Genomic DNA, 72089 nt, shown 5'->3' on the forward strand with positions numbered 1-72089 from the left:
TATGGGGGGGGGGAGAATAACATTTCCTTATTCACTTTCTCCACACCATTCATGATTTTATAGACTTCAATCATAACCTCCCTAGTCATCTCTTTTCCAAGATGAAAAGTCCCAGTCTTTTTCATCTCTCCTCATAGGGAAGATGTTCCATACCCCTAATCATCTTTGTTGCCCTTCTCTGTTCTGAGTTAGGAAAACATGAGAAGCTGGCAGATTTACAAATATCAAGAGCATCACTGGGAGGAACCAAACAGAGTAAAAAGAAAACTGACCCCAATCTTTGCTTCCCTTTCCCCTATTCCTCAATCTCTTTCCCTCTTCCTTCAGAATGAAATCTGACTCAGCTCTCAGTTCAGAGACATTCCTCTCCCCACTGTTCAAGAATGATCTCAATTATTGTCACCCCCCTCTGCATCTGGCACCAAGTGCCACAGAGAGGCCCAGCAGGAGGAGGATGAATACACTTTTCATGTCTATGGAAAAAAGGAGGTCATCCACTAGAGTAGAAAGGACTATCTCCGTACCATGCTGTGGCCTAAAACCTGACAGAGGGATCCAAGATGAGGACGGGTGACAGTGGAGGCTGTTTTCTCTAGTTAGTGTCTAACCTCCTGTTACTCAACAAGCTAACACCAAATTTAAAAAAAGACAAAGCAGTGAAAAGAGAAATTAAATGACAGCGGAAGGCAGCACTGGGGAAAGGAAGCAGTGAGTGGAAATCTGAAAGAAAAAAACGTTTAAGTTTGAATGATGTCTTTGATCCTGCAAGTCACTGTACAGCGAGCAGCACTGAGTACTAGACTCTTTCACTCCAACTCAGGTGTCAGCAAAGGTTATGACTGGACTCAAGTAAGATGTAGAATGGGCACGTCTGAGGAGACCCGAGTGTAACTATAATCATCAGGCTAATAAAGGACTTAACTCTGTGCCCTTCTTTGGACTCAAGCCTCCTGTGCAGCAAGAGTAACTTGGTGGTGTCTATGAATTCTTTAATGCAGGACTGGCGTTTTCTACCACGCTTCTCATTTTCTACCTTGCAGTTATACAGTTTACTCCTCTCTGCAGGCTTAAGCCTTGTGCAGAAGGGAGTCTTAAAGATTTATCTCCTTGATTTTGAATCATGTTTATGTTAGTAAAAAGAACAGGAGGATTTGTGGCACCTTAGAGACTAACCAATTTATTTGAGCATAAGCTTTTGTGAGCTACAGCTCACTTCATTGGATGCTTGTGATTTTTTTCCTTTTTCTGTTATATGAAACTATTCAGTTTAGGCAGATTCAGCCACCAAATAATATTTCACAAGAGTAATTGTGCAAAAGACTAACCGACTCCCTGCACTGACTAGCAACCCGCCTGGTTAAACAAGTTCAAATGAGTGGTGTTGTCACACTCAGATATGCCAGGGTTCTTCCAGTTTTTAAATCTCTTGATGTGCTGCAAGAAATCACAACAGCTACAGAGCTGTGCTTTGGCTGGGGCACAGAACAAATGCAGCTTGCTCTCATTCTCCCATTCCTGTTGCCCCCAGATGCGAACATTTTCAGAAGTGCCTCAGGGGCTTGGGATACTAAGTTCCATTTTCAGAGGTGAGTTAAGCAAGCAGGGACAACATTTTAGAAGTATTTAGGCACCTAGAGATGCAGATAGGCACTCTGGAAAGTCACACATCAGGCAGGTCTACACTTAAAATGCTGCAGCTGCACCACTGTAGCGCTTCAGTGAAGACAGGAGAGATTCTCCCGTTGGCATGGTTAATCCACCACCACGAGAGGCAGTAGCAGTGTTGACAGGAGAAGCCCTCCCATCAACATAGTGCTGTTGACACCAAGGGTTAGCTCAGGTTAACTGCATCGCTCAGAGGTGTAGATTTTTCACACTTCATATCCCTCCAGCTGACCGACTATTCACATCAAGAAGGCAGCTTGGGTCATGTGTCTAGATTGCCATCCTGCTTCACAGCACTGCCCAGATCTCTTCCTTTCCAGCTTGGCAACACCTACCAACATAAGAGGTGTAGATTTTTCACACTCCTGAACGACGTCATTTTACCAATGTAAATTTATAGTGTAGACCTGGCCTAAGTGCCTAAATCCCTTTGGGAGCTAGACACCCAGGCACTTTTGAAAATTCCACTGGACACCTAAATACCTTTCAAAATGTAGCCTTTAAGAGCCTATGGCCAGGTCTACATTACAGACCTATATCAGTATAAACTTTATCACTCTTCCATCGGCAGAGATACGTCTTCACTTAAGCACTACAGCGGCACATGTAGACAAGCCCGCAGTCCCACTGACTTTAGATTTAGGCTCCTAAGTCCAACTTTCAAATGTGTCTCAGGCACGTAGGCTTCTAGGTTACAGATGCATTTGAAAATTTTACCCTGAGTCTTTATCTTTTCCTTCATATCCCTCCAGCTGACCGACTATTCACATCAAGAAGGCAGCTTGGGTCATGTGTCTAGATTGCCATCCTGCTTCACAGCACTGCCCAGATCTCTTCCTTTCCAGCTTGGCAACACCTACCGACATAAGGTTTGGCAGCTGCTAATTCCTTAACTTAGTCCTAACCTCCTGACAGAGAGAGAATTTGTTTTCTCCCTCTTTAATTTATTTTGTGGGTGATGTTGTCTTATTACATATTATGAAGATAAATAATGTACACTAACTAAAGCACTTCTCACATTCAGAATTTAAATCACCTCATTACGTCACTGAATTACAACCTCCAAGATATCTTGCCATTTTAACAAACCCTTGCAAAGCACTGGTTAAGTACTACTTATTAGTATTCATTTATGCATTCTAAATCCTGAACTGATTATATCAGAATAGTTAACCTAAATGTTTCTAGAAGAGTCCTTTGATTACCAGTGTATTGATGGAATTTTAATCTCCAGTTGAAATAATTAATTTCTGGTCCACTATATACAAAACTGAATGGAGCCAGAAATTGGAAATACAGGGGAAAATATTTTGATTAAAATCTGAATATGCCTATTGACAGATGCTAATTACAGTGGCATCACTTGCCCTACTACTACTGAAAATCTATTAGCATTTCTCCTATAAACAGACTGCAGTTTATCATGGATTTATAAATTCTCAGTAACCATCTGCAGTGAATTAGAACTTGACATTTTGTCTTAGTCTGTTTTGTATATTTGACAGTAGAAAATTTTACATTGAACAAACAAATTCATCCCCATCTTTTTAAAAGGTGAAATGTTGTAGGTTGTACTGTAGGATCCTTTTGCATTAAAAACCTCTTTTGCATTAGCCATTTACCTTGTCATGGCTGTGCTCCAGTCTGTTTTATCTTGCGTGTGCATGTTTTTCTTGTATCTTTAGCCTGTTTATGTACTCTTCTTTGTGAAAAATAAAAACTGGGACTAAAAGAGCAGAGAGATGTCTCATGTAGCTGTCACCTCCTTGCCTTTGCACCCACACCCAAAATCTTGCCATTTGTTATGAATCTGTGGACTCTAACAGTAGAAAATACAACTGAAATTGGGGCCCTGTTATGCAAAGTACTGTAAGAAAGACAAGGTGAGAGTGTGGTAATATCTTTTATTGGACCAACTTCTGTTGGTAAGACAAGCTTTCAAATCTACACAGAGCTCTTCTTCAGCTCTGGGAAAGGTACTCAGTCACAGCTAAATACAAGGTAGAACAGGTTGCTTAGCATAAGTAGTTAACACATACGTTAAGGGGCCATTCAAGGTGAAGTTGCCTGTCAACAGCTGTCCAGTCATAGGAGGAAAAAAGCTAGGAGAGGTGGTTAGTAGATTACAGATTGTGGTAATAAGCCATAAATTCCAGGTCTCTATTCAGCAATGCTCCCTGGACATGTGTTAACTACTTAGCTCGTTGAGCTAGTCCCCTCTACAAACCCACATGGACCCAATGGGTATGTACTTGGGGTGGATAACCAGGGCCACTGCTCGCCCGTTTGCTACCATGGCTAAACTACTATGATGAGAGCTAGCATGCGTGTCAATACACCACCTGGGAGTCACACTCCGAGCGTAGATGTAGCCAAAGGGTACGCCCGCACAGCATTTGGAGCAAGCGGGAACAAGCCTCCCAGCCTGGGTCAACAGACTCAGGCTAGTGGGGCTGCACTAGTACTCTAAAAATAACTAGATAGACAGCACTTTGAAGTTGCACCTCAGTTGCCCACCTGCCAACTCCCCTCCCTTGGCTTCAGACCCTGTCAACCTCGGCTGGGCTGCTTGCTCCCACATGCTCCAAAATGCTGCGTAGAGCCTAAGATCAGTTGTAAATTTAGGGTATCTGCACAGAATCCAAAGGGCAAAGAAAATTTGAGTTCTCTCCTGCACCGTATGAGCACAGTGAATACAGCCAATGCCTGATTCTACATTTTATTACACCTTTGCCTACGGTAACAAACCAATTCAAATTATTTTCCATTACGAGCGTTTAGCACCACAGGTGCACAGATTAAATGCTGTCACAACAAAGGGGAAACCTGAAGAGGCACTTTACATTCTTTGAACAGGAGAAGATGGGTGATCATATAGCATAAAACCACTTGAGGCCATATCAGAAATGTAGATGCCAAACACCGGGAAAGAAATCTGAACTAATGTTTTGGGATTTTTTTTCCCTCCTCCTTTTTGACAGAAGTCTTGACATATTTCTCCCACTCAGCTAGACCCTCCTGATGCAGGCTGTCATTTTACTAGGAGAATAAAACCAAGCAGCACATTAATACTAATGAGGAGAGAGATGGCTGTTCTGCCTGTAACCATAGCTATTAAATGATCTGAGCACCTACCGCACTTTGGAGCCATCACATTAAGGTAGACATACAATTTCCCTCCTTCTCTGACAGGGCTCTTGCTGACAAGCACTGACTCAGTAAGGGAGCAGAGTAGAATAGTTTACATGATCTGATCATGACTGGTAAGTCAAAGAAACTTCTTTTACTTGATGGAAATATTGTTCAAACAGGGCAACTATGAGCACTAGGCTACAGATTCAGCAGAAAGCCTTTTAAAACTAAAAACAGGAGTAAAGGCTTTGCCTGGGGAGTGTTCTAAACAAACTCTGGATTTTTAAAAAATGCTAGGTATATATGTATTTTATTTTGTTTTACCTCTGGAAAGATAGTAAAAAAAATCTCAACTTGTTTCTCTACTAAGATATCTGCAAAATGTCCATAGCAGTGGTTTGCTTTATACACATTTTACACTCACAAATTGTAGATGCTATTGAGGTAGTTTAGACCTCTAATAACATACCTAATACATGCACACAATCAGACAGACACCTGACATTAACACATGTAATTATAAATAAATGTACCTGCAATTGTTTGTAAGCAGTTTTGGGAGTCCAGTTTTTTAAAAAACTGGCCCTGAGGGATACAAAAACAGGCTTTTAATTTTGCTCATCTAGCCATAAAATGTGCATGTACAAGTCCAAAACTTACACAAATATATTGAGAAGGTGGGCATCCCACTCCATGATTTGCCTATGGGTGCAGGGAAATGCAATTGCACACAAGTGGTTTAATTACCAAAGTTTGGGCATGTTTGAAATAAAAAAAAAAAAAATCTCTCTCAAGCACTGAAATTTTGCTAAGTCTTCAGAGTTCCACAGCTGGTTTTGCCCGATTAGCTTCCAAACTTGAAGCCACAAGAAATCAGGAAGGGCCCATCCTGCTAATGACAGGGTTACAGCACTAGGGTGATGTTTATTGGGTGTGCAATTCAGTGTGGGGTACAACCTACTGTGTGCTTTGGAGTATAAGCTCTGTAGAATCAATGGTTTGAGAAGGAAAGATTATCCCTGTTCCCCAGGGAGCTCATTGATCTCAGCCCTGGTTTCCTCCTCCTCTTGTTTAAAATGAAATCACTTTCCATTACTCCCCTAAACATGCACCACAGTTCAGGATACATTCCTTCTTCTCTCCACTTTTCCCCTTTGCAGTGCTGAACCCCAGTTCCCACAAATGGCACTGGAGGGGAAATATGGGGTGAGCACACACTGCTCCACCCTCTAATTCCCAACTGCAAGTCCCAAAACCAAGATCTGAACCAGCCTGCAATATTCAAACCAAGATATACACATGTGGCACACAAGACTGGAACCTGGTACTAGATCCTCACCCTCAGGGAGCAAGAGCTGAGACTCCAGCTAGCATGCTCAGACTCTGGGGAAGAGGAAACCCCTCACTTTGCTCACATAACCTTTTCATGCAACTCTCTAGCACACTGCCATGACACAGCCTAGCTGGAGGACAAGTCACTGCAGAATATATCCAAGTGGTGAGCAATTGTAACTGGGTTCACTCACCATTCTGGCACCTCCTTGTGGCTGATACAGGAATTAGTTCTGGTAGCTAGTGTGCCCTAGTCTTGTGGTCTACCAGTCACCTCTTCTGCTCCTGGAAGCATGTCCCTCCAAGGACTGCAGTGTCATCTTTAGTGACACCACCCTCCAGCCATGCCACACTCTGCACTTCCCCCCTTTCGGGGGGGGGGGGGGAGGGGGATCTCTTCATTCCCTGTCCAGCCACTTCAAACTGCAGTCTACTGTCTAGCCACTTGCCCAGTGGTGAGTGGGGGGGTGGGGAAACCCAGGCCCGCCAACTACTCTAGGTCCCAGCCCAGGGACATTGTAGAAAGCTGCAGCTTGCAGTGTCCCCTCCAACTCCTCAGTAGATATTCCTGGGCCACTTCCCCGCAGCCCCAGAACCCTCTTTGCTTTTGTCTCTGGGCGTCAGCCTAGAGATCCCCGTAGCCTGCCAAGAGCTGACTTTAACTCCCCAGGTCTCCGCCTGCAGCACTGCTCTGTCCAGGGTTCTGGCTGCTTTCAGCCTACATAACAGCCAGTCTTCCTCCCTCTTCAAGCTCCAGGGAGTGACTGAAGCATCTCTGCCCTGGAGCTCTTCTTATAGGAGCTTGCTGGGCACTGATTGGCTGCTACCCTCAGCCCTTCTCTGATTGGCTACTTCCTGCACAGCCTTCCTAGGGCTCTATTAACCCCTGAAAACCCAGTCCTGTTGGGTTCCGGGAAGTGGGCGGGCGTCTCATCACAGAAATAAAGGGAAGAAAGGGAGGTTCCTGAAGGTTCCATTTGTAGGTTATTTAAAAAAAGAATCTACCCTGTGTTAAACTATACAATTGCACCATTCCATAATTATTTATGGCCAATTTCTGAACTCAGTTACACCAGTTAAGTGTCCACTGATAATGGCCAGCAGAGGTACCCTCTATTCATTTATATCTGCATGTGTGTATACATTAACTGGCTCTAAACCATCCCGCCTTGTGCCTCGTTGGCCTATGTAAACATGTTCTTATTACTCGTACCACCCCCCTTCTCCCTCCTACAATTTCTGCCAGTTGTTTCCCACATCCAGTATGGAATGTTGTATGAAATAAGGCTGAAGGTTCTTCAGAAGAGAAACTGTTTTTTATGGTGTGCTTGCACAGTGCCTACAACAACAGGACCCCAATACCGTGACACTGCCATTATGACAGCAAAGGAACTCCTCTGGCTTTAGTCAAAGGTGCTATTGCCAAAACTTCGGTCCTAAGCTTCTGCACCTGTGAGCCCCTCTCTTAGCTGAATGTACTTTGAAAAATATATTAAAATAAATGGAAAGTCTGTAATAGAGACCATATGAAGCATTTCTTTGGCCCATAGGAATCAGATTGAAACGATTCATTAAAATAAAGTCTCCTTGCCTCCTCCACTGAGCACTCAGAGAAGTATCTAGAAGAGGCTTAATAAATTTCTGCAGTCTTCCTTTTATTCATGGAATCAAAGAAATGTATTGTAATAGATGGGGAAATAAAAGATGACAGCAGAGAAACACAAATTGATGCTTTCTCAAAGAGGTGAAAGGGACAGATACATCCTCCAGTACATTCCTGCCAATATAAGTTTTCTCCCTACGATATGTTCTTGTTTAGTTTGTTCAGTCTAAATTTAAATATTCAGAGCAAAGGAGCCACTTTGCAATGGGAGATGATTCAAGTCTAATGGATCTCATTGCAAGAAAACATTTCTGATTTCTAACCTAAATTTCCCTTTGCTCTCTCTCATCCATTACTTTTTGCTCACCTTAAAGAATTTTGCACTCTTTAGTGTATGAAACGGTTAGTACATCTCCTTTAGTCCTGATTTATCCTAGCAATAATACATCTTTAGTTCTTTCAATCTATCCTCAAATCAATTAATTCAGATCCTTAATTTTTATTGAGTTTTTTTTTCTGAACCCCTCCTATTTCTCTACATCTGTCTGGTAACGAGATGCACAGAACTGAATGCAGTATTTTAGGTGCCACCAGAATCATACAGAAAGGGGGCTAATTTAATCTTGGCTGGATTATACTCCTGTGTACCTGCAAAAGAAGCTTTATTAGCTGGGGCACTTACCACAAGGTGAGGGCAGATGGCAATACTGGTGTTCCATCCTCTCCCCAGAGAGGGCAGCTTTATTTTAGTCAAACCTGCATAGAAGGATGCTTCAGTCCTTGCCACATCTGACCTGGCCTGACCTTTCCCACGCTGGTACTTTCTACTTCCTGCACTGTGCCTCTAGCTGCCCTGGGTTGGTGTTCCCACGAGAACTCTTCCACTCGGTCCCCCAAGAACTGTTTGACTCCAGTCTCATCTCTAAGGTTCCTTTTATCTGGCAGACAGCAAAACTATACTTGTCGATCAGGCTCAAGCCCAGGGGGTAAGTATAGGACGTACCACAAATCCACAGTTACATAGCAAACCTCTTCCTTTATACACATTACATGGCATTTACTATAGACTGCATCCCACGTTTTGGGACTGGCTTGGTTACATTGTAGGAACCAATCCCTGTACAGCATGCTCAGTCCACGCACTGAGCATGTACGATTTACACTTTACCTCATCTTTACATTCCCAATTTACCTTATCCATTGTTATCTTGTCCACTGTAGAGGGTTCTCTGGGTGTTCCCCTTCTCTTAGCTAGTACAGACATTTTGGCCCCATCTACACTGGCAAGTTTCTGCACAGTAAAGCAGCTTTCTGCGCTGTAACTCCCGAGGTGTACACACTGCCAAGCCACTTAGTGCAGCAGAAACTGCACAGTTGTAGCGCTCTAAAAAAACCACCCCGACGAGAGGCATAGAGCTTCCTGTGCCATGGCTATGGACACCGTGGCGGTTACAGCGCTGTGATTCACCTCTGGGAGGTGTCCCACAATGCCTGTTCTCACCTCTCTGGTCATCGGTTTGAACTCTACTGCCCTGCCCTCAGGTGATCAACTGTCAGCCCCACCCCGTACATTCCTTTGCAAATTTGAAAGTCCCCTTCCTGTTTGCTCAGTGATGTGTGCAGTGGTCTCAGTGCATCTTTCCAGGTGGCCAGGCCTGCTCCACACACCAGGCGATCCCCCGCTTGGAGCAATGCCGAGCTGCTGGACCTCATCGGCATTTGGGGAGAGGAGGAAGTGCAGTCCCAGCTGCGCTCCAGCCGTAGGAATTATGATACCTAAGGACAGATTTCACAATGCAGGATAGAAAGGGGCCATGACCGGGACACACTGCAGTACAGGAAAGTGAAGGAGTGAAGGAACGCCTACCACAAGACATGGGAGGCAAATCGCTGCTCCAGTGCTGTGCCCACGAGCTGCCGGTTCTACAAAAAGCTGGACGCGATACTCAGTGGCGACCCCACCTCCACTGTGAAAGCCTCTGTGGATACTTCGTTGGCTCACATGCCAGTCAAGATTGGACCGAGCCAGAAGGAGGAAATTTTGGATGAAGATGGGGAGGGGGACCCAGAGGCAGAGGATGACTCGGAGGCCAGAGTTGCATGCAGTCAGGAGCTCTTTTCTACCCCGGAGGAGCCTAGCCAGTCACAGCAGTCGGAGCTTGGTGAAGCACAAACAGGAGAGGAGGCCATCTGCTAAGTGGATCTGATTTTGGGAATTGCTGAAGCGAGTTGTTGGGGGCAGGAGGGTTGCAGAAAGCAGGCTTGTCTCCCACCGCATGCCTAGTCTGAGCGACAGGACAGGCTGTTGATTGACTCCCTCACTTCACGGGAATCTCCCTTAGAGATCTCCAGGAAACTCTCATGAAGATACTGGGCAATCTGCTGAAGTACAGCACCCACTGCATCGTACTCCAAAGGAGAAGGTTGGGTATGCTCCCTGGACATACACAAGTCTGTAGCTGACCCGGGACCCCTCCTCCTCCTCTTCTTGAGACCTTCCATTCCCCCATTCCTTCCATTCTGCCATCCCCATCCCAGATGAATTTTTTTGTTTGACTCTCCTCTGGTTGTTGTCTTTCAATAAAAGAATTGTGTTTCTTTGAAAGCAATCTTTATTCTATTAAGTGAAAGCAAAAAGAGCATTGCAAAGCAACATACAATTATGTTAAGGCCCCTTCTTGCATCATGTGCACCAATCACCGCCTAGCATTACAAGCACTGCAATCCCAAGCATAGCAACAAATATTAGTGGCTTTCAGCTTCAAATTGCTGCCTCAAGGCACCCCTGATCCTTATGGCCCCGTGCTGTGCCCCTCTTCAAACTCAGCCTTCAGGCGCTGAGCCTCTGCGGTCCAGCCCTGAGTGAAGCTTTCACCCTTCCCTTCACAAATATTATGGAGCGTACAGCATGCGGCTATAAGCATAGGAATATTGCCATCGGCCATGTCCAGCTTCCCATACAGGCATCGCCAGTGGGCTTTTAAACGGCCAAAAGCACACTCCACAGTCATTCTGCACTTTCTCATCCTTTTGTTGAACCGCTCCTGGATGCTGTCAAGTTGCCCAGTGTATGGCTTCATCAGCCACGGCATTAAGGGGTAGGCAGGGTCTCCCAGGACAACAATGGGCATTTTGACTTCCCCTACAGTGATCTTCTGGACAGGGAAGAAAGTCACTGCTTGCAGCTTCTTGAACAGGGCAGTGTTCTGAAAGATGCGTGCATCATGCACCTTTCCAGACCAGCCTGCGTTAATGTCTGTGAAATGCCCACAGTGATCCACAAGCCACAAGCGCCTGGAGAACCACTGAGAAATACCCCTTGAGATTAATGTACTCGGTGGCTAGGTGGTCTGGTGCCAGAATTGGAATGTGCATACCATCTATCACCCCTCCGCAGTAAGAGAAGCCCATTTGTGCAAAGCCATCCACAATGTCATGCACATTGCTCAGAGTCATGGTCTTTTGGAGCAGGATGCGATTAATGGTTCTGCACACTTCCATCAATACAACTCCAAAGGTCGACGTTCCCACTCCGAACTGGTTAGAGACCCTTCGGGAGCAGTCTGGAGTAGCCCGCTTCCACAGTGCCATCGCCACGTGCATCTCCAGCGACAGGGCAGCTCTCATTCTCATGTCCTTGCGCCGCAGGGCTGGGGCGAGCTCATCACACAGTCCCACGAATGTGGCTTTTCTCATGCGAAAGTTCTGCAGCCGCTGCTCAGCATCCCAGACATGCATCACGATGTGATCCTACCACTCAGTGCTGGTTTCCCGAGCCCAAAAGCGGCGTTCCACTGTGGTCAGCACCTCCATGAATGCCACAAACAAGCTCGTGTCATAGCTACTATGCGTGACGAGATCAATGTCGCACTCCTCTTGCCTTCGTAGTTTAAGGAATAACTCCACGGCCACTCGTGACGTGTTGGTCAGAGCGAGCAGCAGACTGGTCAGCAGTTCAGGATCCATTCCTACTTCCCGAAAGAGGCAGGGCGCGCACTACACAAACCGTTGAAAGATGGCACCAAATGCGGACGGAGGCACAGGGATTGGTGGGCTGTGAAGCAATGCATCATGGGGCATTGGGACAGGACCCTGGATGCCCAGCGACCCCTCCCCCACACCTGCCTTCCCACAAGTCTTAGCGGCGAAAGAGAAAGAGGTGCTCTGGGGGCTAGCTGCCCAAAGTGCACTGCTTCGAATAGCGCTGAGAGTGCCGCAAGTGTGAACACGCTATTGCGCAGGCAGCTGCCAGTGTGAACACACAACAGCGGTTTTCCTTCTGCGCTCTCTGAGCGGCGCTGTAACTTTGCAAGTGCAGACGTGCCCTCTGTTTCCAGGCTGCTGATCCATTTGCCTCCCTAATCGTGTCTCCCCATAAATGAGGCCTCACCCATGTCAAGCCAGGGCTACCTCCAGGAGGACAGGGATTGCACCATTGTGCCCCTGCTCTTGACAGCATTACCACCAGTAGGACTGCCAATGATGCAATCCAGGGAGTGAACTGGGTCCAGAAACTATAGTCTCATAGCTCCAAGCATAGGCGCCAAGTCCGTGGGTGCTCCGGGGCTGGAGCACCCACGGGGAAAAATTGGTGGGTGCTCTGCACCCATTGGCAGCTCCCTGCCCCACCCCCCACCCCAGCTCACCTCCGTCTCTGCTCCGCCTCCATCTCCTTCCCTGAGCGCGCCACTGCATCCTGCTTCTCCCCCATCCCTCCCAGCGCTTGTGCCGCGAAACAGCTGTTTCGCATGCTGGGAGGGAGGGGGGGAGGAGGAGGAACGTGGTGTGCTCAGGGAAGAGGCAGGGCCGGGGCAGAGATTTGGGGAGGGGTCCAATAGGGACAGGGAGGGGGCGGAGTTGGGGCAAGGCTGGGGGGGCGAGCACCCACCGGCACCAAGGAAAGTTGGTGCCTGTGGCTCCATGGTGTGATGCCTCCATTGATGCAGCAAAAATTGCACTGCCTCCCAAGGGTGCCAATTCAGGAGGGTGGGGGGGTCTCCTCCCTCCCACCCTCCCCTGCCTGAGTTTCATACAGGACGGGTGCTTCCAAGTGGAGCTCTTAACTGCACAGAATTAGTGTGGAATGTGAGTTCTGTAGAGGAGAGGTGCTTCTCCCAGCTTGTGCCCCTGGGGCAAGGAGTCAGTGTTTTGTTTACAAACAGAGGCAGGGTGATTAAGATAAGAAAGGGAAATTAAATTAAGGATCTGGAAGTCCTTAGATGAACTTGTAAAACAGGAATCCCTCTGCAGGGGCAGGGGTGTTGAAGAGAGAATGCAGGGGACTCAGAAGAAATATAGCTAAGCTCTCTGAACCAAGTTTACATTCAGAAAAGAGGGAGCTGTGAGGGGGATAGGTGAAAAGAAGGGGCCAAAACCCAGGAAAGGGCTTACAGTGAAATAGAGAAGTTCCCACTCTACTTGTGGTACTTATGTGGCCCCATCACCATAGTATCTGAGCGCCTCACATCACAGCCCCTCGGTGAGGTAGAGCAGTGCTGTTATCCCCATTGTATAGATGGGGCAATGAGAGGGACACAGACTAAAGGCCAGATTTTCAAAGGTATTTAGGCATCTAATGGGATTTTCAAAAGAGCCTAGAAGATTAGGTGCTTTGTAAACCCCACGAGATTCCTAGGTGCATCTTTGGGTGTCTAAAAGCCTTTAAAACTCTGTCCCCAAGGCAGTGACCTGAGGTCACAAGGAAGTCCATGGAGGGGAGTAGAACCCAGGCCTCTAAGGGCTAACTCCCTATCCACTAGGCCAGCCTTTCTGTCTACTGCATGCAGCAAAAGAGGACTCAGATGGGAGCAAAGCCAAGACGGCCTGTTGTCTGAGACTCCAGCAATTGGTCCCAGGCGATTGAGAAGGATGTCATTGCTGACAGAATGAAAAGCAGCACAGAGGTCAGGAAGGATAAAGAAAGAAAGAGGAGAGGAGAGCACTTAACTACCGGTGGGTGGCAGGTTCTGCCCCAGGCTGAGGTTGCACAGCAATGCCTGCCGTGCAATTTTAGATTTTAACTGAAAACCATTTTGTGAGGGATGAGAAAGTGTTGTATGAGTATCAGATGTGATTATATCTCAAATTCTTAAGACTTCAGGTGTATTCAGGACAATTGCAGAACAAAGAACAGAAATTGCATCCACCGAGTCCATAAAGTCAACGATTATTGTCATGATTTGTATTATTCACTGGACACCATCTGTGTGCTCAGCACTGTTCAGAATATGCCAGAAAATGTAGTCCCTGAGCCAATGTGTATAAGATGTGTAACTCTGGATAAGGTGGCTCCGATATTTAAGTATGAAGTGTATGGTTATTGACCACAGGTTATCACATGTTCACTGTGATGTTTATATCTATGAGTGGAGGCCCTGATGGCAATGGAAGTTGTACTTGATTAAGGACTAGAAGATTTGACCCTCTAACTTTCTTTCAAGAGAACAGCTGCCCAGAGCTCCTGTGCCTGTTTATTTTCCTTTCCTGCCTGCAATGGCCCTGATATACCTCAGAAGTCTCAATTTTTTTCTCAACTTTAAAACGTGGAATTTTCTTGGTGTTTGATTTAAAACAGTCTCCTGTGAAAACTGCAACTCAGTCACTGCCGTGTTGTGTTTAACACCCTTCTGGAAAGTAACTAGCCTTTAAACAGAAGTGAAAGCAGTGTTGCCAACTTTCATGATTTTGTCATGAGTCTCATGATAGTTATTGTTTTCCTTAAAGCCCCAGCTCTTGGAATCAAGTGGATATGTGATGATTTCATTCTTGTCTCTTAAAGAAAAATGAAGTTTCTAGCCCTTGTGGTTGTGGAGAACGCTTCAAAATGTGACCCCAGTGTATCCTAAAGGCTCAAAAAGCAGAATGTAAATAAAAAGAATACCAAATCTATTATCTTACATAATCGCATGACTTTAAAGCAAATCTCATTATTTTTGGTGAGCCTGATTCATGCTTTTTGAATATTTTGGGTTGGCAATTCTATGAAATCGACTTGAAAGTGTCTTTGTGGTTTGCGGGTGATACTAAACTGGGAGGAGTGGTAGATACGCTGGAGGGCAGGGATAGGATACAGAGGGACCTAGACAAATTGGAGGATTGGGCCAAAAGAAATCTGATGAGGTTCAATAAGGATAAGTGCAGGGTCCTGCACTTAGGACGGAAGAACCCAATGCACCGCTACAGACTAGGGACCGAATGGCTAGGCAGCAGTTCTGCGGAAAAGGACCTAGGGGTGACAGTGGATGAGAAGCTGGATATGATTCAGCAGTGTGCCCTTGTTGCCAAGAAGGCCAATGGCATTTTGGGATGTATAAGTAGGGGCATGGCGAGCAGATCGAGGGACGTGATCGTCCCCCTCTATTCGACATTGGTGAGGCCTCATCTGGAGTACTGTGTCCAGTTTTGGGCCCCACACTACAAGAAGGATGTGGATAAATTGGAAAGAGTCCAGCGAAGGGCAACAAAAATTATTAGGGGTCTGGAACACATGACTTATGAGGAGAGGCTGAGGGAACTGGGGTTGTTTAGTCTGCAGAAGAGAAGAATTAAGGGGGATTTGATAGCTGCTTTCAACTACCTGAGAGGTGGTTCCAGAGAGGATGGTTCTAGACTATTCTCAGTGGTAGAAGAGGACAGGACAAGGAGTAATGGTCTCAAGTTGCAGTGGGGGAGGTTTAGGTTGGATATTAGGAAAAACTTTTTCACTAGGAGGGTGGTGAAACACTGGAATGCGTTACCTAGGGAGGTGGTACAATCTCCTTCCTTAGAAGTTTTTAAGGTCAGACTTGACAAAGCCCTGGCTGGGATGATTTAATTGGGGATTGGTCCTGCTTTGAGCAGGAGGTTGGACTAGATGACCTCCTGAGGTCCCTTCCAACCCTGATATTCTATGATTCTATGATTTTTCACTTCTGTTTAAAGTCAGTTTCTAGTCTAGTATTTGTAGTGGGTCCCGAGAGTCCCAAATAGGTGCAGTATAAACTCACAGGGTCTTGCCCTAGTAGGATCTTTCCAAAAGTTAAATGATCTATTCCAAACTCGATGAACTGCAAAAAAGTGATAGAAAGTAATGTAGATTTTTCTACAATGGTTTCAATTGTTATATTCAAGAGATAGTAACAAAGGAAGAATGTAGGTTTAAAATTTTAAACCTAACCAGTATCCCTTAAGTGAATTGACACAAGATGTCAGAACATGTTCGTATTGGAGCTGAGTGGGCCTAATATTTATTTTATTGTATTTCTTTATATAAGAATTAGAAATTATTATCTGACAGGAGCACTGTATCTAAGTTATCTTAAAAAAAAAAGTAGTTTTCAGGTGCCCACGTAGCCTCTGGAAGCACGGTTAAAGGTGCATCCCCATGCCCCACCAAAATCTGAAATGGTGCCCCTGTTGCCTCCTCCCATTTTAACCCCACTGCAAGCTGATGGTGCTATATAATTTGCTGTCCACTGTCAAATCTGTTTGGCATTACTGCTTTCTTAGCATTTCTCCAGAAATTACCTATTAATATTGTGAAGCACTTTTCCTGAGATACACTGGTAGAAGGGAGAGGAGAATTAGGCCTCTTGTTGCCAAGTTATAAAATCACCATTCCTCAACTAGTGTAAATTGGAGGATCTTCATTCATTTCAAGGGAGCTCCATCAGTTTACACTAGCTGAGGATTGCAGCCATACTTTGGTCATCATGACCAACGGTCGGACTTCACATTTGTACCTACACCTCACTGGCTCACTAGCCGCCAAGAAATGCCGGACCTAGGGCTCTCTTTATTGCAATTATAAACTGTGAAAATAGAAGCATATAAAAAAACCTCTCATGTTGCCATGGATTTAGTATCCTGTTTAGAGTATCAGTCTATTACTTACAGGAAGATCACTATAGTAACAACTGAGTTTATAATATATTAAATGTCATTTTTAAATAAACTACAGTGCTCTGCCTTTATTTTGTGAATAAGTACCACCCTTCATACAGTATTTTCATTCCATTAATTTGCAGCTAACATTTTTAGTAAAAAACTTTTGCTAAAATTCTAACATCAGTATAGATGTGATGAAAATAATTAATTGTAACCACCTTTAAGTACATTGCTACATCCTAGCCTGAGAGATTCAGGACTAAATTGGTGATCCTCTTAATCCGATCGAGAGGAAGAAGCAGTTACTCACCTTTTCATAACTGTTGTTCTTCGAGATGCGTTGCTCATGTCCATTCCATTCTAGGTGTGCGCGCGCCCACGTGTGCAGTCAGAGATTTTTGCCATAGCGGTATTCCTAGGGCTGGCCGTGGTGCCCCCTTGAGTGCCGCGCCCATGCACTGCTATGTCAGGCACCGCCGGCCCTATATCCGCTCGGTTCCTTCTTGCCGACAGACAGAGGGGCAGGAGGGCAGGTAATGGAATGGATATGAGCAACATAGCTCAAAGAACAACAGTTACGAAATGCTGGGTAACCGCTTTTTCTTCTTCAAGTGCTTGCTCATGTCAATTCCATTCTAGGTCACTCACAAGCAGTATCAAGGGAGGTGGGCTCGGAGTTCACAGTCTTGCAGTTTGCAGCACTGCTCTGCCAAAGCCAGTGTTGTCTCGAGCTTGCTGGGTCAGCGCATAATGTGACTCGAATGTGTGCACGGATGACCAGGTAGCAGACTGACAGATTTCTTGGATTGGCACCTCTGCCAGGAAGGCTGCTGATGATGACCTAGTCGAATGTGCCGTCGTGATCACCAGCAGAGGCACATTTGGCAGCTCATAACAGTAGCGGATACAGGTCATGATTCAGGACGAAATCCTCTGAACAGACACTGGGCAACCTTTCACCCTGTCTGCCACCGCAATGAACAACTGCATTGACTTACAGAATGGCTTCATCGTATCTAAGTAGAATGCCAGCACCCTCTTGATGTCCAGGGTGTGAAGTGTGCATTCCTTGTCCGACGCATGGGGCTTTGGACAGAAGACTGGTAAATATAGGTCCTGGCCAGTAGGAAACTGAGAAATGACCTTGGGCAGATATGCCGGATGTGGGCGTAGCTGGACCTTGTCCTTGTAGAAGACGATATAGGGTGGCTCGGAGGTGAATGCCTTAATCTCAGACACCCTGCAGGCTGACATTATGGTGACCGGGAACAAAACCATCCAGGAGAGAAGCAGAAGGGAGCAGGAAGTCTAGATGATCATAATGGTCCCTTCTGACCTAAATATCTATGAATCTATGAATCTAAGTCAGAGGCTCAAAGGGAGGCCCCATGAGCCTTGACAGCACAAGATTCAGGTCCCAGGGTGGGACCGGTTCCCAGACATGTGGATAGAGGTGCTCCAGAGCCTTCAAAAAACGTGCCGTCATAGGATGGGTGAAGAGAGACCTGCCTTGAAACAGAGGATGCAATACCGAAATGGCATCCAGGTGGACCTTGATAGAAGAAAGGGACAACCCTTGGAGTTTGAGGTGCAGCAGATAGTCTAATATGTCCTGCAGCAAGGCCTGCTTGGCCCAGAAACACTGCTCCAAGGCCCAGCAAGCAAACCTCTTCCATTTAGCCAGGTAAGTTGCCCTGGTGGAGGGTTTCCTGCTACCCAGCAAGACCTGTTGAACATGGTTCAAGCATGCCCGCTCGTCCATGCTTAACCACACAGTAGCCAAGCTGTCAAGTGCAGCGCTGCCAGATTCGGGTGCAGCAGATTGCCATGGTTCTGGGACAGCAGATCCAGCCAAAGAGGCCGTGGCAGAGGGACACCTGCTGAAAGGCTCAGCAACATGCTGCACCAGTGCTGATGGGGCTAGCAGGATAACCGCTGCTCTGTCCTGCTTGACTTTCATGAGGACCCTGTGAATTAATGGCTCTGGCAGGAAGGCATACATCAGTGCTCCCAACCATGGAATGAGGAAGGCATCCAAAAGGGAACCTTGTCCAGCCATGAACAGAACAGAACAGAACAGAACACGTGGCACTTTCTGTTCTGCCTGGACATCAACAGGTCCACCTGGGGAGTCCCCCACCTCTGGAAGATTACATTGACCACCTCCAGATGGAGCGACCATTCGTGGTGAGACGAGAAGGTCCTGCTGAGGTAATCTGCCAAGACGTTCTTGGGGCTGGGTAGGTGGTCGGCAACCAGATGAATGGCATACTGCACACAAAAGTCCTAGAGGCTGAGCACCTCCTGACAAAGGACCGAGGACCTGTCACTGCTCTGTCTGTTGATGTAATACATCCCAGCGGTATTGTCCGTCAGGACCTGCACCACCTTGCCTTTCAGCTGGGGCAAGAAAGCCTGGCAGGCCAGGTGAACTGCCCTGAGCTCCCTGACTTTGATATGGAGGGCGAGATTGTCCCGCAGCCAGTGGCCCTGGGTGCTCAGTTTGCCCAGGTGGGCTCCCCAGCCCAGATCCAAAGCATCAGAGACAACTGTCAGCGATGTGCATGAGGTCACAAAGGGAACTCCCTGCAGTACCGACTTGTGGTCCAACCACCAACGCAGAGATGATAGGACATGATTTGGCACCCTTACCACCCAGTCCAGCCCATGTGTGTTGAGGACATAGACCAAGGCCAGCCATGCTTGCAGAGGCCATACATGGAGCTGAGCATAGGTGACCACGTACATGCATGCAGCCATGTGGCCCATCAGACATAGGCAGATGTGGGCCGTAGTGAGCAGGTGGTTCTTTAAACGGGAGATCAAGTCCAACACGGCCTGAAAACGTTCTTCCAGAAGGAAGACCCTGGCTCGTGTGGAGTCGACGACCACCCAGATGAATTCTATGCACTGGACTGGCATTAATGTGGACTTTTTTATGGTTATTAACAGTCCCAGATCATGGCAGGTGGAATGCACCAGATCGAGGCTCCTCTGCACCTGATCCCAAGACCTGACCTTGAGGAGCCAGTTGTCAAGATATGGGAAAATCTGGATCCCCTCGATGTCTCAGGTTAGCCGCCACTGGCGCTATGCATTTTGTGAACGTTCTTGGGGCTGAAGACAGGCCAAAGGGCAGCGCCGTGAATTGAAAATGGTGCCTGCCTACTATGAAGGGAGGAAATGCCTGTGACCCAAGAATATGGAAATAAGCGTCCCGTAATTTGAGAGTGGCATACCAGTCTCCCGGATCCAGGGAAGAGATGATGGAGGCCAGGGAAACCATGCGAAACTTTGACTTCTTGAGAGACTTGTTGAGGCTACACAGGTCCAGGATGGGTCTGAGGCCCCCTTTTGCTTTCGGGATTAGGAAGTACTGGGAGTAGAACCCCTTTCCTCTGGGAAAGGACTCAAACCATTTTAGGGCATCCCCCTGTAATTCTGGCACCTCTCTTAGACAAGACAGCCATATTTCATGGGCAACAATGTTGAATGCTGTACAGGGGTTCAGGAGGATGAGATAGATGCCTTGATAGCAGAAGATCAGGCTTCTCCTCTTAGTCCCAATTTCCTTGCCCAGCTCAACTCCCAGTACCCCTCTTCCCTCACTGCCAGCCTTTAGTCTCTCCCCCTGCACCTACTCTGCCCTCCCACCTACCTCTAGATCTGGCTCTTGTCCTCTCTTCCTTTGAATCAGGCAGCTTCTTTCTCCATTCTACCTGGGCCCAGCAGGGAGGTCAGTGGGAGCACAGAGTCCCTGCTTTCAGTTACTCATGGCCCACCCCAGCCAAAGTGGCAATTTCAGGGAAGGTCTTGCTCATTCCCAGGCTGGAGCATGCTCAATGCAGACAGACTCTCTGGGGATTTTGGCTGCTAAATCATATTGAGACACATGCATACTGCAATTTTTCAAAGGCTTATAACTTGACCAAATTTGGATGGATTTTCATAGGGCAGCAAAAGGCACATCCCTGACCCAAAAGTCACCAGTCTGCCAAATTTCAAGTCCTTGATCCACGACATCAGTGAGCTAGAGATTCAAGAAAATCTCACCAGAATGTAACATGGGTAAAATGTATTTTTCCCCTAGCCTTGTCCTTAGAAACATTTTGTCTGAGCTTTTCCAAAACATTCAAGATGAGATAGCTACCCAATATGGGAAATCTCAGCCCAAACGGTTAAAGACTGGCAAAGTTATAAGCAAGTGAATACAGGGACAGATAATGGGAAGTATCAGGCAATCTTAATAGGGGGCACTACCAGTGCTGCCTACAATATATATATTGTATAGTCACCTGCTTGCTGATACCTAAATATCATCCTGTGCATAGCTGAATGCCAACTAATTGAATACTGAAAAATAAATAGATATTAAATGAGGTGAAGCCTCTATCTTAAATGAAAGAGCAGAGCCACAAAATGGTTTATAATAGGAGACCCTTATCTAAAAGTAAGGTACTTAATGTGCGGTTTATATAACTGAACTATGAAAAATATTTAAAGGGTTGTCAGTCAAAATGCTGCTGAAACGTAAAAGGAAATAATTGGTCACTGTGCTTTATGCAGCATCATAAATCTCCTCTGGACTTCAGAAGTGAAAATAAGATTTAATCAGTGGGTATTATGACCCAAGTCTGCTATATAAAATACAATGCTCTATTTAGTTGTCAATGGCTGAAATTTTTAGTCTCAAGTTAGGCAATGTATGAATAAATAGAGACTGAGAAGCCTATCTGCTGCAGCCAGACTGCATAATTCATATGACCCATGGGAGATCAACATAGTTAAATATTCCAGATTTCTTGGAACAGTGTTTTACAGCCTGTGGTCTGCAGACCCCTGAGGGTCTGCAGACTATGTTTAAGATTTCCAAAGGGGTCCACACCTCCTTTCAAACAGTTTTAAGGGTCCACAAATGTAAAAAGGTTGAAACCCACGATCCTAGAACACTGGGTCCACTGTAGAGTAATCATGTCTGCGTTTTTGGCACTGCTGCTCAGCTATTTCAGCTCATCTCTACCTGATGAAAAGGACAATGAGGAGAGGGGTTAAAAGCCCTTTAAATATTATTAACTATTTTTTTTAATGTTATGTACTTTTTTTTTATAAAAGCTACAGATGGGATTCAGCAGGAAGGAATCTGAGGTGTGAGAGGTTTCAGAGTAACAGCCGTGTTAGTCTGTATTCGCAAAAAGAAAAGTACTTGTGGCACCTTAGAGACTAACCAATTTATTTGAGCATAAGCTTTTGTGAGCTACAGCTCACTTCTTCGGATGCATACTGTGGAAACTGCAGAAGACATTATATACACAGAGACCATGAAACAATACCTCCTCCCACCCCACTCTCCTGCTGGTAATAGCTTATCTAAAGTGATCACTCTCCTTACAATGAGTATGATAATCAAGTTGGGCCATTTCCAGCACAAATCCAGATCAGTGTTTTACAACTGTCTGTCTTTGAACATAATCTACAGCTTTGCTGCATACACTATAGACCAGCACATTACCATCAACGACAAGTTTGCCCTTGCCCAATTCAGTGACGTGGTCTTTAGGGGTGATTTTTAAAACTTTTTGGCATCTTTCCATAACTTTAATTACTCACATCTGGAGGCCAAAGTGAAATTTGAGAAGCATTAAAACACAAATCCCTATATGCCATCGAGTAACCTCTATACACTGGAAGCAGCGTACTGAGGTATGTTTAGTTATGTAAATTTAAAAATTCAAAAGTTGCACGCATTGAATAAGTGACACTGGTACTTTCAGTAACATTTTGTTAATAGTTAATATAGTTTTTATTTTTTCACAAAATGTAAAAACTAAAGATTCTCTGTAAAAATGCAAATTCCACATTTTTCCATGGCAAACGGATTTCTAGGATCCCTACATTTACTTGATTTTGCCTCAGTGCAGGGAGCTGGGCTTGATGATCCCTCGACGTCCCTTCCAGCCCTGCATTTCTATGAGAGTCTGGACTGCCTTCTATTAGATTTAATCTTTTGAGGGTCCTAATCCTCTCTCTTTTTTTCCTCTTATATCATGTCTTGCCCCCTGTGGGTGAAGAAAAGCTTAAAGGGGAAACCACAACTGTATCTTATCTGATCTTCCCTTAACGCAGCTGTGACTTCAGCTCCCTCCCTTCTTTTTCAGAGAGTGATGGCTTCCAGGTCCTAGAAGATCAGTACTTTATGCCGCCCCCACCCCCGAGCGATACTACGGGGAGCTCTTTGGGTCTTCTTGAAATTTGCTCTTTTGCACAGAATAGTGAAGTTGCAAAATCATATCTCTTGGAATTTAAGCGGGGGAGCACATTCTGTGAGTTCTGTCTATCTCAATCTCTTGGTCTGCTCCTGGATCCAGGAAGGTACAGATAGCCTGCTTTAGAAATGACATTGGATCCTCTTTCTCCACTTCTTCAGGCAGATTCCTGATCCTTAGATTATTTATCCTCTCACTATCCTCCACGTCTTCCACCATCTCTGCCCGGTCTCTCTTTTTCTCTTGCATTTCACGTCTATCCTGCAGCAGAACCTCTGTCTCCATTCTGTCCCCCAGGCCAGTTTCCAGATCAGTCACTCCAACTTCCATTCTGCTGAGATCAGCCTTAATTTCATCCAGTTAATTTGGACTGTATTAGGAAACATTCCCACTGGCGGTGCCAAGTGGTTAAGTAGTGGTGTTTAATTAGGTGCTAAATAGATATATAATTCTAATTTTATACAGTGGGGCCTAAATACAGACTTAAAAGAAGATTAAGTGAAGATGATATAGAGTGAATAACATTTTTATTTCTGTACTCTCATTCAATACAATATTTAATTTCTTTTAAGTCTTTCAAACTAGCTTTTTATGACTTCTTTTTTTTTTTTAAAGCTTGATCCAAAACCGAAGAACTCCCCCAGATCCAATAGGCTTTGGATCAAACCCCTCCTGGCAATGAATAGGTTATTTACTGGGCTGTCCTAGTTGATGGATTCTACTGTGTGTCTGCTCCTTCCAAAAGGGAACAAATACTGAAATAACAGTTTTTAATACGATGAAGCCTAAGGTTCACATAGAACAAATCCTCTTAGATATTTGACTTTTTTTTTTTTTGGTGGTTTCTTACCACTAGCAAGTCATGTGGCCATCCCAAACTCATGCCAAATAAACCTTTATGCCACCCCACAATAGCCTGTTGTAGATTTATAATGTGTATGTAATTTATGTGTATAATGTTCACAAATACATACACACATGATGTGCATGTGGTGACTCCCCTAGAAGAGTGGATATGCACCATTAGGAATGTCACATGGTAGCTGTCTATGAGAAGTGGTGGAATACAAATTACAGGACATTAGGCATGAGAAAGAGTAGCCAGTGACAGATCTTCAGTTCATCCAGGAGAATAGAAGATGCTTAATCCTCATGGTCAATGAATTTGAGACTGAGTTAGACACTGGATGAAGAGAGTGAAAAGCTTTTTGATGCAGACACCTAGAAGTCCTGGCAGAGAAGATGAGACTGTGCACTGGACTGTGCTCAGGGGGGCTAAGTGTGTGACCCTGACCACATTGCATATGACATAGAAGGACTGGGTTTAGGATTTGTTTGCTGTGCTTTGTGTTGTGTTAGGGTCCCTGGGACTCTGAGTTTATGTGCAATGTGAAATGTTTTATGGAATGCTTGTGTTGTGTTAAATGAGTACAGAGACTGTTCTGGTTGGATTGGGAAAATTTGGGGGTCTACTTTGGAGGTGGGACCTTGGAGTATTATAGGGAATGTTTGTGAAATATGCTTGTGGGAAATGTATTTTTCCTTGGGAGGAGATGAGAGGTGATGTCCCAGGAGGTGTCCCACAAGTCAAAAGGGGGCAAAAAAATCAAGGTTTTTCCTGAAAAGGGGCAAGGGTAGCTGGTTCCTGTGAGTAGACGAGGCCCAGTCCCCTGTGTCAGAGCAGGTGAGCCCAATGGAGCCAATTAAAGGGATAAGGGCTACATCTGGGGCTCTAAAGGCCTGTCAGAGGGCAGAAAGAGGGGGAGTGATTGTGGTAGGCAGTGCCTGGAAAGAGCAGCCATTGGAGGACTGGGACTAACTTCTGTGATGAGGCTGTGGAGTGAGGGGCCAGGTACTTGGGAAGGTAGCTCTGGGGCCTGTGTTCCAGAAGGAGACGAGAGCTGGCTGAGAAGGGTGCGCTGAGGAACTGTCTGTGTTTGGTTTGAAAAAGGAAACCTATTTAAAGAAGACTTGGTGGGGCGGTGTGTGTTTGGAAGCTGGGGAGAGCCCTGCCCAGTGACAAGGAGTCTTTGCAATGTTGATGAAAATTGGTGTTACAAGGGAGATTTCCCCCCCCACTTATTGGTACCAATGGATTCTCTATTAAACAAAGCAGGCAGGATGTTTTTGCATGGATTTCCAAAGATTTCTGAGCCCTGATCATGACCAGTGTTGGGGGTGTTTTTTTTGGTCTACTGTTATTCCTTTTAGTATGCAGTGCTTTACATAAAACAAGTGATCACCCACTGTTAGGAGTAATCTAAATGGAAATGGACTCTTGTGTGCAATCAGGCTAACCTGTATTGAAAGAATTCAAGCAAATTTGTTGTACAAGAAATGTCTATTAGGAATATGTGCTACCTGATGCGGATTCATATTTCCAATACCTTCTGCATCACTGCTTTCTTCTTCCCCAGGGGTTTTCCCTGGCTTTGTTGGACTCCTCATGTAAATTAAAAATGAGAGAGAGCATTATCAGATCGTAGCATGCATTGACAGGATTGTATACTCACAGAACACTACAGTCTGGCATCCAGCGCTTCCCCCATATCTGTGAATATTGCTCATGCCAGTAACTCTGTTAGACCCTAGAAGTCCAGTATTTGAGATCTATAGGTGAAAAGTTTTACATAAGTGCTAAATATTGTTGTCATTACATTATAGTGACCACACTTCCTAGTCAGGAAGGGAAGGGATTGCCTTCAGAACTCACCCGTGCTGTGCCTTAATTTGCCAGAGATGATGCTATTAACAAGGGTAATGAGAGGTTCATTCTCCCATCCTTGACTGCAGGATGCAGCCATACTTCACAGACTTTCACAATCTCCCACCTGCTGCTTTGTGGAGGCAGCATGTTCTAATGGATTTAGCACGGTTCTGGAAGGAAACAATGGAGGAATGAGTGCCCTAATTACATTCCCCATTCTGTCAACCAGCCTGGAAACTGTGGAGAAACTAAACCAGCCCAATGGAGCAATACAATAAAAACTCTCATGCTTTAAGACATGAGCCAACTAACAGCTAGGGGTTTGAAGAAATGTCTCGTGGGCTATAATTGTCCACTGCAGAGTTTCTTGCACCTTCTCTGAAGCCACTATTAGAGCCAAGATACTGCACTAGATAGTCTAATCCAGTATGACTGTTCCTATTGAAATGCCGCTTCCCCTCCTTGAAGCTGAGCATTAAGGCCTGGTCTACACTAGAAAATGAAGCTGGCTTAACTATGTCACTCAGGTCTATGAAAAATCCATGCCCCTCAGCGGTGTAGTTAAGTCGACCTAACCTCCACTATACACAGTGCTAGGTCAGTATCTTCCATTGACCTAGCCACAGCCTGTCAAGGCGGTGGATTACCTACACTGATGGGAGAATCCCTGCTGTCAGTGTAGACAGTCTCTATGCTGAAGCACTATAGCAGTGCAGCTGTGGCATTTTAAGTGTAGACATATCCTAAGGGGAGGGAGCATTGAGGAGCTGCACTGGTACAGGAGTAGGGCAGACAGAAGAGAAGAGAGTAAGGTGCTCCTTCCTTCCTCTGCACATATGCCTCCTGGGTTCTAGCAACCCCGGGATCTGTATGGATTTTCTTGTTCTACTCTCAGCGGTGGGAAAGTAATCCAGCAGGTGCCTCAATGCAGGCTGCACATTCCTGGTTGAGAAGACCTGTGCTAAGATGATGATGAACCAAGAGTTCAGTCTGTTTCAGGCTATGGGTAGGACTTTGTCTGTGGTAGGGTCTTGCCTGGGTTACTCTCTCTGTGCCTCTTTTCAGCTGTCAAAAATCCTTTCTCTTCTAGTTTCTTTTTTGACCATCTAACTTCCTCTGTTTATTTTAATGCTGTATTGTTGGAGGTTGGAGAGAGCAGAGGGTGATAAGGCTGTAGCTTGGCCATAATCACTAAGCATGAATTGCTTTTATGTTGCCGTTTTCAGTAAGGGGTGTTTTATACGTCACTCAAATAGAATATTGTTTAAATAAATCAAGGTGACTTTTCTATGACCCATGAGCCACATAAGGACACCGAGAACCAACATGCCTTATGAGAACAAATTTCCTTTGTTTTTAATCTTCGCCTTCACCCCTTGAGTACTGAATGAGCCAGTGGAGCAGGTGTGTCCATGAAGCACAGTCCCCAAATGGATCTGGATGCACCACATCACAGCCTGCCGCTTAATTATTTTTTGACTAGAGGTGTGAAGGAAGCAGCTGAAATATGTGCACATTGCAGCAGAGGTGAAAGGTATTAACAGTGGAATCACCTCCTCTCACACCTCAAAAAGAAAAGGAGTACTTGTGGCACCTTAGAGACTAACCAATTTATTTGAGCATAAGCTTTCGTGAGCTACAGCTCACTTCATCGGATGCATACTGTAGCGCTAAATATAAACTGAACGAAAAGAAACGAAAACAAGAGGCTGAAACAGCAGGGCCATCAACAACAGTAAAGAAATAATGCACTGGGACTGGATCATTCTGTTAATTTTATTTTATTATAATGATTGATGGCACTGGTGGGCTTCGAACTTGTTTAAAAATTGTACCAAAAAATATACAATAAAACATTGTGTTCAACTGATACCTATCTATATTGTGGCTAGGGAAACTAAAGTTCAGTGTTTCATTTTAATCATGGAAAAACATGGATTTTTATTTTTTTTATCAGTAAATTGTGGTTTTTTTAACACAGAAAACTAGGATCCCTGATAATCACTGACAGCACTTTGTCTAACCTGTTCTTAAAAACCTCCAATGATGGGGATTTCACAACCTCTCTTGGAAGCCTATTCCAGAACTTAACTATCCTTGTAGTTAGAAAGTTCTTCCTAATATCTTACTTAAATCCCTTGCTGCAGATTAAGCCCATTACTTCTTGTCTTACTTTCAGTGGACATGGAGAACAACTGATCACAGTCCTCTTGATAACAGGCCTTACCATATTTGAAGACTGTTAGGAGGTCTCCCTTGGTCTTCTTTTCTCAAGATTAGACATGCCCAGGTGTTTTTATCCTTTCCTCATAGGTCAGGTTTTCTAAACCTTTTAACATTTTTGTTGCTTTACTCTTGGCTGTCTCCAACATTTTCCCTGAAGTGTGGTGCCCAGGATTGGACACAGTACTCCAGCTGAGGCTTCACTAGTGCCAACACATAAGGACTCAAATATTGAGCTATCAAGCCAAAATCAAGAGTGGCAATTAATCAAAGCCAGAAGAAAGAGGTCACCAAAGAATAGGAACAGTAAAGTCAAGAAAAAGATTCATAAAGAGATGGCCATCCAAGTTTAATCTGAGTAGGAGGAAAAAAAGTAATGAAAGAATGAGAAACAAAGCAGAGTATACACTTTGCTTCTGAAGTAATCTGAACCACTCGATAAGGGTACTATTTAAATATCACAATATAATGGGGAATAGACACAAAGATTACAAATGCGCTAACTGTATGATTTGGCAGGGCATGAGGGGTGTATCAGCATGCTAAAATAGGACATAAATGGGGAGGAGGAGATGATGCTGAAATATGGGTTGGTGTAACTCCCTCTTAGCTATTGGTCCTTCTAAAAATAACAAGTGACTTCTCACAGGATGTGTGTTGAGGTCTCCTCAAAGGGAGTTTGCAATATTGGAGGAGTGGGCAGATTAGCCAGATCCATCTGGGACTTTGGTGAATCTCCACATTGTAAAGGGGGAGGGATTTCACCCCATCTCTGTATATTTTGGAGGCTTGAGGGAATGGGGGTGGGGAAGAAGGGAGTGTGGAAACTAAGAATAATGTTCTAATATGTAACTTTATATTAAATGTAAATTTTACATTATTGTAGAAAGAAGGGGGGTGGACAGCCTGATTGAGCAGTGGTGTCAAAGGAAGATGGGGAGAATAGATAAAATCATAAGGGACAAAAGATTTGGGGGAGGAAAGTTGGGAAGGGGGAATCAAAATAAAAATTTTCAGAACCTGTGATGGGTGTCCCAGGCCCTTTGAGGCCCCCTGCTGGAGGCCTCAGGATCCTACCATATCACATCCCAGAAAGGAACAGTGAAAGTGAGTCCTCCAAGTGGCCTAGAGAGGCTGCATGAGTTGCAGTCAATCAGAAAAGGGCTGTAGAGAGCAGCCAGTCCAGGCCCAGCAAGCCCATGTAAAAGGAACTGCAGTGCAGAGCAGAGAGTTGTTGCCTGGAGCCAGAGGAGTGGAAATGGTTCACCTGGCTGGCTGCAGGACCTCAGACAAAGCAGTTGCTGGCAGCAACCAGGAGAGCAAGAAGGAGCTCTTGGCTGGCTGCTGGGACTCAATCAGGACAAGTCCCTGAGGTGAGGGTGAAGAATGTGCTGGGGCCATGGGGAAATGGCCCAGGGAATCATAGTAGCAATGCATATTTGTTAAAGGGATGCAGTGGATGGCTGCTATCTCTCGGGTCCTCATCCTGGGACCCAGAGTAGTGGATGGGCCAAGGTCCCCCCCCATTAGCCACTGGGTAAGTGGCCTGAATATTGAACTGTGATACACGCCCCCCCCCAAGGGGAACTGAACAGTTCAATGGCACAGAGGGAGATCTGTGGCCAGAAAGGCCCAGAGAGGCGAAGAGTCTCCAGGGAGGGAGCCTTGGGAGCATGGCCCTACACCAGAATGGCTGGGACTGTTTGAAAATTGAGGGATTACTTGAAGGCTAGCTCAGAATGGGCTATAGGCTATTTAAAGAATGAGCCCAGGGAGGGCTACAGGAAGACACTGACCAACCCATAGGTACTGGGATAGGTTCCCTGTTGGGCTTGTACCCAGAAGGGGTTTATCTGTTTGTTGTTTCACATCCAGACTGTGTGTGGCTTGGCGAGAGGGCTGAGTCGCTCCAGGAACTTACGGCAAGTCAAAGAGAGAGAGAGAGAGTGTGTGTGCAGGCTCATGTACTCAGACAGGGGGCGCTTGTGAGAGGTGAGTGTCACCCCATTACAGAGCCAAACAAATTTTTAGCTTAAAGAAAGCAAATGGATATTTCATGCTGAATAATACTCTAGCTGCTTAAATGCACTTTCAGTTAAAAAATATAATTAAAAAAATCAGACAGGTAAAAAATCCAATAATTAGAATTAGGGCTTTAGATATTTGTATAAAGAAAAAGTAAAGCCAAACTTATCAACCAGCAAACAATTTATATCTCTTTGATTGTGGCTAATACTGTTTAATTCCATACCATAAATACCAATGGTCTTAACGGTAGTTTATAAAGAAAAGAAAAAAAAAAGATTTTTTAATCTATTAAAGCAGAAGCCCCAGATTTATACTTCCTATAACACACCTTAAGGAAGACCAAGATAAATACTTAAGTTGTAAAACAAGTTTGGTAAGATTTATGTAATAAAATGGATCTGTTAACAAATAAAACTTTTCAAAAAAGCAACAGTCATTCCCAGTTCATTATCCTTAGGCCAAAAATGTTATCTGAAAGACATTTGAATTATGCTCAACCCACATTAGCAGAGTGCATCGTGTTGTGGAGTCAGCAAGTTCTACATGCATGTCATGGGTATACAAGTAGCTATAACTGGCAAAATTGGTGTGGGAAGTCACCAAAATGAGTCAAGATTTTGCAGGAGTTACTTTAAAAATACAGTTGTATTGTGCTTTCCATCCCAGAGGAGTTAACAAACTGTGGCCTTGCTCCTACATACACTTACTCATGTGCATAAAGTTATGCACATGAGTATCTCATTGAGCTCTCTGTGAAAGTGATCTTGCTTTTTTATATTCCAGTTGTCTTTCATCCGGATTTTCTGTTGCTTTCAAGCTTCAAATTCAATCACAGAAAGCATCTGCTTCTTTGGTGTTTTCAGCTTTTTAAATTACTTTAAAAATTACACTTAGACATTTAGAATTATAAGTTTTTAATCTACTGTTCTTTAGATATTCATCTATTTGTTATCTGTGCATGTGAAAGTCACTTCAGGGAATTTCCTCTACATTCTCAGAACATCACTACACTATGGGGAAAAAAACGTATAGACCCTTAAAAGCTATCTGTCATTTTAACCTTTTTGGAATAGATTGCAATGTACATTTTAATACAAATCTATTTTCCCCTGTGAAATAGTCTGCCTATGCATACTGGCAGACATTTTGACTGATGTATTAGAATCTGCTCCTAATATACACTAAAATTGAGTAAGTTCAATATAAATTTTGAAAGATTTATTTAGCAAGTCTGTAGTATGCACTTCACTCATTTCCACAGGTTTTTTAAAAATTAATTTTCTTTCCGGCATCTCTTTGTCCTCAGACAGGATAAGTTCATATTTGATACCCTGCACAATTTACACTGGTGCCATAGAAAGATATGGGTCAGTTGTAATTATATGCTTTATTTTAGCATACCCTAAAAATGTAGTGTTAAAGTACTGTCATTCTATGTAATCACAGTGAATACATTGTACAGTCAATTGCTTGACCACACTTTGGATCGTTATGAAATATACGCAAGAGACCAAATAACCAGTGTCAGTCAGGTTTATTAATATGATACAGGAAAAAGATTCTAGAACAATACGAGTCTCCAAGGAGCTGTCTCATGTAGCAATGTTACATTCACCATATGCAGGTGTGCTCCCCCAGTTACACATTTCGGATGGTATTATTTATATGATTTTACAAGTTCCACATCTCTTTACACGTCACAAAAATCCAACCCATCAGTTTGTCCCCGTTCCCTAACATGTTGTTCTGTTCCTTCCTTAGCTTTGTTTTGAATGCTATTATTCCAGGTACTGGTCCTGGAAGGTACTGCCCTACCTTGTATTAAGGTATAGAATGCATGTATTTTGATTTTCACATGTTTCCTATCCACTTATGTCAAATATTTACTTCAGAAAATGAAAGGACTTATGGGATACTTAGCATAAGTGAACAGGATTATGTTATAGGCCAGATCATTGCTACAATATTTGTGCTTAATATTATTGGTGCTTAATGCATACTAACGTATACAGGAGGGCTGTCAAGCTATTAAAAAATTAATTGCAATTAATCACACTCAAACAATAATAGAATATCATTTATTTAAATAGTTTTGGATGTTTTCTATATTTTCAAATATATTAATTTAAATTATAACAGAATACAAAGGGTACAGTGCTCACTATATATATATGTGTGTGTGTGTTTTTATTACAAGTATTTGCACTGTAAAAAAACAAAAATAGTGTTTTTTCAATTCACCTCATACAAGTACTGTAGTGCAGTCTCTTTATCATGAAAGTTGAACTTACAGATGTAGAATTATGTACAAAAAAACCTGCATTCAAAAATAAAACAATATAAAATTTTAGAGCCTGCAAGTCCATTCCATCCTACTTCTTGTTCAGACAATCGCTCAGACAAACAAGTCTGTTTACATTTACAGCGGATAATGCTGCTTGCTTCTTGTTTACAATGTCACCTGAAAGTGAGAACAGGTGTTCTCATGGCACTGTTGTAGACGGCATCTCAAGATATTTACGTGCCAGATGTGCTAAAGATTCATATGTTCCTTCGTGCTTCAACCACCATTCTAGGGGACATGTGTCCATGCTGATAACGGGTTCTGCTCGATAACAGTCCAAAGCAGTGCAGACCAATGCATGTTCATTTTCATCATCTGAGTCAGATGCCACCAGCAGAAGGCTGGTTTTCTTTTCTGGTGGTTCGGGTTCTGTAGTTTCCGCATCAGAGTGTTGCTCTTTTAAGACTTCTGAGAGCATGCTCCACACCTCATCCCTCTCAGATCTTGGAAGGCACTTCAGATTCTTAAACCTTGGATCGAATGCTGTAGCTATCTTTAGAAATCTCACATTGGTATCTTCTTTACGTTTTGTGAAATCTGCAGTGAAAGTGTTCTTAAAACGAACAACATGTACTGGGTCATCATCCGAGACTGCTATAACATGAAATATATGGCAGAATGCAGGTACGGAGCAGGGGACATACAATTCTCCCCCAAGGAGTTGAGTCACAAATTTAATTAATGCATAATTTTTTTAATGAGCATTGTCAGCATGGAAGCATGTCCTCTGGAATGGTGGCCGAAGCACAAAGGGGCATACGAATGTTTAGCATATCTGGCACGTAAATACCTTGCAATGCCGGCTACAAAAGTGCCATGTAAATTCCTGTTCTCACTTTCTGGTGACATTGTAAATAAGAGGGCAGCATTATCTCCTGCAAATATAAACAAACCTGTTTGTCTTAGCGGTTGGCTGAACAAGGAGTAGGACTGAGTGGACTTGTAGGCTCTGAAGTTTTACATTGTTTTGTTTTTGAGGGCAGTTATGTAACAAAAAAAAAACCGACAAGGAGTGGGGGCAGTTCCTACTAGGGGCTGTGTTACCAGTTTGCAATTTCTTCTTTCAAGGCTGGCCAACATTTGAAGAACACAGCAGTGTTCAAGGTACCAGAATAGAAGAGAGGTGACTTTCCAGTTCTCTGGGAGAGAACCGGCAATCCATGCCAGAGGAATGTTTCTGCTAATGGTCACCCCTCTACGTATTGGTGAATGGAGGGATTTGGTCAGCTATGAAGGTAGACCAAGCATATTTGCACTGCCGTTGAACCTCAAGACCTCTGTTGCGTCTGCTACACCAGAAATTTGCTGAAATATGCTTACAGGACTGGGGGGGTCATTCAACTGGAAATTGACTATATTCTCAGCTAGCATAGAGTTTCCGTGCAAAGGGAGATGTGAACCAAAAAAACAGCGCACCGCAGGCCCATGGCATCACTAGAAAATCATGCCTTTGTGTTTAGCAGCGGTGAAATGGACAGGGAAAGAAAGACACCCCACAACTTTATTTCCTCCCTGATGTGTCAGTACAGCACCACAAGCCCCTCACCTCTCCACATAAAGGGACACCACACTGTGTTTATTCAGCCTCCAGACTGGATCCTTCTCCCACTCCTGTTTCCCCCAGCTTGTGCAGCAAGTCTAATTGTGGGGAGAGGCCAGGAACAAGGGGCATGGACAGTAACAATTTTATAATCTTCCAAGGGAGAAAGGACAGCTATGACTAAACTTTCCTCAGACAACCAAAGTTTTCCCCTCCCCTTCCCAGACTTAACCTACACCCTCCATCACTACCCCTGTTCAACATAGCTCCCATTTGTAAGAGGACGGTAAGATAAGGGGTGGTGGGTAGAAGCACTGAAACTGTAATCTTTCAAGGGACAAAAGACAGCTTTTACTAACTTTCAACAAACTATACGTTTTCTATAACTGTCTCATCCACATCGAGGAAGCTTGCCACCCTCCCCTTCCACTCCCCCAGTCCGCACAGCCCTGGGACCTTTGCTACCTGTCTGCTGGCTGAGAAATGTACAACCCAGGGATACAATGCTTGTTCATTAATAATCAGTTGTATAGCTTCTGCCCCAAGCATAATAGTGGTTCATGGGAAATCAATAAAATCATTGATGCAGAGCAGGGACTGGGGTTAAAATCAGGAGCAAGAGGGAACATTAGAAAGGAGTGTGGTACCCATTGTAATGTACAAGCCTTGGGTTCTGGTTCCTTAAGCAACTCCTCCAGGCAGAGATTCAGAATCATGTATTCCGCGTCCTCCGGGTTTTCTGGGGCTTCTTCCGCCATCCCTGCTGCCTCCTCATCCTGGGCCTCATCAGCATCCCATCAGACAATGAGGCCGGCAGGACTGAGGATGGGGTCATGAGCCACTTCAGGGTCTGTACTGGGAGCCCTTAACTGCACCTGGGCCAGCCCATGGTAGAAGGGACATATACAACGAGACCTGCAGGAATGACTGTTCGAGTCTTTTTCCCTCCTGTACAGGATCTTCAAGTACTTGGTGTGTTCCTAGCACTGGGCAGGTGTCTGTTCAATGCCCACCTTCTTCAACATCCATGAAATTTCCCAGCACAGGTAACTCTGGGCGGAGTCATGGTAGACGGTAAGCTCTGACCACATATTGATCTGCACTCGGGTGTGGTTGGTGGGCCAGGCAGCTGCTCTTAGAGCCGGATCCACGTTCACCTGTACTGATCAAGAATGCAGCAGAAAGCTGTTCTGAACCAGTTAGCTCAGCTCACTACTACCAATGAAATACAGGGACGCAGATCTTTATAGATTGGATAAGGGTCAGGAAGAAAAGGTTTCAATGCATTGTAGGACTGGAGGACTACTGAAACTCGAGACTAGATACGTGCCCCATGCCCTCCTCCACACTAGCAGGGGTATAGGGCCATGCCACAGTCTGAGGCATGTATTTACCCACACGCCTCTGTCATGCTAACTTATTCACCTTCTACTCGCCTTCAGACATGTGCTTCTGGGGTTTGTATGTGGGCAATAGAGAGGTTATGGCACAACCTTATGCATGAATACATGTACAGTTGCTAGTGCAGCCATAATCAAAGATAATTGCTAATTGTTCCTCTATTGTTGTGTTGTGAAAAAAGCTGATGTGTGGATAGAACTTAACCATGTTGGTTGCAATCTGATCTATCAAGAGTGTCAAAGTACCACATTCTTGACAACTTTCAGCTGCTTTTGCTATAGCACCATTTAAAAAAAAACACTTTTCCCACTGTAAAACTAACTGATTCTTTTTTCCCCAGTATCCCATATCTCAAAAATAAAACCATCTTTGTCAGAGACCTCCACATGGAAAACGTCAGCCAAAAGTGAGCGTTTCTGAAAGGCACGGGCTTGTGAATACTGGATATGATACTGGAATCTTACATTCATGCAGCTTTAACTATAGTAAGCATGACCAGTGCCTTCTGCTCCAAATACAACGAAGGATGCTGTTTTGTTAATTGGCTTGTGGAACAGTGAGTGGACGACAGTAAATTATTAAATGCTGAGGGTTCACTGTTTCTAGATCATTCTTTTACATTAGATAACAGAGAACTTCTTCTAACAAAGAAAACTGAACTGAATCCTGGGATCATTCTGATTAAAGAGATGTGACTATACAGGAACAGAAGAATTGCCAAACTGAGTGACAGCCGAGGTCCATCTAGTTCAGTATTCTGTGTCTGACTGTAGATGACCCCAGATGCTTCTGGGGAAGGTGCACGATACCCTGAAGTAGATATCTGAGTTAATCTCCTACTGCTGAAGAATAAGATTCTGAGTAAGAGAGTAAACCTTTGGAGATCACATAGTATATGTACCGTATGCATGCATACTGTATGTACGTGATCATGTGCAAATGCATATTACATTGAAAATGCTAGCATTTTTTTGTACATTATCTCTTTCTCCCTTCTTCTTTCAGAATTTTGGTTTAACTTGCTAGCTCAACATTCCTCTTATTCACCTGGAAATTGTAAAGGGGTTCAGTTTTGTTGCTAAGTTACCGAGTTATTTGGTATGCAGTAAAGTTCCACTGGAACCTAGTAATCTTTAATAGCTAGTGACTACAGCAATTAGTTACAAGGAGGCTCCCATAGATTAATCGAATGACCTTTGTACTATAGTATGTTAATCTGCGAACATATATTAAGAAATTAATAAAGGCCAACAAAAAAAGAAAGAAGTCTGGATGAGTCAGGAGACTGGTACTTGGATGAGGACTATTAGGGCTTTCAGTTAAAGGTTATGTCTATATTGCTGTTTTTTTTATTTCTAGTAGTGCCCACAATGTGCTAGCCACCGAAATAAACTGTTCAATAGATATGATATGGTTGTCTCAGTGCTGTTTATAGTAGAGCATCACATTTAACAATAGTCTGGCACCCTTGTTCGTAAAGTCAAAGGACTGAATGAGTATGGAGAACAGATTAGCCTCTTGCCCCTGGAAGTGGTCCCTCCTAGTTGGGGTTTAGGCACAATGACTTGCTGGAGAAGAAGCAGCAACCATGAACACAAAAGAAGGGAGTGGGATGGGAAAGGAACAATGAAAAAATAGAGATAAAAAGAGAGAGAGAGAGAGAGTGTGTGTGTGTGTGTGAGAGAGAGAGAGCGCACGTGTGTAAACTAGAGCCATTGTCTCTTTGCTAGATTTTACCAGTTGAGAATTAAATGGATCTAACTCAGAGGTTGTAGCCTGAAGCTCCGGAACCTCAGTGAACAAGATTAGCATAAACCCAAGTACAGAAGACAGCACATTTTCCATCCCCCTCATATCTGACCTGGATCTGCCATGGTGGTGGCCTCCAAGTAATCTAAGTCTGAATGAATGCCTGAATCCAAGCAATCTTATCTGACAAGGAGATTTCCCTTCATAGTGAGAAACACTTTACAGTGCATCTAAAAGAAGGTTCCTCAGCTTCACCACGCTGTCCAGCACCCATGTACAAATTCACTCTGCCAAGACTGAAAAAGCACAGAAACCAAACGAGATCAGGGTTAGGGTACATTGCTAGGGCTATATAGGAATGATTTGCCAACACTGCCCATCTAACATGTGGCTCCCATTACTCTAGTATCTGACTGCCTCACAATAATGTCTTCATTCTCACAACAACGATTTGAGGTAGGGAAGTGCTGTTATCCCCATTTTACAGATAGCGAACTGAGGTGCACAGACTGAGCAGCTTGTCCAACATCACACAGGAAATCTGTGGCAGAGCAAGAGCATCAAACTCAGGTCTCTGATGTCCCAGCCTAACATCTTAACCACTGGTCCATTCTTCTTCTGACAGAACAAGCAGCAATGGTCTCAAGTTGCAGTGGGGGAGGTCTAGGTTGGATATTCAGAAACACTATTTCACTAGGAGGGTGGTGAAGCACTGGAATGGGTTACCTAGGGAGGTGGTGGAATCTCCATCCTTAGAGGTTTTCAAGGACCGGCTTGACAAAGCCTTGGCTGGGATGATTTAGTTGGTGGTGTTCCTGTTTGAGAAGGGGATTGGACTAGATGACCTCCTGAGGTCTCTTCCAACCCTGATATTCCATGATTCTTCTGTATACGTGTGATGAGAATGGACATCTGATTTCAGTAACTATAGCTGTCTTTCCGGCACCTTTCATAACAACTGAAATTAATTTAATCTTTAAAATGAAGAAAGGATAATTACAAGACTTAATTGGTTAATGATGCTTTCTTGACAGCCACTCCACCATAGCTGTGAGACGCTCTTACCCGTACAGCTCTGAGTGACTTGATATTTATTCCTTTCACTGAGATTCCATTGTCTGGGTACAATGCTTCCTTGAATACTTTATTTGCTTAATATTGCTCTTTCACAATCAGGTAAGTTCTAAATTATATTATAACTATATTTTATCATCCACCACTTTGAGAAGTTTGGCTTGAAGGCTCTCCATAAGTAAATGATGGGTGAATCCACATACCATCCTCTAAAGTAGTTAGACTGAATTGGGTTGAAATAGTTTATTGTAGCTGTACTTGAAATATGACTTGGGAGAGAGGGTAGGATGCAGTAATCACTACTTGGGAGAGATGGTATTATGTAGTTCTATGACAAGCTGTCTCACTCATCCTAATGAGCATCTAGATAAATATTACCTTTTAAATAGATTATTATTTGTATTTAGGTAGAGGTAAAGGCCCCAACTGAGACTGGATCCCCAGGTGCTATGCACTCTGAAAGAACATAATATGAAACACTCCTAATCACCAAAAGTTTACAATCTAAGTAGACAAGACAGAAAGTGCTGTGAAAAGTACTGACTGTTAACCTCATAAGCTATGTTGCTAATGATATAAAAAATACTAAAGAATATTTTCCAGTTTAATGAAAACAAATTGCATAATGGAATTTGCTTCTCAGCTCTCACTTGGTGTCACAGGAAGAAAAGGCATCTGAGTTGGATACTTGCTTATTTGTGAGTTGTTTATTTAAAGAGGTGCTCAGTGAAAGAAAGGAACCAGTTCTCAGGCTGGGGCTTGGAGCCCAGGCAGTTAGGGATGCCACGGTCGCAGGGCTAGCTGCATCTCTGACAGAGCCGGCGCTAGACATAAGCAGACTATTGCTTAGGGTCCGAAGCAGCTCAAAGGCCCCCCCATTCACTTTTTTAGTATGTAGGAGGGGGGCGGAATATTCCTCCTGAGGGTCCCCAGTGGGGTAGCACTGGCTTTGACCCCATCTATAGACTCTGGTGCACTCCCTCAGGTCTCACACCTTCACCTCTCAGGGTGGAATCCCACAATTCTCTCACACTCAGACTGCACCCTAAGCTACAGTACCCTGTGTATCAACTGTTCTTACCCTTCAGGCCTGACTGCGTTCAATATCTGCAAGTCTTCCCTTTGGGAATCTGTGACCGGTGCATTACTGTGACCCAAAGCAGCCTTCTTAAAACAAAAGTATTGTTTATTTAACTAAAGTAACAAAGCACAGCAGAAGAAAGGATTTTAAAACAAAAGGTTTGCTGTCAGAGGAGAGCTCGCCCATTTACATGAAGCAGGTCCAACTCCCCTGGGCTAGAACAGGTGTCCCAGTTTGGCCAGTTAAGAGGACAGGGCAGCACCTGAGGCTATAAAGAGCCAGGCAGTCAATAAGGAAGGGGCAGCAGCAGCAGCAGGGAGTTCCTAGGGAGAGGTGGCTAGAGGTCCCTGGGAGGGGGAGGCAGTGGAAAGCTGCTGTGGGGAACGGGCCTGCAGGGAGAAAGCCCTATGAAGTGGTGCTCACTGAAAAGGGCAAGAAAGAATCATTCAGTAGGCCCTGATGCAGGAGGGACTGAGGAAAGCAAAAAGGGGAGAATCCTCTGGGAGCTATAGCCCAGGGTGGGCTGAGGGACTGTTGATGTGCCTTGCCCATGTTTGGAAAATAAAATTGTCCCTGGAAAGAGACTCTGAGTGTGGCAGTGGGTCCTTTATTGGCTGGGTACAAACCGGCTCCATACATCTACACACACTTCTGTTTTACCTATATTCTAATCATCCTCCAGAGAGGGACCCCCAGTAGGCCTAGCTTCCCTCCAGATTCCCACAGCAGGCTCTGTGGTCTCCTTAGCCCCAAACACTGTGTGACTCCTGGAGGGAGTGTGTCTCTCTCTTTAAACCCTCCTGCACCTTTTTACTGCCTCCCCACAAGGACCAAGTCAAACCAGGGGAAACTAGTCTGGCAGGCCCAGCAGAGGGCTGAGCCAGGGCATCAAAAAGTGAATGGTTCTTGCATTCTCTCACAGGTTGGTTGCTTATGTCTATAAGGAACTACTACAGCTCTCTCTTCCGGGGCACATTTCCTAGCAATCCTGCTGTTGAATTAACTCAATAGAGGCATGTGGTAAGCACCACAAGAACCCAGTTACAGTATCCGTATACCATTACAGGGCCCTCCAAAGCCATCACAAGGGGACCTGCAACCTTACTGCCTCTGTTCTGTATCCCTGAGAACAAAGCTTCAAAGGTACATCTACACTTCCAGCTTGAGCAGACGTACCCGGGGTAGCTCCGATTGAGCTAAAGCTCTCAAAACAGCGGTGTAGCCATGGTGGTACAAGGAGCAGGAGGGTCTAGCCATCCAAGGAGGATCCTGTCTGAAATCCTCAGTACATATTTGGGTAGCTAGCCCCTCCTGCAGCTGTGGCTACATTTCTACTTTTAGCATGTTAGCTCAATCAGTGCTAGCGTGCATACGCCTACTTGAGCTGGGAATTGCACCTCCAAGCTCCAATGTAGACAGACCCTTAGAGCAGCCAGGCTAGCTCACTGTTACCCTCTGTGGGGTGTCTGGAATCCTAGCAGGAGCAGGGAGTGTCCAGCAGAGACTGACCTTGCCTGGATTGAACTTGCTTTCACCACCGCCTGGGTACGTTAAACCCACATGGAGGTTACAATGCAAAGTGAAGGTGCAATGAAGATTCCAATTGCCAAATGGCATTCTCAAAAGAAAATGGAGTTCGTAGTTTGACCCAGACATCCCCACGGTTTGTAACTGTCACAGATTTCTCTGAGGTACTCCTTCTCCCACCCCTTCCATGCTTACTGTCCATATTTGGCTATTATTAGAGCAAGTTTCATCCCATCCATCCCTCACACTGGAGAGAAGGCTATGGTCTCATAGCTTCTGTTTGAAATAAGCATGACATTTCCAAACATTATTATGTATATAAAGAGCAGAATGTCCCTAACACTGTTTCAGCTTTCTCCCTGACTTCACTTGGCAGTATACCACTGAGATATGTTTAAATTTCAGACATTATGGTTGTGAAACAGAACAAGTAGAACCCTGGGCTGTTTATCAAAGGAAAAATTCTGTCCATCGCTACATAAATGTTGCTCACATTGACTTCAATAGGAACTGCACATGAGTACCCATGAGCTGACTATCGTCCTAAAGTGTTGTTATAAAACACTTTGACAATTTAATCGTTTATATTCATCAAAACATGATAATTTCATCACAAATTCAGATACATCAACTTGAAACAGGTCCTGTAATGGAATGGTAGAAAAATCACTGGGTAAGCAACGGTAAGCCAAAATGTCTAGACACATAAAAGTAATAAGAAATTGATCAAACTACAAACACAACAGACGTAAAATAAATTAAAATAGCCCCAAATGATTTTTTAGAAAACTGGACAGGAACAAAAAATATGCTGAGTAAAACAAAGCAAGCATTACTCATTGGTTCAATTAGAAAGTAAAGGGGCACTTTTGTTCCAGATACAGTTTCTATTCTTATCAAAGATGAATACAAAGTTATTTTCTTATAAAACTTATTACTTTGGTATCTATTGTAAGTACAGCTATGTTACCTAATGTGCTTATTAATCTGATCTTTCCTATCTACCTTTTAAAAAATTATAGCAGATGCTAGTCCAGGAAGGGTCTAACAAGGTTTTTTTAGGTGCTTTAGCCTGGTTTACACACTGACCCTAGAAATCCTGTTTAGCCTGTGCTAGTAGAACACATTTTTAAAACAATATTGGGTCATATTCTCAAATACAAATCATCTTCCATTGATTTCACTTCAGCTGAGCACAACTTCTGAGTCCTGTCTTTGCTCATTTCCCTTCACTCACTCAACCAACCCTCCAAGGGAACTGTTGTCTTTGCCAGTGATATCATTTCCTACCTAGATGAAAATCCTGGAGGATTAGGAATAGCTGCATAGATACCAAGTTTAGATGGTAAAACTGGGGCGTATGCAGCCCAAAATCAGCTGAATTCAGCAGGATACAGGTGCCAAATCAAAGTTTCCAGGATGGGTCCAGGTCCAGTTTTCGGTTTGTTTTGTTTAATTAGTAAAAGCAACACTTGTTCTCATTTTGATAGTTCAATTTACAATGTCCCGGTTTATGATCCAAATTTGGCAGGATCTGGCAGGCTCCAGATGCCAGGTCCGGGTTCTTGTGGTACTGCTGTGTGGAGGGGGTCCGGGTTTTTAAGAGGCAGTAGGGATGGCTAGAGACACAGTCTGTGGCTTAGGCACGCCAATTTGGGGGAGGGAGGTCAGCATCCAGCGGGACCCAGGTAATGCATTTGTGTCCAGATCACGTAGCTGGAATAAGAGCGGCTACACTCGTTCCCCGTTGAAGCAGTGGATTTGGGGAGAGGGGAGCCCCAAAGTGGTCAGGATCCAGCTGCCACTCAACCATGGGTTTGCGTAGGGGGACTGGAGTTGGTGGGGGCACCGCTGGGCTGTTACTGACTTAAGCCATGGAATTTGGGGGGCTGGGGCAGGGCCTGGGAGGACCCTGCTTTTATCTCCCCCTCCAACCAAAAGTCTCCCTCGCTGTCTGCGCTGCTCAAAGATTGAAGCGGGAGCTTTGCGTTCCCTGCCCCCGGGCGGCTCCGCTCTGTGCAGGCACCGGCGATGAAAGCGGCACTGGCCTTGCCGCTCTCCTCCCACCCGTACTGAATGCAAGCGGTGCCCCCTAGCGTCCATGGTGGGACTGGCAGCAGCTGGTCCAGGCTTCCCTGGCAGAGTTTTCCTGGCAGCCTGAGCAGCGAGAGAGAAGTCAGACCAGCAGCTCCCCAGCTCGCTGTCTCCTCTCCTCTCTGGCACTCACATACCTGCGCTACCTCTCCCTTTCCTCCTCCTGCTTCTTTGCCTTTCCGCGCCCACCCATCCCCTCTGTCCCCCTCCCGCCTTGGCAGCTGCCTCCCTTCTCAGACAGGGAGTGGGAGCGGGGTACACGGTGTGTCCCGGACCCCTTGCTCCTTCCCAAGGGGATGTGAAAGGCTTCCAGAAACCTGACTCGCCGGAGGAAGCTCTCTCAGCGGCTGGGCCGGAGCTGCGGCTGCTGCGGCATGCCCTGCTCCGGGGGCTGCTGCAGAATTAGGAGACCCTGGGAGGTTCTGCGCGGGGGGATCTGCCTTTGAGCTGAAATCAGCAAAGAGAGGACATGGCACTTTAGCAGCAAAGCAGCCCGGGGCGTTGTGATGAAAGCAGCGCGGCTCAAGCCAGCGGGACCCTTGACGAGCCTGGGCTTTTCCAAGGTGAGTAACACGCGGCGTGGGCAGCGGCAAGCAGGTTACTGTGACAAGCCCGTGGCTTCAACAGTGGCTACAGCCCGGTGTAATCAGGCCGTGTTCGTGGGTGCGCGCTGGCTGTCCGGGGAGCCTTCAGCATAAGACATTTCACTTGCTCCGAAGTTCCTTTTGTTCTTCGCCTTAGGCTTTGATTGGTGAGGCGGGATTGGGGGAATTAGTGTGGCACCTAGAACTCAACCGAGCAAATGCCACTGAAAGTGCGAAAGCTTCTCAGTGGCAGGGAGGGAAGCTCCATGAGCTGACAGGTGTTGTCCGTTCCCACCTCGAAAGTCAGAGGCCCCATGAGATGGGAGGCGCGAGGAGACGGCACTTCGCTAACGCTGAACTGGTAACACCCGTAACCAAAAAGAGTCGGATCACTCCAAGTGAAGGGTGACACTGAGGCCCTCTTAACCGAGTCACCCAGCCATGAAGCAGTGCAATGTCATGTCAGTTTTACCTTGCAAGAACACGCAAGGGCACATGGGTTAAGGACGGTTTGTCAGCCTCAGGTAATTACCCTGGAACAGCGCCACTATCACCTTGCTTCATTTTGAGAGGATTTTGACAGGATTGGTTGAATATAAGGTTGTTAGAAGTTATGAAAATAATGTGCTGGATCTGTATTTACAAAGAGAACATCCCATAACTATATCTGAATAATAAACTAGCACCTGCATTTCTTATACTGTACTCATACTATATATTTATCTGATAGAGCTGATGCATAGGATTTCAGAGACAACAGAGACACTTGTATTTGGAATGGGCACAAAACCAGACAATAGCTAAAATTAATATAAGGTGGAAAGAGACAGAAAATACTGCAAAATTGAATTTTGCTCCAAGAGGTATAAATGGCTTTGTTTATTATTCTCACCAAGGGGTCAGGAAAAAAACGCCAGGAGAGGATAATAATGGCATAGCTAATGGCCGCACCTTTGAAACCACTGTGAAATTCTCTAGCTTTGCATCCATTCAGCTGCTGCAAAAATACTTCTTTGGTCACAAACTATAGGGGGCAAACTATGAGTCCATTGTTAGCCAGCAGGCTGCATTGCAATTTCCTTTGAGCAGTTTTTATTCCATTTTGTTTTAAAGTGGTGGCTTGCCTATTCTTATACCTAGATGATGTGATTATTCGATTTGAAAAATAAGTGACAGTTTTCCTTTAATTGCACATCCCTACTAGCACTGGACCTAGACAAAAAAAGTGAAATAGCTGAATGATGTGCACCAGGTGAAAATACTGATACCATTGCTCTAAGTACTTTATGAACCATGAGCCATGAAGGAATACGAAGATGAAGAATGACATGCAAAAATGATCCAAAATCTGTTAAGTCCGAAGGCCCAAAATGAGCATCATCCCCCACTTCCTCAGATACTGTGGGGATCATTTCCTGGTAGCACAGAATGGGGCAGAGGGGAATCTGTGGATTTAGCAGGACATAGATGTATAGGGCAGAGTCTGGACTGGCGACAAATTTGTTTTACATTCCGTATTGCCAATCCTGTATTCACAAATCATGAGTCAGGCTCCAAAAATCATGAGTTTTTTTAAAGGTAGTACATTTTGGTTTCTTTTTATTTGCCTTCTGGTTTTTGAGCCCTTAAGGTTCACATTTTCAATCTTTTCTGACACTTTTAAAAAAGAAAGCTGAGATTATCATGTAGTCACATGACTCCAGGAGCTGGGGCTTTAAGAAAAACACCAAGTTTCACAAGAATCATAAGAACTGGCAACACTATACATCATCCTATGACAAATCCACAGGGAAATACTTCATGCCTCAACGTGTATTTTAAGTATATGCTTAACATTAAGCACATGCTTAAGTCCCATTGACTTCAATAGGTCTGCTCACATGCCTGAAGTTGAGCATACACATAAGGGCTTTGCCTAACCAGGGCCTGAATCCTAATCCTATAAGCATTAGTTCCTACTTCACCCATTCAGAAGCTCTTGACAGACAAACTAAAGACCAGGCACACATGGGACAGTATTGCCAGCCTGGCTACAGATGGAGCAGTACTGTCAGAGGTCCTAGGAACTGGCATGAAGCAGCAAGCCATCAACATAGACACTGTGGATTTTCCTTGCAGATCTTAGGACACATGAGGGTGTGGAGGACCATGCTCCTGACCACTCCCTGGGGAGGAAAACATTATCTCCATCCCCACTACTATATGATTTCTTGCTGCCAACAAGTAAAGCCAGTAAATTGTCTCCTGCATGATCTATCCCAGTAGATCTCTTATTTTGTAAAATTAATCTTCAAAATAGACATACAAATACCAGCCATAAGTTAATGTCAACAATCTAAATATCTGACAGTTAATTTTAAAGGGACACTATCAAAACTGACCGGTCCAAAATGTAACATTAATTTCTAAATCTCCTGATTCTGAAAAGAAAGCTATAAGCCCCTCTAAAATTAAAATTGGAACATTATTACACTGGCTTCTTTTTTCACCACTCATGAACAATATATCTGGGATCCAGAATACATCTGTGATTCCTTCCAAGTTTCACCCCACTTTTCCCAGATGCTCCATTTTGGGGAGCAGACAAGATATTAAAAATCAGAAATGCTGCAGACTGAAACAAAAAAAAAATATCTAATTTAAAGCATTTCACATAGAGTTAAAAAAAATCCAAGTTAGAAATAAAAGCAGTTCAGCCATATAGAAATGTCATCTGTATAAAAATATTCTTCTTTTTCTTGGAAATGGTCAAGATACTCACTGAGACAAATTCACTATTAGCCTTAGTGTGTGCAACATTTTCACTCAGTGACCTCATCTTCTTAGTGTCTGTAAGTGTCACACACACATTTGGGTACTTGTAACAGGATGGTCTTCTGCTGTCCCACCCTGTTAACACGTGCCAGAAGAAACCTGCATAAAGCTGCTGAAATGTTGATGACTGACTCATTGTGGCAAGCACAGCTCCATCCTCTCACGGAGGAGAAGGGGAAGTACCAGATGGAAATCCTAGGGCCAGCCAGGCTCAGGGAGGAGGTTTAGGCTGAGGTTTATATTGTGTTATTGTTTTTGCATTCCTGATGAAGCCAAAATCCAGGAAGGGAGCAAGTTCAGACACTGATTCAGGGGAAAGAACAGGGATTCAGTCCATTCACAGCAGTATATTAATAACAAGAAATATTTTTATTATACCAAGAGTGAATTTGGCCAACTACGTCCCTCTTACCCACTTCACAGCTGCCATATGTGATTTTGGGTTTGCTCCTGCATGCTTGTGCACTCAGAATGTCCACTGGAACCAATAGGTTTTTTGGCAGCTCTAAAAATACTGGAGTGAACTATTAGTGTATCTTTAAAGGCAGCTCTAAGAATGCTAGATTGAATTATTTGTGTATCACTGGAAGAGGACTAATCTATAGCTAATTATATCTTCCCTAACAGCTTTACTAACGTGGCTATTTTTATAGATCTACTGGTAAGATTATTAACTTGGCTTTTTTAATATACTGTACATCTTTTCATATAATTTGGGGAGTTTAGATGTATTTGGGCCCAAGCTCTTTCAGGTCTATTCAGATTTCAAGATCTTGTTGCACACACTTTCATTGACAAGCTCATTTTCCCTAGATTGCAAAGATCTGATACAACCTACATGTCCTGACAATTAATATACCAATATCCATCCCTCACGTGCACCTCCACTGACGTGGTATGGTTTAGACCAGGTGAAGTCAATCGTGCCTTTCCTTGTCCTACATCTGTGAGCATGGAGGGCCACAACTACTTCTTGTTCCACTGAGCAACATGATGTTAGGATCCAATACAGGGAGCCCACAACCCTGCTTTTTCACAGAGTGCCGGGGGGTTGCATGTGCTCCAGCTTATAGGGAACTAGAAAGGAAGGTAAGTGGAGGAAGAAGGAGGGGCCAGCACATCTGTGATTATGTGGCCTTGCAGTTTATACTCTATTGTAAAGAAAGCTTAAAAAGAGAGTTTAAAATGTGTTTGTGTTATCTCATTTTTTTAATGTGCAGTGCAGCTTCATTTTACCTGTTCCCCTGTGGTTTCTAGTGAAATGCATGTTCTAACCAGCTATTTCATAGGAGATTAAGTGCCAAGATAAAATAGTCCCATCAGAGTTAGACTTGTAGCTGAGAGCCTTCTCAGCAGCACCATGCCAGGCAATGATGTTAATACAAAGGTGGCATTTACAGTAATAGAATTTCCATAATTTTACATCTGAGCTTTTGTTTTGCAGCTAGGCACCCAATGGGCATTATACTAGGAAAACCAAAGGATATTGTAGGTATCACCTTAAAACCATTATATATTGTGTGCATGTGATGTCTGTTCTTAAAGAAAGGCTGTGTATATTTAACCCCAAGCAGATGTTGCTACCAAAGCCTGTCTTCAGTCTATTATATGTGTTCTCTTGGAAAATGAATTTTACATTGATAAGTGCTACCTTCAATAAGCAAATCATGCAAGTAATTTTTATTTTGGGTATCTTAAGCAGATTGTGCATAAGCTGTCAGTGCAAGAAAAAGTCACGTTTTATGTATTGGCCTTTGAAGAACCTTACTAGCTAGTACAGCTATAGCAACAAGTTTTCATTCCCGGCTAGATACTAGATACTATCTTAAGTTACTGGTGAGGAGAAGAAAGTTTCTGTGTACTTTATGGCTATATATGTATCACAGGGTAAACTAATGCAGCATGAACTTTAAAGTGATCCTGAAAATGTATAGGCTCAAAGTTTCATTTACTTTGGAATTGCTATAGTCTGATAGGGAAAGGCCACTGGATTTTAGGAGTCAGTTGATTTCAGAAGAAATTTGGGATATGCAAGGAATGCAGGATTGAATCCTAAATAGCGAGGGCCAGATTCTCCTGGGATCCATGGGAGGCTAAGGCCATTAACCTGGAGGACCTGTATGTTGGCAGCCTCCTCTTTCCCCCAGCAGTGTAGTTCCATTGAGCCATGCTGCCAAGAATTCCTCCTTAGCTGTGACAGCTCTGAGGGACCAGAGGAGAACTCAGTGGAAAAGTTAATACAGCCTTCTACCTGAAAGAACATCTGTGATGAAGCTGGAGGTGGGACAAGGTACATGTGCCCTCTCCTCTGACCTGACTCTACCCCTTTCTTCTGATGGAGCCTGGACCTTACCGAAAGGTGTCTGCAGGAGGTGAAGGGGGTGAAAAGAGGAGTGGATGGGGCCTTAGCAGACTCTTCTGCAGAGAGGAGGCAGGGTACACATATAGAGGACTCCTCCATGCAGAGATCAGAATGAGCACAAGAGTGCTGCTTTCATGGCATTCCCATGCCATTTCAAAGAAGCTGCCAAAACTGTCACTAGATTTAGGGGGGAGGCCTTAAAAACACATTTCTTTGTACCCCATCTTCTGGCTCCTTAGCAGTTCAATGCTATTCACTGCAGAATTTAAACAGGCATTTTCACAAGTTTCTCCAAAGTGCTCGCTCTTCTGAAAATTGTTTATCCAGCTTTCTATCTCGCTGTCAGCAGTAGGATGAAGGAAGATTTGTATCCACATAAAGAAATACTTAAAAGCATAGCATAAGGGAATATTTATAAAACATGCAGTTACTGAGCTACCTTAGGTGCCTGGACTTCACAATAATCCCTTCATCTTCAAGTCTCCATAGGAGCAGTGGGGGGCACAACTACCAGCTGCAGAGGGCACTTCTCCAAAAACAGCTCTGTAATCAGCTGCCACTGCTCACTGGGGCAGGGGGAGACAAAGCCATGGTTCCAAGCTACCCAGACACCCCGTGCTAGGTCACTGAGCAGTGCTGGCAGCTCCTTCCCTGTGCTCAGGTTGTTCATGCTATGGGTGAACATGGCAATAGCCCACTCAGGCCAGCGTCAGCTACAAGGCACTTGATACTTCAGTCAAAGTAAGGTGTGCTCCACTAATTCTTGTCAATAGCTGGCTTGTTGACACAATCATGGAATTCAACCAAAACCTCCCTCACTGAAACAGTGGGAAGCACTCCTTGTAAACTGGTATCCATAAGGAATTAATAGAATTAATTCACTCTCCTGTGGCCACACTCTCTCCTTAAAACCCAGCATGACAGATTAGCCAGCCCATTGTGACATATTCCCATGACCTGTGGATGCTAACTCCCATTCCTATGCTAGTTTTTGCTCTAGAACTGTTGCTGCTGTTTCCCCTAACTCCCACCAGGAGAGAAACAAGTGCTGACAGACAGACACTTGAGAGATGAATGAAATCATTCAGGTGCTGAAGTGGTGACAAAACGAAGACTTGTTCCTAACAGAAAAACTCATGAGCAGTTTTCAGACGATCCGTTTGGTACCATCATTCGTTTCCATTATCCTCCTTTGGCAATATTACATCTTTTAATAAGGTTCAGTAATGTCATCATTTCTCAATACTAATCTGACAAGCAAAGGCCTCTTCAAAAGCATTGTCTTGCCGCATCGAGATTTCTAACATTTCAGGCTGTCAGTTACTGAATGATATCCCGTACAGACTTCAGCACCCGACAATTCCACTAATCTCAAGTGTCTGCATGTCAACTCCTTCTCTTTTGGTGGGAGTCTGGAATAAAAGCAACAATGTTTCCAGAGCTAAAAGGTATCATAATGCATCTTAAAGTCCTCAGGTCAGAGGCGCATGTCAAAGTGTGCCGGGTAATCTGTGGTGTTGGGCTTTAAGGAGCAAGCATAGCGGCAGGCAATTGAATTCATTTTCAGTAAAGAATTAACACTGGGTCTGCATCAAGACTGCTTCTGCTTCAGGTCAGAGCCACTGTTCTAAATACTGAACTGCCCATCCTCTTTATTTCCAAAGGTGTAAGATTGTCATCTTCAGTATACTAAGGTGCAAAGCCTGCTGGTTTTATAAGATCTGAGTTGTAATCCTAGCACAAACTTCTTTAGACATTTAACAAGACCTAGCCCTTTCTGGGCCATTTGGTTTTCCCCATGCTGAAACAGGCTCTTGCCAGCTTATTCATGGTATGAGCTCACAACCGCTGATGCCCTTGGTCAGGTATTAAAACCCTTGCTTCGCTTCTGACTCAGCCTCTTCTGAGCTCCAAGTTCAGTTCCTTAACGGATCCTCCCAGCTGCATTGTACCCAGTTTAACAATCTCCAGCTGGGATTTACAAAGCTGATGAGGGGATTTAGACACAAAAATGTATGTGTCTAAATCTCTAAAATGGCTTTGAAAATCCAGTCTCCACATGCAACTGTAGTGATTTTAAATAAATTCATATAGTCATAGAATCATAGAACTGGAAGGGACCTTGAGAGGTCATCTAGTCCAGTCCCCTGCACTCATGGCATAAAATAAAAGCAGAATTTTAGTGGCACGTTGCAGATGAGAACACCAATAGAACAAACAAAGCGTGAGTAAGCATAACTATATTTACTCAGTGGATGTTTATGTAGCCCTCTCCTGGAGCAGCCCTCCTCTCCAAGCCTGGTAGAGTCTACTTGCTCCTTTGGGGCTCTGTGGCCCATCCTGGCAGCAGTGGGCTTTGGGCTCGTTGTTCGCCTGGGGCTGAGGGCAGGTGTTACTCTTTGCTTACTGACCATTGGAACTAAACAAGACTTTTCGTGTGCGCTGCCTCCACCTAGTGGCCAGACTTACAAAGGTATGTGTGTGCCTGAGGACACTGTACAGAGATGCCTGGTGTGATTTTTCAAAAGCGCCTAAATGAGAGAGGCACTTAACTCCCATTGAAATCAATGAGAGTCAGGCACCTTAACTACTTAGGTGATTTTGAAAATCCCTACAGGCACCCATCTGCAGCTCTAGGCATCGAAATATCTTTGTAAATCTGGCCTTTTCTTCTGTCTCGGGCAACTGAGCAGACAGACCCTTCTCTTCTCTGGTATCTCCAAAGTACCAGGCACGACACTACTACCCCTTACTCAGATGAAAATACGGAGGCTAAATTATGTTGCTCCTATTGAAATTAACCATTGGTTTCAATGGGAGGAGAGTCGGGTTGACAATAAGCACTTTTGAATACCCCATCCACTGGGAATAATGCATATTATCTTAAAATTCATTCCACCAAGGCGCTCCTTTTAAACTCCTTGTGATGGACAGCACCAGTGCAGATTGCCAGCTCTTAAGTCAAATAATGCCCTGCTGTGCAATGCAATACAGAGCCTGTATGGGTTCTGTGATTGATGGAATTGAAACCCTGTGCTACCTGGCAAAGGTCTCAGGACTGTATAACGTATATTTTAAAAGGTTACAAAATCCTGCATTTTTGCATAAAGTCCAGATGATTGAAGGCCCTGTAGGCTGGCACTGTAATCCTGCAGGAGACATACATCTGATGTAACATCACCAGCAGATTGCACTGTCGAAGAGTCATTCAGAGTGTGAGCTGCTGCTACACAATGGGCTTGGATGGCACAACAAGAAATAGAAAGGTGTGTTGAATATCAATTGCGTGCTGAATGCCCCTTCTGATCTGATTATCTGGAGCATTCAGAGTGTAACACTGAGCTTGGTAAGGTTTAGGCAGGGGAAGTTACTGAAACATTTTCAGGTCACCTTTAAGAAAGGCTGAAATATCCTGAAATTTACTTTACAAGCTCTTTAGTGTACTCTGTGTCTCCTTTATCCTGTCACACCGATCATTTGGTGTGATGATGAGCAATGGAAAATGTCAAACGCTCCCAATAACAGCAGCAGTTTTCATGTGATGCACAAAGATGCAATGCAATTCATTCAAGATGCAATTCAAAATCTGTCCTGAAAAATAGGTTCAGGGTGTCTGATCCCCTGGGATCTGCCGCTACATCTCCTGAAGGACACACAAACGAGACTGGAAGGCATTTGGGGAAGGGATCATGTTTTTCTTTATACAGCACCTAGCACTACTGGGCCTGATCCAGTAATCTTTGACTTTTTCCCCCCTCAGCACAACTCATGCCCAGTTATAGGTACAGCTTCAGCAAGGCATTTAACACATGCTTAACTTTAAGCATATGAGTAGTTCCATTGACTTCACCTGGAACTACTTGCACACTGCAAGTTGAGTACTTGCTTAAGCGCTTGCTGAATTGGGGCCACAGTGCAGCAAAGCTCTGACCCAAAATTCAGTGAAATCAAGGGGAGTCTTTCCATTGACATCTGTGGGCTTTGCACCAGAGCCCAAGAGAATACATTAGGGTGACAAGGTGACCTGCTCAGCATCTCTGAAAATCATGCCACTTTTATTGAGGTGCCTTAATATGAATTCAGGCGCCTAACTTTAGGTCTCAACTTTGAAACATTGTCTTAAGTCACTTGGCCCATGTTACCCCATAAGTCAATGACAAAGTTGGGAACAAACCCCTAATCCGTCAGACCTCATCTGCCTCCACTAAAAATGAGCTTGGATGGCCACAAATTAAATTCATCATCCCTGGTTGACTAGTAAGCTCTAATATTCTTCCATTTACATTCTGTAAGTAGTATTATGTTGTCCCATTTTCTTGTTCCTTTGTTCTCAGAAATTGAACTTTTATGACAGAGAATTGGAGTGGGGAAATTACAGACATCATAGTTCCTTGCTCCTTATCACTGACCAGAGAATTTGAACAGACTTAGCTACAACTAAAAATTAGGAGTAACTTGTGGGTCAGAAGGTGTGACTCCACTAATTAGGTGCCTGGACCCTGGGGAAGACGCACATGTAAGGTGAGGTGGTGGGCTTGGGGGGAATAGGGGGCAGTGGGATGAGGGGTTGGGGGGAATTTGGGACCTGCAGGGCTGCGGTGTCCAGAGAAAGAGGCGATTTTCCCCAGCTCCAGGGCTGCAGTTGCCGGGGAGAGACAGCACTCCTTCCCAGCCTCAGCTTGGGGGTTGCTGTGGCGGGGGAGAGACCCCCCTCCTTCTCAGCCCCAGCTCGGAGGCTGCCACAGCGGGGCAGAGAAGGAGAGACCTTCCTCCTTCCCAGCCCCAGCTTGGGGTCTTCCTCTCTCCCCAGCTGCGGACACATCCATCACATTAGTAAGGTCAGACTACTGATATTAAAATATGAGTTGTGTGCTTTTATTTGTAGAACAAAAAAAACCCTTTAATTATTAAGGGTTTTTTTATATATTTATCATGCTTTTATCCAAAGTGCTTTACAATAGTTAGCTAACAGTACAAACAACATTTGGAAAGATCATTAAGTGGTCCACCAAGATCCTCAGCAATTTTCAAATGGTTCGCAAAAAAAAAAAAAGTTTGAGAACCACTGCTTTAGGAAGAAGGGGCCTGTTCAAATGAAACCAGGGCTGGAACGTCCCATGGAAGCGCACACGTACCACATCACAGAAGACAAAGGGGCCATTCAAACTTTGAAGGTATTTCTATGCGCTTATTATTTGAAAACAATTTGAGAACACAGTATATGAAAATCATCAGAATTATTAACTAGCGTTCTGTATGTGATCATGCAGGAATCATGAAAACTGACTTCTTCCAGAATGAGATCAGCAAGGAAACCAGTCCCATTTGTAAAACAGTATGAAAATAATTAACAATCTTGCAGATTCTTTCAAGGTGAGTACCACCTAATTCATACACAGTCAGGACTCCATGGGAGTATTAGGAGTGGTACAGCTGTTCATGCTTTCAATAAATATTGTTAATGTAATAAAAGCACACAAAACATCATGACTGGTCTCCTGAGGTGCCTAATATTTCTCTTACAGATGATTGGCCTTTTGGCCTAAATAAACATTGGATACTACATTCGTCACTGAAGGAAGAATAAAATGGGTAAAAATTCCACCACAGTGAGTATATAGCCAGCATACCATTACTAAGTGTTAGCAATCACTGCAGCATTCCTTATTCTCACTAAGCAATTCTGTCTTAACAGATCACCAGACTGGAAGCTCATTGAAGTGGTTTGGAACAAGATGCACCACCTGCATGCACATATTAAGCTACTCCACAGGATGAATTGTTGGGTGGTATCCACAAATACGGGAATACAATTTTAACTTGGGAATTTGTAAACAAGTGCATGGACCTTACTGACAAAGAACTGCCAGCAAAAATCTAAATCTATTTCTCAAGAATAAGAAAATATGCCAGCTGCTTCCCCAATGTCTAGCTTGTGTCTCACTAGGCCCCCGAACTATTGCAGCACAGATTTTGTTATGCAGCCCAGAACGCAAAGCCCAGTGGGGGTCGGGGGAGCTTTAAAGTACCTTTGCACCCTTCTTATCTGGGCTGCTGCAAAGTTTGGTCCCCAGAACATTTTGGGTAGCCCTACAGGGCTGCCTAAATTATGGCAACCTGTCCCCAGCTGCCTCTGGGTGGAAGCACCACCAATATTAGCTGCAACACTACACGCTGTAGTCTTGCCCTTGCTTACGTCCAAAACGCCCCTCCTGGCCCAACCCCCATGCCTGATATACCCCTGTGCCAAGGGCCTGGTTGGACAACATAAGCTGTTGTGTGCAGAGCTAAAGCAGGGGGATTTCTCCCTTGGCCAGATCCAAGGCTGTAGAAACACAAAAGGGTCCTATCAGTGGGAGGATCCTTTCCTGTGTGTCCTGTAGCATTTAACAATTAATATAACCACTTATCTGCTAGTCTAAAGCTGTGGCTCTCAACCTTTCCAGACTACTGTACCCATTGCAAGAGTCTGATTTGTCTTGAGTCACCCCAAGTTTCATCTCACTTAAAAACTACTTGCTTACAAAACCAGACATAAAAATACAAAACTGTTACCGCACACTATTACTGAAAATTTGCTTACTTTCTCATTTTTGCCATATAATTATAAAATAAATCACTTGGAATATAAATATTGTACTTACATTTCAGTGTATAGTATATAGAGCAGTGTAAACAAATCACTGTCTATGAAATCTTAGTTTGTACTGATTTCACGAGTGCTTTTTATGTAGCCTGTTGTAAAACTAGGCAAATATCTAGATGAGTTAATGTACCGCCTGGAAGACCTCTGCGTACCCCTAGGGGTACGTGTACCCGTGGTTGAGAACCACTGGTCTAAAGGGCTTATTATTAATATAACATATAAAACTGCTTATTATGACTTATAGTATTTAACTTATTGTGGTGACTAAAAGTTGTTGCATCAGGTATTTCAAACGCACTCTTTAAAATGTGGCTCCATAGTGTATGAACAGCAACTGCGTAAGTGCAGTTAACAGGCCTGCTCCCTATAGCAGTTATCAGCTGGTTGTGAAACTTCACCACTATTCACAGCTTGTGCCTCTCCAGGAAAGGGTTAAACCATCCTTCACACTTTTTAAGTTCAGGAAAAAGTGAAGCCACTCCAAGGACAAGCTGAGGGAGGGGAATGAGGAGTCTCATGGTCAGCAAGCTTTGGGCAAGAGCTTTGCTGACAGCACCTGCAGAAAGTACAAAAGACGAAACACAGAAGCCTGAACTGTCAGTGTGTAGCACATCCTCTGGAAACACAAACCATAACACAGCACTGGCGTGGCAAAAGGCCCATTCCTTGGTGATTCCTCAAGACAAAATGTTCCCTGTGACATTTCCCAGTTTGTAAAGGATGTGATTCCCTAGCCCCCGGCAAGCCCTCTGTTCTGCATGTGCCCCACTGACAATAAGACAGGCAGCAATTCACTACTGCTGGGGCCCAGCAATAATGAGAATATTCACTCTTCAGACAGGGTGGGGATTCACTAAGCCCCTATGATCAGCTGAGTAGGATGTTGAGTGCCTAACCGCCTGGGAAGGTGCTGAGGCAAAACCATGATTCTTGGGTTAATTGCACAAGGCTGTAAGTGACTTGGAGAGAGCTCATTCTGAAGGAAGAGTTTGTCTGCATGGGGACGTTTTACCAGTTACTCTGATATAGTCATAACTCCAAGGGGACATTTATTCTGGTATAAAAGTAGCTTTTTGCAGCTCAGCTTAAACCCCTTCCCAAGGGACATAAACTACACTGAAAAAAGCCACTGTTCTACCAATAGAAAAGGAGTACTTGTGACACCTTAGAGACTAACAAATCTATCATCTTCTACAAATGTTCACCTGGGGAGCTATACCATGTGGGGGAATGCTCTCACTGCTAGCACACCTCCTCATGGCTGGGTGTGGAGTAGCAGACTCCTTGCCTAGTGCCCCCTGCTGACTGCTGGCCCAGCCCTGCAGTTGTCTGCCTGTTCTGCTGACTCAGCCCTCTGCTCAGATCATGTTTAGTCCCCAGTTGGGGTAAACTAAGAGTCCAGTAAACTAAACTCAGCAAAACATAACTCTTCAGCCCTAGCCAGACTCACTCCTCTACAGACTATTCATCCCTTCCCAGGCTTTGTGGAGTTGTCCTCCTGCTCTTGCACAGAGCGACACCTCTCAGGGCTTTCTCCCAGGTGGCCCAGCTCCAAATTCAGCAGTCCTGCTTCTCCCCCTGGTGTCAGCACCACTTTTCTCAATGGCCAGTAGGGGAGCCCACGCCTTTCCTCGCCTCTGGGTGCCCTGTGGTGAGCAGCTATGCTCTGCTCTCCCTGACTGCTCACTGCCTCCCTGGACTTCTTCCTGTCTTGGATTTCTTTCAGGCCCTTTCCCACAGCTCCTCCCAGGGCTTACTATTCCTCTGCCTCTCTCTAGGCCTTTCCTCCACTCTGTAGCAGTCAAGGAGGAACTGCAGACTTCTTCTCTTCTCTTCTCTCCCTGAAGCCCTATTCTCACCAAGGATTTCTTCATTTATGCTCACCACTCAGCTCCTCCCCAAGTTGGGCACTGTCTTCACTTGGGCCTGGCCCACCCTCCAGATACAAGCAGGTGCCTTCATTGAGCTCTCTAGCTCCAGCGAAGCCTTTTAGTGCCACTATGGGGTATATAGCCCTCATACACCAGTACAACTGTAGCAGCTGGAATTCACACCTTAAGTTTAATTGAAAAAAACTACCCTGTATAGACAAGGCAAAAGAGTTTGTTTCAAAATAAGATAGGGATGGGGGTAGTTAGTTTGAGATAACTCAGCAGCTTATACATTTTCTCAATACATGTGACAGTGACTGTCATGATTATTTACCTGTAAGCTCAGCTAGCTCAGAGGAGAGCATGTGAACTGGGACTCACACCCTGAGCTTGTAGCGTACACATAACCATAGAGGGCACTGCAGAACCTCTCATATCCATTTTCCCATGTAAGCTATTACAAGTACCATACAAAATATTCCTAAAACTTCAGCCTGGTTAACCCATGTCAGTCCAATCAATATTTCCCCAGTGGTGTGTCCCATAGCCTATTATGTGACTAATATAATCAAAGACCCTCTGCCTCCCTTGCATATATGGGAGTGGCAAGAGTGACCCAGCAAGAGAGAGGAGAACAGAGTATGGTAATCTTATCTCTGCATCTCCTGAGCCTTGTGGGTTTACAATTTTAATACTGTAGATTGCAGGATTGAATTCACTCTTGTAGAGGGTGTCTTGACACCGAAGGCACTCCATGTTCCAGCACAACTTTTCTACATCCCAAAGCCCTTTTAGAAGTGTATTCCTAGGGCTTTACCTTTTCAAGGGTTACCCAATTTACCCCAGTATTGAAACCAAGTTTCAGCTACTGTATGTTGGAAAGTAATAGTGTGTAAAAGTGGGTCTGTCTCAGCAACAGCTAAGTGCTCTCAGGACTTTTATTGCAGTAAGTAGCATCCAACAATAATAAACTTATTTGCTTGTTTACTGGTATGCTCATTATTATTATCGCATGTAACAACTACACTGCATATAGTATGATTCATAGTATTTTACTTACTAGGGTTATGTTGAAAGGTGGTTGCAAAAGGTGTTTCAAACATGCTTTTTAAAATGAGATGTCTGTGAAAAAGATTGTGTAAAAATGGTATCTTTTTACTCCAACCCATCTGCATCCTGAGAGTATTCAAAGGGATATGTGTAGACTTTTGATAGCAAAATAAGTTGTTGTTTTTTTAAAATTCCTCTTGCATTGCAGAGATAACACAACTAAGGGAGAGTGAGCTGGACTCTAGCCCTTCATATACATCAATGGAATTGTTTTCTCAATTCTAATCAGTCACAGCTGTGTAAACCCACTGCTGGCAAATGGGGTTGTACAGGTGTCCCTGAGGGCACACTGATGTATGATTTTCAGATCCCAGGTGCAGTTTGCAGGGTAGGTAGGAAGAGAAAATCTCTTCCTGTGAGCTGAGCACATTTGATATGGAAATCAGTGAAAGACAAATATAGAACCTGGGGTGCTGCTCTTATCAGAGTTAGTCAAATAGAAAAGTGAGACACAAAATTATCCAGAAGAAAAAAAAAGTCAACATTTGCAACAAATTATTCAGCTGGCTCTTATCTTTGGAAACTAACTATAAAGCAAGACTACTCTTTCAGTGTTTACAAAAATGAGTGAAAAGTAATAAATGTATTTCTATTAGTTTAGAAATCTAAATAAATAATCACCTGGTGCCCATCTTGTGCTCTTATAAAATTTAAAATTCACATGCTATACAACATGAAATATATGCAGGTAAGAATGAATCATGCAGGCACTTCACAGGGGTGTGATTTCTAAGGCACACTAAGGTGTTGTGCATTAATTGGTCCATGTAGACCCCGCTGGTGTGCTGTTTGAACCACTACTACATTAAAGCTTTAGCGTGTACCAGCCGGGTCTGCACAGACCAATCAATGCACAACTCATTAGTGTGCTTTAGAACTCAGACCCTGATAGAGCACATTACCTCACCGTGTAGATAAGCATTTAGACAACCCCACCGTTTTTATGACATTCTCATTCTTTTTTAGTGCCAATATTTATTTTCTGTATTCTTTTGTTTTTCAATATTAAATACACTGTTCAATCAGAGTCAATATTGCCTGTTGTTTATTTACTTCAGAAATAGCCCAGCTTGCTATGGAGGTCTTGGATTTGTAGAAAAAACATTTTTTTCTCTCTGTTCTAAATCCCTTTATACGTGGGTATACACAGATGGGGTGAGAGCCTGTACTGTACCTCTAAGAAGCGCAGCACCAAACTTGCACCCCCAGAGGAGTGGGCCATAGTGGCTTTAAGCCACTTTGCATCCCCCTGATCCTGGGCTGTTCTGTCGAGTGGCCCCCTGTGAAACTTAAGACAGCCCTGGGGGTCAGTGTAAGTTAATGCAGCTGCTATTAGGCAACAACATTGCCCAGAATGTCCACAGTGCTGCACGCTGCTCTCCTGATCCCAACATGCCTCCCTAGGGGCTTCTTATAAGACAGCTTTATAATTGTCTTTCAGAGTGCAGCTGCCAGGAGAATTTTCCCCTATTTGGAATTTGGGGTTTTAAGGACCCCTTGCATGGCTCCAGCTGCGCATAACCAAATGCGTAATGATGCATTTCTAACCATCAGAGGAGTAAAGTTCTGGAACAGCCTTCCAGGGGGAGCAGTGTGGGCCAAAAACCTAACTGGCTTCAAGACTTAGCTTGATAAGTTTATGGAGGGGATGGTATGATGAGACTGCCTGAAATGACATGTAGTCGATCTGTGACTGCTAGCCCAACTATCTCCTGCCACCAATGATGGGACTGGATGGGGAGGGCTCTGAGTTACTACAGAGAATTCTTTCCCAGGTGTCTGGCTGGTGGGTCTTGCTCACATGATCATCATAATTGAGCAGTTAGACCCTGAGCTTAATTGGGGTTTGGAAGGAATTTTCCCCCAGGTCAGATTGGCAGAGACCATGCAGGTTTTTTGCCTTCCTCTGCGGCATGGAGCACAGGTCACTTGCAGGTTTAAACTAGTGTAAATGGTGGTGTTTTTAACTTGAAGATTTGAGGACTTCAGTAACTCAGCCAGAGGTTAGGGATCTATTACAGGAGTGGGTGGGTGAGTTCTGTGGCCTGCAACGTGCAGGAGTTCAGACTAGATGATCATTATGGTGCCTTCTGACCTTAAAGTCTATAAGTCTAAAGGGGGTGGAGTGAGGGTGAGGATCTCACCCTTATGTATCATGGCTTGATCCTGCAAACACTTATGCATGTGTTCACAGTTAAGTATTTGCATAAATATTTGCAGCATCAGAGTCTATATGGATGCATGATAAAGTGAAGTGGAGTTAATTCAGATATACACTAGTTTAAGTGGTATTAGTATCAGGCCCAAAGTGTCTGCTAGTAACTTGCCCCTATCCAGAGGGCTTGCCCAAGGCCTATTGTACCACAGGAGACTCACTTAATCCCCAATTTGAGGAGGTGATCCTTGGTCTAAAACTAAAAACAACTTCAGTATACAAAAACATTGCATCCATGGCAGCATGCCATTCAGCTTTTAGTATTACGATACTCAGTGTCGCCATTCCCACCGTTTTCTTGTGAGTTTTGCAATATTTGTTGTTTTTCTTAAAGCCACAGTGCCTCAAGTCATAATTATGTGGGACTCTGCGCTTTCATTTTTTTAAAGAAAGTAAGTTTCTAGACTTTGTGGCTGTGGAAAAAGCAGGAACCAAGTGCCCCCTCAGGCTCAGAACCCAGAAGGCAAAGAAGAAGAATCCAACCTGTTTTATTTTTTTAAAATCTCAGCTTTTAATGCAATTGCATGATTTGGGGGACTGGATTCATGATTTTTGAATGGTTGGGGTTGGCAATGCGGAACACATAAGCATAATTAATTTTGATATTTATGTATGTTTTATAGATTCACGGGGTAGAATAGCAATAATGAGCTCTGACTCAGGCTCTTTCTGACAGATAGGCTTGGAAGCAGCTGGTTTTTATCGGTGTACATCAGTAAACGTCAATTTCACTCCCCCACACACAAACCGACGGAACCCTATTTTCAGCAATAATAACCAAAATTACAGACAGACAAAGTAAGAAAAATGCTGCTTGAGAACTGATTACGGTTTGATTTAAGGATATTTACTTTGTACATTTTGACATATGATGCTGACAATTCGTGTTTTAACAGGTATAAAGCTTTCACTTTTTGAATTTCAACATCTACTGTCATTAAACAATTATTTAATTTCCTGCAACTGTGAAAACTTAAATTGATAAAAATGGAAAAAAGGCTTTAAAGTAAATATCGATATAATCTGTAAAAATTATGAAAAAATTGAATTCTGCCACGCCTGCTGATGGATAAGAGCTATCTGGACTAAAGGCACAGAGCTTTAGTTCTCCCAGCTAGTCACTAATTGCCGGAAAACGCCCTTCCCATCCGTTTTTATTGATGAATCTGGTTTTCATTTCAGACTATTTCCTTGTCTCTGTGTCACCTCCTCATCACTACATCATTAGTGTCTCAACGCTAAATTGCTCTGGCCCTCCACGGACATGCAGGGTCTTGATTTACAGAAATTCAGGCCTGTCTGCATTTTGTGCATCTCTTTCACATGTGTGTTGTTGAATGCGCATGTGCACCCTTAGTATTTTGCATGCACAGGTGACCGTCTAGCCCTGTGTGTCAGCAAGCGCTTGATGCAGCGCACCCACCCACACAGTCTACGCAGGGCTGGAGTCTGAAAATTAGGTGCCCCGTGAACATTCTTGGAGAGAGAAGAGAGAATGTAACTACATCCCAGGCTATTTTAAGCTAGTCCTTAGCACAATAGGACCTCAGTCTTGACTGGGGCTTCTCTATGCTACTACAATACAAATTATTACCAGTAATAATAATAAAAAATATAAACAAAGTTAGATCAATGTTTAAACTGGATTTGATTTAAATATGCACTCTTGGTAGAGAAAGAGAAGTGAAGGGGGTCTTATGTAGAGCCTGATCTTGCGTCAGCTCAAACAACGTATCGGTTTTATGGTTGTTTCACGGCGGTGGTGGTGTTTATGGTGGTATGGTCGCCTGAAAATCTGATTGTATTGCAAGTTAACTTTCCCTTGATGGCAGTAAAGTTCAGGATAATGCAGCCCAGCCCAGCATCTTGTGAGAAACTAGGTAAGATGGCAACGAGTACACAGCATACATGAAAGCAAGGAATTTGTGGGCATCTGCAAAATGTAATTTATTTGAAATCACTATTGTAAAATGAACTGGGACAAGATGCCTTATATTACAATTATACACCATCATGCAGATGTTCTATAGATTCAAATATGCGTTTCTGGGCCACTGATTTTCAGTGCGAAAGATAACAAAACTAATAAAGCTTGAATATAACAAAAGGGTTTCTCTTTTAAGTCAAAGCTGCATGAAGCTCTTTCTTTGAATTTCACAGCATAATGCAACTCACAGGCAGTGTTTTAAAGCCGTAATTCATAAATGCAATCCACTTCTACATGGAGCTGGAAAATCTCTCTCTGATGGTTATGTTCAGAAAAAGAAGTAGAAATCCAAAATAAAGTTACCCTTCCTTGTGTGTGTCTACATAAATATTTCATTGTGTACTACAGTGAATCTTAGGCATTGTACAGGGGTTAGGTCATTTTGTAGAGGTTACGACTTAATGATATCAAGCAGGTAAGGACATTAAGGAAAATAGTAGCTCATTTTTACTTTTTCAAGTATATTGAGTGACTCAACTTTTTTAGAACAAGTGTGCTGCAAACTTTTGAGAAAAGAGCCTTGCATTTGATTAGAAAGGTTGTCATTATGGTTGAGATGTGATTTCTAATCTAACTTCTCTCCCTGCAATTCTTCAGCTGTTCAAAACTTTCTGAAACAAACTCCTTTGGGGGCTGGAATTTCCCATGTTTGGCTTCAGGCCAAAAGCAATTTTTTTTAAGTTTGAGCAAAAATTTCAGCTCCTTCAGTTATATGAACATGGAAAAAATACACTTCTCCCAGATGTTACAAGTTAAAATGTTGTGCTTGCATATCTCCAAAGTGTCTGGCGCTAGAAACTTCAAACTTACTGCATTTTATACTCCCTACTGAGGAAGGACAAACAAGGAAAGTTGAAAGAAATCAATTCTGCAAGAACATTTTTAAAATTAAAAGCCTAATACAACAAAATATGCCTTTGTCTTTCTGCAAGGTTATTATTCTATTCTGGATTCAAGATTCTATTTATTAGACATTTGACACAAGAACACAATTTTTTTCTGCTGCAGGTAGTTTGATTTCAAGAGGGAGTCAAACTGTTCATTGTTGGGTGATCGGATTGTGGGCCAGTTTTTCAGAACATGGCCTCCATTTTGGCAACATCCATTTGCGTGCACAAAAAACTGTGGGTGCGGTTAATGTCACTTGGCTGTGGAGGTACTTAATTTGAGGCTGCTTCCAGCCACCATGGCATTGGGGAGATCTGGTGAACAGTGTCCACACTCGAAAGAGTTGTATGGATGTTCGCCCTGGTAAGTTGCCTCTTAAGGAGTCTCAGGATCATTGTTCCGATAACGCACAGCATGGGGTCCGCTACTGTACATCCCACTAAGTTATCTTTGGCTGCAAGGCTAAGTTACTTGGGAGTTAATGCCCAGTGTATGTTATACAGGGGAGTCACACTTAAATTTCAAAGTTATTAAATTCAGCCCTTGTTGGGGGTTCTGCAGTATGCGAGTTTTTGTTTTGTTTTTAAAGACTTCTTCATATGTTTTATCAACTCAGGGTCAAATGGGGCAGTACAGTTTTAAGTGTTATCAAAAATACTCTGCATTTATCAAAAATTATTTAAAGAACTGTTTGGTCAAGAAGAAAAACCATAATAATCACCATTAAGTATATTTTCGTGATACTTTGGAGGCATTTACTGGTAGATGTTGGTATGAACTTATTAAGATGGGAAAGCACCCGGCATTAATTTAAACATGAATTCCTTTATTAAGTCCAAAGGCCAAATGGTATTTTATACCAGTGGTTCTCAGCCAGGGGCCCTGGAGGGCTGCGAGCACATTTCAGGGAGTCCGCCAAGCATGGTTGGCATTAGACTCGCTAGGGCCCAGGGCAGAAAGCCAAAGCCCCATTGTGCAGGACTGCAGCCCGGGGCCCCGAGCCCCACCACTCAGGGCTGAAGCTGAAGCTGGAGCAACTTAGCTTCGTGATGTCCCCCATGGCATAGGGCCCCAGGCAACTGTCCTGCTTGCTGCCCCTTAATGTTGGGCCTGGCTTTTATATGCAGAAAAAACAGTTGTTCTGGCAGAGGTGGGCCCTGGAGTTTTTATAGCATGTTGGGGGGGCCTCAGAAAGAAAAAGGTTGAGAACCCCTGGTTTATACGTTTGCCCTAAACATGGCTAACAGCCTGAAAATAAGCAGTCACTACACTTAATTCAGTAACAAAGTATTCATAAGCATGTGATCAGTATACTTACAAATAGGCCAGACCTAGGGAAAACGGTCTCATCCTGGCATGCTCAGGCACAATCAAGTAGGATCTGACAAAGAACTTTCAGATTCATGGCTCTCTTTGTACCCTTCAGTTAACTTGCTAGCTTTAGCAAAAAACTCAATTTGAAGCAGTTCATCCTTGTTATTTTCCTTTCTCCAAGGCCTTTCTTTCTTATCTTCTCCCAGCTCGTTGCTTACCAGTAGAACAGTGGGAAGGTTTGTGCTTGTTTCTTTTAAGACAGTTTTTCATTGTCTTATTACTGCAGCTTTTCATTTCTATCAGTTACTTTTTGAACCATTCATCCTTCCTACTACAAATAATAAGTAATACTACTAATTATTCTCACAATCTTCCTTTACTTGCCGATTAGAGGTTTTTTCTGCTTACTAGCCACAAACTATAAAGCAAATATATTATTTTAACCGTTCTTAATATCACTTTAATTCTTTGATTTCCTAACTATCTCTACAAAACTAGAGCCTGCCCTTTATAAATTTTTTAAATATCATATCATATCGTATCTTTTTTTCCAATATGATTATAGTGCATTAATGAAAAATACAGCTTTGTTAACTTTGGCATTGATCCTGCAATGAGTTCTGTGCAAAAAGTGAGCCTCAGTACCGACGTAGAGTTCATTGCAAGATCAAGGCCTATCAGCATTTCGGTGTAAAAGAGGATGCATGCCCTAACCCGCTCCTTTCCCTCCTGTTTTGTACCTCATGCCTCTCATTATTTGCTTTCTGAGGCCAAGTAAGCTTTATTTGCACGTGATCAAAAATACTCATTCCAAAAACTATTAAGAACAAGAAATGTATAACAACCATAAACATTCCATGCACACTACATACATTTAACGTGTCTCGTGTTCTCAAATTTAGTGTCCCAAATGCAGAGACAAGGCACAGGTTTCTTAAGATTATTTACTTGTTAACACAACACAGATCTAACTCTGAGCTTCTCCGGCAAAACAGGAAGATTAACATACATACTAGCCTCTCTAAGTTGAATTCAGTGGTAACTATGGTCTCAAGTTCAACCTAGTAACAGGATGTCATGTGATCAACGTATAGTCTTCTTTGTGCAGTACAGATAATATACTGGGAACAAGTATAAAATGTTTTGTGTTGTCTCCACTGTGACTCATGGCTATACCTAAATAATACATGAATTGAGGTGTATAGTGGAAAAAGCTATACACTGAGTGTGAGTTGGTCCATTTTTCAGCACATGGGAGAACAGTTTTCCCTTCTTACCAGAAATAATTAGGCTGTGTGCCAAATTCTGTCCTCTGATACACATGCACTGCTCCCCCACATCAACACATATAACAGAAGGCAAAACTTGGTTCACTGAGTTTTATTATATCCTTTAAAATGCTGCTTAATCTTTATGATACAGTGCCTCTACACCTGTCATTACACTATAGCTACGCTGGAACAAACAGAGACTATCCTTACCGGATGGGGGACTCTGTCCTGGGAAGCAATGTTTATGAAAAAGTTTTGGGGGTCATGGTGGATAATCAGCTGAACATGAGCTCCCAGTGGGATGCTGTGGCCAAAAGAGCTAATGTGATCATGGGATGCATAAAGAGAGGAATTCTGAGTAGGAGTAGAGAGGTTATTTTACCTCTGTATTCGGCACTGGTGTGACTGCTGCTGGAATGCTGTGTCCAGTTCTGCTGCCCAAAATTCAAGAAGGATCTAGATAAATTGGAGAGGGTTCTGAGAAGAGTCACGAGAGAGATGAAAGGATTAAAAAACATACCTTGTAGGGATAGACTCAAGCAGTTCAATCTACAGCTTAATAAAGAGAAGGTTAAGGGGAGCACCCTCCGGGAAAAATTAGTGGGTGCTCTGCACCCACTGGCAGGCAAGCTCTCCTCACCCCCCACCCCATCTTCTCCTCCTCCCTGCCCCCCAACCACGCCGTGCCCCACTCCTCTGCCTACCTCCCAGCGCTTCCCTCTGGCTGCTCCTTCCCCTCCCTCCCAGCATACCACCAAACAGGTGTTTGGCGGCACGCTGGGAGGGAGAGGGAGAAGCAGGAACATGGCACGCTCAGGGGAGGAGGCGGGGAAGAGGCGGGGCCAAGGTGGAGATTTGGGGGAGGGGCAGAGTTGGGGCAGGGACTTTGGGGAAGGGGTTGGAATGGGGGCGGGGCAGGGGTGGGAAGAGGTGGAGCAGGGGCAGGGCCGCATGGAAGGGGTGAAGTGGGGGTGGGGGCAAAGGGGGGGGTCGAGCACGCAGGGGAAAGCGGGGAAGTCGGAGCCTATGAGGTGACTTTATTACAGTCTATAAGTACCTACATGGGGAATATTTAATAATGGACTCTTCGGTCTAGCGGAGAAAGATATAACATGATCCAATGGCTCGAAGTTGAAGTTAGACAAATTCAGACTGGAAATAAGATGTAAATTTTTAACAGTGGAAGTAATTAACCAGTGAAACAGTTTACCAAGGGTCATGGTGGATTCTCCATCACTTAACAATTTTTAAATTACAATTGGATATTTTTCTAAAAGAAAAGCTCTAAGAAGTATTTGGGGGAAGTTCTGTGGTCTGCATTATACAGGAATTCGGACAGCGTGATCACAGGGGTCCCTTCTAGCCTTAGAATCTCTGAATCTAATAAGGCATTTATGCTGTAGTTATAGTGTGCTTTTTGATAACCAACCAGTTATATGAATTAGTGGTAATTTGTTAACAATGCGCCTGAATTATTTATTTTTCATTTGCTTTCATAATCACATATTTTTAGAATTCAGGTTCACTAACTATATTGTATTTACACTGAAATTATTCCAGTCATGTGGGCACCCTATCAGTTATCCGAGTTTAGTAGCAATTAAAAAAATCAAAAAGTGTAAATATAGTTTACACTGGAGAATGGGCACTCATTTGTTTTAGAAATAACAAAGGTTTCAGAGATATTCCCTATATTTACATGTGGACGATCACTAAAACTAATAATCGCTAGCATCAACATGAATATTAAATTATCCAACTATAACTGCAGTGTAATTATAGTCATTGTATTATAACCAAAATATCTTTATGTGCTGCCAACTTCAATTACGCTCTGATGAGGATTCATAGGATCAGGTGACCTTTACTATTAATAGCAAAAAATAGCAGCTGCTATCTTGGATATATTTTTACATTTATAAAAACTTTAATTTACAGAACTTCCCTTCCCCTTTATTTTACAACTTTGTTTTTATGAAGAATGTTGTTGGGCACTGCACTGGGGAGCGGATTTTAATACTTTTTCCACATTGCTACATCAGTGTGAGCTGATGTAACTCCATTAATGTCAGAGTTCTAGCAACTTTACAACAGAGAAGAGAATCAGGTCCTTCCAAAACAGCAGTAGCAAATGAAGGTGGAAATGTGTTGCATTCCACAAAGTATGGAATAAGTTCTACATGCAAGTTCTTGCAGCCCTATATGAACTTCATCATCAGTTTTTTGCCTGTGTTCATGTGACAAACTGTGTTTGTATACAGAGATCATGGTCTATCTTCGCACTTTTGTATCAACCATGACAGTATCTGAATGCCTGAGATTGGCACGTTTGGCAATGAGAGCACAGATCTTTAATATTTGAGATAAAGGTAAACTCATTAGTAACAAATCTGTCTCAATCTTTTAAGGGTATTTTCCCCTCCTTTGGGTTGTCAGTAAGTTATTTTCCCTCTCAGTTTGCAGTATGGCGTTTTTGGCATATTACCACCTTACTCTTCACCTAGCACCATTGGCTTCATTGGCATATGGTAGTATGAAGTGTGAGTAGGGCATCACAACGTGACCCTTTACCACTACGGTAGAGTCAGCAATGAAACCATCTTTATTTGCAATAGAGTCACTTTTCCTCTTTCAATACAATCGAAAGCCATTCCATGAGTTAGCTGTGTTATTTTATCCAACCGAAATTGGACAGATATGTACTAAGGTTTAATCCAACACTCAGTGCAGTCAGTGGGAGTCTTTCCATTGATTTCAATGTGTTTTCATTCAAGCTCTAGCACAGTGAAACTCTGACAGGCTCGCAAGCGGCTCTTTAATGTGTCTCCTGCAGCTCTTGGCAGCACATAATATTAAAACACTGATTTAATTAACAACCGGTCAGGATGCTATTACTGTGTTATTAACCAATTGTGGCTAATAAAATAATAATACTTGGTCAGTCATTTTGCTGTGTGAATATTATATGAATTATATACACATACACACACACACAGATATACATTGACGGGAAATATTTCCCGTCATACTGTTTAAATATGAATATATAGTACTAGTGTAAATGAAACAATGAATTCACACTACTCTGGCTCTTTTGGGTAATGTGGATCACTAATTTGGCTCCTGAACCACTGAGGTTTGCTTATCACTGCTTTAGCACATTTTACATATAGGCTTAGCAGAATTTGATTTTTTTTATAATTTTGATTGATAATCATGTTTATTTTAAGCACTTTATTTGTATCTATTTAATTTTTCAGTAGCAGAGATTTATGGGGGGGTCAGACAATTATTTAATAACAGTAGATTTTAAGTTTAGAAAAGTTAAAGCTTTAGAATCATTAAAACACAAACTGTCAACATCATCTCAAAATATACAAAGTACATATTCTCAAATCAAACCCTAATTAGTTCTCAAGCAGCATTTTTCTTACTCTGCCTATCAGTAAATGTCAATTATTATTGAGAGAAATTATTTTTCTTTGGTTTGCGTGTTTATGGTGAAATCAACATTTACCAATAAAAATCTAATCCTTCCAAGCCTATTTATTTAATTATATTAAGAAGGTTTAGCCTATCTAATTTATACAGTTGGAGCTTTTAATAATGATAGAACCAGAGCTGTGTATTGAACATGTTTAAGTCTAATAAATCATGTGTTAAAATAGTCCTTCAACCTCCAGACATAGAATAGTAAAGATATAATAAAGAAACAAACAAACATTGACTTTAAAAACAAGGCATACACCATGACATTTAGCTTGTACTAATGATAATATTCATGTAAATCCAAGTTGGACCATTTCCCCAGAGATGAATAAATAACATTCACTGGTTCTGAGGTAAATATTTATGTGTTCAACATGTCTCTAAGCAGCAGATAAGAAGTGAAGTGGAAAATGAGTTCACAAGAGAAGGTTCCCACATTAAAAATGTATATGTCATTACTATTTTGCCCACAAAAGCTAAAAGCATCTGGTGGATTTGCAATAGCAGACTATGATACATTTATTTTATTAGTTGGTGATAGGGTGATCACCCATCCTGAATTGGATGGGACAGTCCCAAAATGCAGAGTTCAAGTCCCAGTCCTAGGCGGAATGACTCCAGAACAGTCCCTCTCCCCACTAGGCCCTGCCCCTGCTCCTCCTCTTCTCCTCGAGGACCCGACCCTGGCCAGGCTAGAAGCTGGAGCCAGGTCATAGTAAGAGCCGCCTAGGGAGCCCAGGTAGCTGTGGGGAACCATGGATACTCCACCTGCCTTGAGTGGCACACCCTGGGGGGCGGGGACATGGGCCAGGGGCTGCTTTTGGGCACCTCTGAACCCCATCCACAGCAGGTGGAGGGTTTGAGGGTCCCCAGAGGGGGCCAGGGTCCCTGGACAGGCTGACCAAGAGATGTGGCCTTGAGGGGGGAAGAGAGAGAGTAGGCGTGGAGGCTTGGGTGGAAGAGGAGGAGCTGGGGCTATGGAGGGAGTGGGGCTTCTGCATGTGTCCCGCTTTTGCCTTTTCAAAGGTGGTCAGCCTAGTTGGTGGCTTAAGCTGAAAATAACTAAAGTCACGTGAGCTCACACTGCTAGTGTCATGATCCTGGCACACAAGCTCAGCTATAGTGAAAGGACCCAATCCTGAAAACACTTGTGGTAAAATTTTCAAAGGTGCCTGAGTGACTTAGGAGCCTAGGCCACAGTGACTTTCCATGAGACTTAGATGCCTCAGTGCCTAAATCACTTTTGAAAATGGGACTTAGGGCCTTTCGAAAATCTCACCATTAGTACAGGGAGCAGCGCTTACCAATGGGAGTCAGTCAACCACACCAGTAAGCGGTATATCTGGTAGCAAGTGGCTGAAGGACTGAGCCATCAGCTGGTGCCACAAGTCATCATCATCATGTTCCTATTTCACCTCTAGCATATAGGGCAGTGATTAAGCTCCTCCACTCCTGTCTGTTTCTGGCAAGTCTTTCAATGGTTCCCCAGCTGTGGCCTCAGGTTTTTCAGCTTGGCTTCCACAGCTCTTCACCATGTTGTTTTTGGGCAGCCACATTTTCACTTGCCTTCAGGTGTCCATCTTATTGCTACTCTGGTGGTGGAATCAGTTTCCATCCAAAGTACATGACCAATCCATCTCTAACGCCTCCTGGCAATGCCTCCTGATGGTACTCAGATCCTCTTGGGTGCACTGTGTCAATAGATCTTGGTTTGAGATTGTTCTGGGCCAAAAGATACCAAAGAAAGGAACTCTCAGTGAGTGTAATAACTAGCATGGTATCACACTTTTATCTGTGCCAAGCAAAGTATTGTGAAATATCATAGTCCAACATATATCAGAAGCAGTTGATAGCATTCTCAGAAAAGAGCATGCTGGTTTTTGGAAAGGGCGTGGATGCACAGACCAGATCTTCACTCTACAAAACGTAACAGAACAGTGCTTAGAATGGCAATGGCAACTCTACATAAATTTCATAGACTTTGAGAAGGCTTTTGATAGCATTCACAGGACCAGCCTATGGCGCGGTCTGCGGACATATGGAATTCCTTCCCATATAATCAACATCATCAAAAGCTTCTATTTCAACTTTACATGCAGTGTTGTTCACAGTGGTGCCAAAAGTGTGTGAGGCTTAATTCATTTCTGTAAAGTGCTTTGAGAACTTTGGATGGAATGATTTATAAGAGAAGACCATTATTAGTGATAGAAACTTGTTCCACCTCGTAACTCTTGCTAGATATGATTTGGCTTCCAGAAAGTTTAATTTGATGGTTGCCTTTCAAAGAATTAGAGGGGAAAACTAGGTTTTTAAAGATGCTCCACTGATGTGGTTTAACCATGGGCTGCTGAACCAGATTTGCTCTTAGAAGAGAAGAATAACCCTTTAATATGTTTCTTCCACCATCCATGATCACATTTCCACCCAGTCTCTCTCTCTTTCACGTATTGGTTGAGACCCAAGCAGGTGCTTTGCTCAACAAATAGAAAGCACCTGGATCTCTTCATCCTATCAAAAAGGCTTCCAAAAGTAGGGAAACAAGTCTAAAAATTGTACTATTCTATTCTGTATAGGTTCTTATATCATTCTCCTCACTGTAGTATCTGAGTGCTTTCCAGGAGTTTATTAAGTGAAGTGACTCACACCTGTCACGAGTGGTTTGATTGCACTAAAGTTGTCGTACAGATTCAGCCTCTTCCCCACCTCCAGAATTGTCCTCTCCAACTGAAGGGGGAGAAATGTTGGCCTCAAAGTCCAAAAAGTTGGAAACAGAACCCCAGATTATTTCTTCCAAATTACTTAGACAACAGGCTATGCAAAAATAGCAAATATTTTTCATTGATGTTTTCCTGACATCTTCAAGAAATAGTGGGATCTGCATCAAAGCATGTGTTTGTGTGTACTTTTCAA

Source organism: Eretmochelys imbricata, chromosome 3 (assembly GCF_965152235.1).
Source record: "Eretmochelys imbricata isolate rEreImb1 chromosome 3, rEreImb1.hap1, whole genome shotgun sequence".
Classification (NCBI taxonomy): domain Eukaryota; kingdom Metazoa; phylum Chordata; order Testudines; family Cheloniidae; genus Eretmochelys; species Eretmochelys imbricata.